Source organism: Lagenorhynchus albirostris, chromosome 13 (assembly GCF_949774975.1).
Source record: "Lagenorhynchus albirostris chromosome 13, mLagAlb1.1, whole genome shotgun sequence".
NCBI classification, from domain to species: domain Eukaryota; kingdom Metazoa; phylum Chordata; class Mammalia; order Artiodactyla; family Delphinidae; genus Lagenorhynchus; species Lagenorhynchus albirostris.
In genome coordinates, this window is record NC_083107.1 from 39,117,446 (window position 1) to 39,189,534 (window position 72,089).

Sequence of the window (72,089 nt, forward strand, 5' to 3'; positions counted from 1 at the left end):
GAGCGCTTCATCTTGGAGGGCGGGACCTGGCCACAGCAGAGTCTATTCCCTATCTAGTTAGTTAATGCTTCTGCTAAACTCCTCCTGAGTTCTAACCTGAATGTTTATAGGAATAGCACTGCATTATCAGTTATCTCAGTTAAGTCACTCCACCTCTATGTAAATTTCAAAGATCGAACTCATGACTAGATCACTCTATCTATGAATTTTGTGTACTGAGGATTTTCTTGCTGGAATGTTTCAAGCATCAGGGTTTAAAATAAAAATGCGACAGTTGATGTAGTTTCTCGTGTCTTTGGTGGACAAACCCACTGTGTTCCTTTTACATGCTTTTGTTTAAACCTCTCTTGGGTGACTGGGGTGAAAGGAGGTCACAGGCATCTTTGACAGTCTGAAATTTTCAGGAACTGTTCCAAAATTTAATTAAGTACTGATTGTCTTCTATGCACATGAGAGAGGAGAAAAAAATCTCCAGAAATAACAGAATTAAGCATGCTCTATTTTGTAGCCTTGTAATGACCTCCAGCAAATGCCTGACCTACTTCTGAAGGCCTTGAGTCCACTTGCATGAACACAATGTCTTAAAAAGCTGACTTGGAAATGAAAGTCAAAACCCAGCACCATCCATGGTAATGGAGCAGGGAGGGATGTCCTGTGCTATTGGTAGAAAAGACAACATTTAAAATAGAATGGAAATTGCCTCCAGCCACTTAATTTGGAGGCAGCACAGGAATTGTGCAGCACTTCAGTCTGATGGCACCTTGAATTAAAAGAACTAATCTGCAACGTATTTTCTCAATATACTGATGGTGTTAGGAACGGATATTTCCCCAGCTATATTAATGCCGAGAGGCAGTAACTCCTGCCTGCCCCCAAGAGGTTGACTAGTAAGCAGTGCTCTGTGAAGGCCCCCAAATGCCATGTGTCAGATTCTTCTCTCTCCTCCTGCAACTGAGGCTGTCATTGGTCAGCAGAAACAGTGCTTTTGCTGCTTTACATTAGAAGGCAAAATTCACATCAAGAGGCAAAGAAGGGATTATGTCAGAGAAGTCTTGGACTCAGAGCTGATCCAAGAGTTATTCCTTTGCACCATGGGAGTGGCCCAAGGAGAATGACTTTTCTACCTTGTCAGTCCTGGGGTAAGTCACTTATACGCACTAGCAACGTTTCCCATACTGTGGCTTATTTAACACTAGTCTTGTGACTGTCTTCAGTGAAAACCTTTCTTTCCATTAAATAAATTTGGGAAATATTATTTCCTACACCCCTTTCCTGCAGATTCACAGTGACTATCAGCATATTAAAAGACCATGTGCTTCTGCCTTAAAAGAAAAAATCTGGTGAATCCAGGTTCTTCCAGTCTTACTTGATTTGCAGCCCTCCTTCCCCTTCCCTCTTTTGGTCACACCTTCATAATTCCCACAAAATGTACTGCAGACCAGTCTGGGAAATGCTGTTTGAGCTGAACTGTCAGGCTGTCAGTCAAGGTCAAAGGCTCTTCAGTGTTCTTCTTACAAGTCTAACCCGTCTGCCTCCTCCAGGAATCCTCCCATCTCCCTGTGAAGGTGCACCTCAGGTTTAGTAACTCCTCATGATTAATAGTCAAACCTCCTCTTGCCTCTCCTCCCCTCCCTTTTCCTGCCTTCTCCCCTTTCCTCCCCTCTGTCTTTTTCCTTTAAGCATACTGGTACTTTCATAGCAGAGGATCACCCCAGCTTGGTTATAAGCTCTCAATATGTTGCAAACACCTTTAGGTCCCCACTCTGCTGTGCTCATAGTAAGCCCTCAATGAATATTGATGGATAATTGAAGAATGCAAAGCAATGGATTAGATGACTCTGAGAGACTCCATCCCTAAGAGCATGTGTGTTTAAGAACACAGTTAATTCAGAGGCAGGGGAATCCTGGGGATGGGCAGCGGCTCTGCAAAAGGTTGTCTCGTCTTCCTGGAGCTCAGTCCGGGAAGTGTGGGATTCAGAGCAGCGTGATTGGGATCCAGAATGACATCATCAGAGCTCAGTAAATATGTGTAGTTGATGATGTATTCCCCTGGAACAAATTACAGTCCATTTGACCACCTTTATTCTTTTAGTCAAAAAGTTACAAGAAAAATCTCATTCCTTTCATCCCAACTCTAGATTTTTATCCCCCAAGGAAGCTATTCAATTCTGAAAGCCCTTGAGAAGCTCCCCGAGGTACACTGTTTCTTCCTTTTACCACATCCCCACTTAGAACGTTTTTTTGTTTTGGTTCCTTGAAAAACGCTATAACAGCCTTTTACTGTAAATAGTGGCTACTACCCTCAAATTTACCTCTCCCAAAAGAAAGGCACAAAAGCAACTCCAGTGTGAAGTATAAGAAGGAGGTGGTGGCTATTACACCACTAGGATTCATATGGCATTATAAATTTCTATAAAAATGGGAATTACAGAGAATCTACTTTGCTTTCAGACAACCTGGTTACCTTATAGAACATTCCACTTCTGTTCACTGCAGAGCATAGGTGGGTAGTATTTTCAGCCATGAATCTACTAGACTTCTCTTTAGATAAATCAATAGAGATGTATGAGTTTTATATATTCTGGGATTATTACATCAACTTTTATGTTGTAAGTATAAATGATATTTCCTATATAATCTACATTTATTTTTTGGAAAAAAATATTTATCGAGCCTGTGAAAGCACCTACATATAGAGACATGAATGCGTAAACCATTCAGATTCGTACAATGTAGTGTAATATTTTTTTCACAAATATGGTTATGAGAAATTTTATTTTGTACTGTTCACTATAGATAGGAAATTTAACAGAGAAAATGCAACATCATGGAATTCAACTCTGGACTCTAAAGCCCCAGTATAGCCATCTAATTTATTTCATTCTTAGCATTTCAAACAACCAAATGACACATACTGCTTGCCATTTAATATAGTCTCTGTGCTCAAGGAGCACTTCCGACCTTCAGGTTTACTCGATGGTGAAGAGTGTGGATGGGTGTCATCAGGGAATGCTTCCTGGCGGAGGCAGCATTCGGGCCTTGAATGGTGGTTAACATTTGACAGGCATTCCCTAACTGGGAACAGTGTGGGGAGTGTTTTTAGGCTTTGGGAACACCATTATGAATGGTGCAGAAATGATGAGAGCACTACCTTTGCCAGGGCAGTGCTCCAACCGTGGACTGAAGTGCAGCCCCTAAGCAAAAAGTAATGGAAAATGATGCTGGGCATGTCCACTTTGGAAATTGCTGGGTGATGGTTTTGCTTTCCTCCTGTGGGCCAGCCACTTTTACTTTAGTATTGCAGCATGCTGACCTGTCATAATCCATTGTGAGGTGTATCAGTAATTTGATTCTAGGAAGACTATCTAGTAGAGATTTTCTTTGACCTACATTTGCTTTATGTAAATTAAAGTTGCTACTTTTATAATCACGTGTGGTAAGAATCTTAGCATACCATGAAGTCTTCTACTGTCCGTTGCTGGAATTTAGGTCTGACTGGGCCAGCTTGGCCAATTAGTGGGACAGAATGAGGAACATGCAGTACCATATCCATTACATCCATTGGGTGGGGTTGAAGGCCATCAATCTAAGGGTGAATAAATCCAGCATACAGCGAGTGAGACTGTGACAAAGGCTTCATCATCACACAGGAGCCTGTGTTCACATGGCGGCTGCTCCTGGAATCTGCTTCTGTTCTAGCCCCATGATGCGTATCTGGGCCCTGATATGACAGAGGCTATAAATACACATCCCGTATTGGGGCTCAAAGAACATTGCCTTTGGGGTCCTCTAATAGAATGCCACGCAGAATGCCACATACCTCCTCACCAGTAAAGGACAGCTGAAAGAGAATTACTGTCCTTAATAGAGTAGCTGGAAAGACTGAAGCACAAAGAACAGCTCAGATGCTGTGAGATACTCTGGAAGTTTCCAGAAGTAGTTGAGGCAGGGGCTTCAGCAGATGGAGAGTATGACTTCCTACCGAAGCAGGTAACTGATTACTTGGGAAAGCAGTGTCACTCACATTCTTTTGCATACCAGTGCAATCACTGAATGGTAAGAAAGAAGGTGGCTTTAGAGCTACAAGGCTTACTGTGTCAGCACAAGAAATCCAGTGCCATACGCATGAACATCACCCATCAGGCGTACAGAGGCGGGGGAAACACCTGAGAATCTCAGCTATAAGTAACTGGCCTTGGAGCCATTGAAATTTCAAATGGGTGATATCTAGAGGAAAGTGATTTTCTATGATGAACCTAGAAGCCAGGTGAAGCAAGGATTAATTAGAGCATATATTACAGGCCAGGAGGCCAACTTAGAAGGGTGGAGGTTTTTTTTTTTTTTTTTTTTTTTTTTTTTTTTGCGGTACGCGGGCCTCTCACTGTTGTGGCCTCTCCCGTTGCGGAGCACAGGCTCCGGACGCGCAGGCTCAGCGGCCATGGCTCACGGGCCCAGCTGCTCCGCGGCATGTGGGATCTTCCCGGACCGGGGCACGACCCCGTGTCCCCTGCATCGGCAGGCGGACTCTCAACCACTGCGCCACCAGGGAAGCCCAGAAGGGTGGAGTTTAATGCAGCCAGTGTTGCAATTGAAATCAGAAAGCATTATGTTCGCCCTCTGGCTCTCCCAGTTAGTTGCTGAGTGCCCACAGGTAAGTTTCTTTGCTTTCTGAGCCCACCCACTCACATACTAAGTGGTCCATGAGATAAGAATCTTGGTTTACCTCTCCTCCTTTTCTGCATGGACATTGCTAATTCTGCTCAGAATGTATTTCTTCCTTGTTCATGGCCTATGGGGTATTCTTACCTGGACGTGCTCTATCTCTAGCTATCCCTTTGAAAGTATGAAAATGTTGAAGAATATTCTAAGAGATTTTCAGCTATTACCACAGGGAGATACACAAGGAAGAAATTAACAAGTATGTGAAAGTTTAGAAAGCAAGAGGGGTAGTGAGTGCTCATGGGTCATTATGGCCCAGGAGGCCCAAGGAGGAAAAGCATGACCTCCACAGGGAGCTCCAGGTTAGGCAGCTGCCGAGTCATATCCTTCTTCGTGCAAGGAGCATGGGGTCCCATGCAGGACCATCATTACAGTGGTTGTATGGTAGTTTGAGAAGCAGAGCTGATCACCTCTCCATCCCATAGCCCTTGGAGTATTCTAAGCTGAAATCTACCTGATGTGTGCTAGGAAAAGGGACAAAGAGATAAAAAAGGAAACTGAATGTGCAATTGTGTCTATGTCTTTATGGGGTGTGATTACATATATATATATATATATATATATATATTTGATGGAAGTATTCAGAAAATGTGTATGGGGAGAGGGGAGAGAAATGGTTCTAAACCCATATTTCCACTCTTAGATAATGTAAGATAATCAGGCCTAGCACACAGTGGGGGGCTAAGGAATGTTGGTTCATTTCCTGGTGAAATTAACTATAAACGTGTGAACAGGTCGTCTATATTGGGATTCCTGTTACATATTGAAGTATATAACACAAATCCTAGGACAAAATATTGAAAAGTTATTTTCAGCTCAGGTTGTCAAGTTCTCTTTGTTTGTTTTTTTCCCCTCCCCCCTTTTTTGGGGACTAGGGCTGATGCTGTCCCCGCACATAGATCATATTCTCTCTTTTCCCTATACTTGATGGATTCCCATTTCTGTAAAGTGTGACCTGCTTCTGTATGTTACTTAAGTTGCTTAGAACTTCATGGCCATGTGGATTTTCAGCAGGAAGTTATTTTTCTCTCCTTGTTTGACATGGAGGCAGTGGGTGCTTGAGGAAGGAATGTGAGAGCTCATTAGAGGTTATTGTATGGTGCAGCAGGGGGAAGTAAAATTATTCAAGCCAGGGGGCGTGGGGGGAGAGGCAATTGCTAGACCAGGGCTGACACCAATAACTTTTTACAGGGTGAGTCAAAGCGTCAGGGAGGCTGGAACCAAGTTTCCGCCCTCTTGAACCTATTACTGTAGATCATGACGCGGAATGGAAGGAAGGCAAGCCTCTCACTCAGGCTGGGTGGAGAGAAAGACTAAAGTTATGGAGACAGATGTCAAGGCATTTGAACTCAACTAGTGGTTAGGGTGGGTGGGGCTATTAGGAGAAACCATTAGTGTAGCAAATACAGTGAGAGTTAATACCCAGTTGCCTAGAATAATGGGGGCAGGAAGCACATCCCTCCTGAATAAAATAGCTACAGTGGGTGATTTCCACAGACACTTGAGATTGTAACGTCTTCCCTCCATTTTCATCTCCTTGTGAGAACAAGGAAGTAGTGTAACGCTCAAGCTGCCAGAGAAATATGGTAAATCTTGGACACATACAGCTTGAAAACTAGCCCCCTTGATGGAGGCATTGTGATATCCCATCTTATCAACTCTTTGACCTTGAGAGTTGACAAGCAGAGTGGCCTGAACTGACCAAGTTGCGACCTACACTGTTGATGAGGCTGGTCCAAACTAACCACTCTGCCAATTCCCATGAGACTCATTTCTTCAGTCCTCGGAAAGGCCACAGTGAGGAAAAGCATGAGTGGGCCAAAACTTGGCTCTTCTCTATGCCGGTGGCACCTAGATCTTTGCATTTACCAGAGATATCATTGTCCTAGAACACTTCTAATCCATCAGATGTCCTCAGCTGTGTTAAGCACAATGGAGAACCATTTTCTTCAATCAAACAGGAATAGAACTAAATTAGTAAAAAACTTCTGATGAATGTCTTTACACTTCTTCCTTTCTGATGTCAGTACTCTACGCGTTTTTCTGTTTATTTATTTACTTCTTTCACTAATAAACATAGCTGCCTCTGGATATTACTAGCAGAAGATTCAAGACACTGTTAAGTGAAATCCCTTAACACATCTGCATTGCCCATTTTATAAAAAATCCCAGTAGCAGCAACAGCCAACTATAGAGAGTGTGTCTGTGCCACAGAAGGTATCAGATTGTTAGTACTTACCTGCCACTGCCAACTCTTCATGGCCTGTGAGAAAACGCTCCAGCTGTGGTCAGCTTCAGGTGGACACTGGCAGGGGGCAGAGTGTGAGAAGAGAAGGGCTCCCTCTGAAATTTCTTACAGCAGCATCCTGCCCTGTATCAAAAGAAAGCTGCATTGTGTGGGCGTACAAAGTGAGGTCACAGACACCCGTTGGGACTGGATGGCGGGCCTCTGCTTCCCACTCGGTCATTGTGCCTGCCCTGTGTGTGGTCACAGTGGCGGTGCTCCATTAGGATTCTTAGAGAGTGAGGACTTCTTGGATGGCATTCAATGGTCTTTTGTGCAGACCTAGAAACCAGCCTTGGTGAGGTTTTAATGCATGTGAAGAAGAGGCTGTGTGTAAAGGAAGCAGTGAAATGGAGCTGATTCCAAGGCCCTGGGGTCTAGACATTTTGCCTTTAGCTTACACTGACTTTGGCATTCGAGAGTCTCATCTGACAAGTCTCCTGGAGACAGAGGTGGATTGGTCCCCTCTGCTGACATCAGGAAATCCATTCACACCCCAGCAGTGTTACCTCCTGGGCTGAAGGCAGTGGGAACAGTGCACATATGCTTGACAGCATCTTCTCACTGAGCACCAGACCCTACTCTTCTCTCTCTGGGCTTGGGACCTTTGGTTTGGGCATACTCCAAGACGAAAGGTTTTCTCTGGTGGTTGTCATGGACAAAACCAGCAATGGGAGAGCACCCCTGAGAAACATTTGTCCTCAGGCTGCCGTCTCTTCTTCCTAGTTATTTTCCTGCAGAACAACACGCTGCAAGAGCTATCCTCCTTTTTCTAGGCTCCCTCTGACCTTTAGTTTAAGTATCTTGTGACATGTGTACATGTGTTTTTATTGCAGACTGCCTCAAATCCATTTGGATATGGATGCTATACAAATTATAAATAAATAAATACATGATAAAGAGAGGATCTCTTCCCTGCCAGCTCGTTGCTTAAAAAGCAGCAAGTTTGCACTTGCGTGACTCTGCTTTTGCTGGGCCCCATGCCGGCAGCCAACAGGAGTGAAAACAAAATCTGTCCCTTTCAGCACCACACATTCCTCTCCTGAGCCTAGGGGAAGAGGTGGCAAGTATCATTTGCCAATCATGAACCAGATAGCCTTTACTGAATCCCACATCTTTAATGAAATTCCACCCAGTTTTGGAGAGTCATGCTGGTAAATAAGATAGCCACGGCTTTTCCTAGCAGGTACAAAACATCTCTATCTCATTCCATCCCCACAATTCTACCCAGCGTCCTGGGTTCCTCTCCTGTTCTGCCCCTCTGCCTATCTCTTAGGAGCCTTGTTTTTCTCATAAGCAAATGCTACACCATCCTTCATTTATTCTACATGTGAATCTCTCAATGCCTGCTTTAATGAAATCTAGGCTTCCCTTGAACTTCCATTACTTCCAAGAGGGCATCTGCTTATTGTTTTAGTAGTTCCTTTATTCCTCTCTTGTTTCCTCCTTATCTTGCTGACTTTCTCTTTCAAATCACTTTTCTGCCTTTGAGCCCCAAAGCCACCTCTCCTCTCTTCAGTTTCATCGGAGAACATTGGGCCTGCTGAATTGAGGCTGTTGAAGTCACTCTGGTGATTCGTCTGTGTCGTCTTTTATTTAGGCTTTCATTTCTCCTGTCTCTGTTTTAGAAGTTGTTTTCCTCTTCCCAGGGCTAGGTTTTCAGCTTTGTCCTGGATTTCAGTCATTCTCTTCTACTCCATTTTCTTGCCCCCTTCAATTTAGCCCTTCTCTTCCCATGAATTGATTTACTTCTCTGTGAGTTTTACCTCCACCTTTATATTTAAAAATATTAATAAAATAGAAACCCTCCTTCTGTCTTGTTACCTCCACAGGCCATTTTCCTCTTGTTGTTTTTCTTTTCATTATTAGCCTTTGGGAAGGAATTGCCTGTATTTTAACACCCCTGCCTACTTCACCACCTTCATTCCATTGCTGTGTGACTCCCAGTTCCATAACCACAAAGAAATAACTTTCTTAAATATTATTCATAACCCCTTATCTCCCAAATCCAAGTCACTCCTCCCACCTTACATTCTATGGAATATTTTTTGCCCCTCACCCTGTGCTTGCTTTCCGTGCTATCCTTTAGGTCCTACTACCTCTAAAATTGGTCCTTTTCCATGTCATTTGCTGCTTCTTTGAGTCCTTTGCTCTGTCTTCTCTCCTGAGATTTTCAGTTTTTGAATCTCAGTGTTCTACTTAAACTCTTCCTATTTAAGGTTCTATCCCATTAGAACCTCAAACTCCCTTTTCCTCCATTCTGTTCTCATCCTGAAAACAACTGGTTTCTTTCACCTTCTCCCAGTCTCTGTGAGCTTTGAGTTTCCTTCTTCCATATTTCGGACTTCTAATCAGTTGATAGATATTATAGTTATCCCTCACCAGTGTCACTTACATTCTTTCTCTTTCTATTCCCGCCATCGACCCCTGTTTCAGATATCTCTGCCTCCCCCGAAAGCTGTCCACTGAATATCATGGCTGTTTGGAGCCTGACCAATGATATGCAGATGATTCTCTTCTCCACTCTCTTACCTCACTATGCATATGTAGACCATGAAAAAACTCAGTTGTGCATTCCTAATGAGGGTTTTGTTGTGTTGAATCATAAAACTTTATTTAGCTTATGTTAGGTTTTACAGAAAAATGATGCTTTTTAAAGTCAGGTTGTTCTGTGCTGACCTATTTACTCAGAAAGCACAAAGTTAATCAGGAGTAGCTTGGGGTAGGCAAAGATTGGAGTTCGAACTCATGGAGAAACCCAGAAGAAAAGGATGCCCTCAGAAGACAATAGAATGCAGGAGACATTTCAGCAGTGGTAGACTTCAAATAAGACAGGGAAGAGAATCTTAATGGAGTTCATTGAAACATTGCTTCTAAGCAACAAAATAGTGTTGATGTCATATTTAACATTTGAACACTATAGAAAAAAATAAACAAGAAGGAAAAAACCATGAAAAGATTAGATACAATATGTGTTGAAAAGCAGGAAAACACATGCAAAATTATAATAACAGAAGCTTTATTGCATCAAAAACATTGTATACCCTTTACCCTATGTGTTTATATGCAGTGTTTATATTTGTACATTAATTTTATTCATTTCTATGTTGCTTTATGGATAAATAATTATATTTCTGAATGCAAAAGAGTAGGCCATTATACACACACACACACACACACACACACACACATTCCACTTCTTCTTCCATAGATTTTCTTGTGCTAGCTTAAGGAGAACTTTGCTAGATTATTGGATATACTAAAGAGGCACCACTAACCCAGTGACTCAAAACAGAAATAAAGGTGAAGCACTAAGGAATATTGAACAGCCTCCTTAAATCTCACCCTATTAAATTTTTTTATTGTGGTAGAATGTATATTCCAAACTTTGCCATTTTAACCATTTTTGAAGTGTACAATATATTGACATTAATTACATTCACAATGTTGTGCAGTCATTTACTACTATTTCCAGTTTTTTTCCTCAATCCAAGCAGAACCTCTGTAACCATTAAGCAACCACTCAGCATTCTTCCCACCACCCAATCCCTGGTAACATCTAATCTATGTTCTATCTCTATGAATTTACCTATTTTAGATATTTAATACAACTGAAATCATACAGTATTTGTCTTTTTGTCTCCAGCTTATTTCACTTAGCATGTTTTCAAGGTTCATACATGTTACAGTATGTATTTGAACTTATTCTTTTTTATGATTAAATGTATTCCATTGTGAGTATACAGTTGTCAGTCCATATCTGTGGGTTCCATGTCCTCAGATTTAACCAACCACGGATCAAAAATACTAAAAAAAACAAATTCCAGAAAGTTCCAAAAAGCAAAAATTAAATTTGTTGCATGCCAGCAACTATTTACGTAACATTCACGTAATTAGGTATTATAAGTAATTATAAGTAATCTAGAGATGATTTAAGGAATACAGGAGGTCGTGCATAGGTTATGTGCAAATAGTACACCATTTTTAATAAGGGACTTGAGCATCAGTGGATTTTGGTATCCATAGAGGGTCCTGGAACCTATCCCCCCAAGGATACCGAGGGATGGCTATATCTTACATTTTATTAATCCATTAACCCATGGATGGATACTTTGGGTTATTATAAATAATGCCTCCATAAATACTGGCACATAAGTATTTGTCTCAGTCCCTGTTTTGAATTCTTTTGGGTATATACTTAGGAGTGGAATTGCCAGGTCATATGGTTATTTCATGTTGAGATTTTTGAGGAACCACCAAATTGTTTTTCACAAGCAGCTGCACCATTTTACGTTTCCATCAGCAATGTATGAAGGTTCCAATTTCTCTACATTTTTGTCAACACTTATGATTTTCTGTTTTTAAATTAGAGCCATTTTAGTAGGTGTGAAGCGGTATCTCACTGTGATTTACATTTGCATTTCCCTAGTGATTAATGATGCTGAGCATCTTTTCACGTGATTGGCCATTTGTATATCATCTTCAGAGAAGTGTCTATTCAAGTTCTTTGCCAATTTTTGAATTGGCTGTTTGTCTTTTTGTTGTTGAATTGTAGTGGGTATTTGTCTGTTTTAGATCTTATACCCTTATCAGATGTAAGATTTACAAATATTTTCTCCCATTCTGTAAGGTGACTTTTTACTTTCTTGATAATGTCCTTTGCTGCACAGTTTTTAATTTTGATGAAATCTGATTTATTTATTTTTCCTTTTGTTTCTCATACTTTTAGTGTGATTGTTAAGAATTCACTGCCAAATCAGAAGTCATGAAGATTTACCCCTATGTTTTCCACTATGACTTTTATGCTTTTAGCTCTAGTATTTAGATTACTGATCCATTTTGAGTTAATTTTTGTATATGATGTGAAATAGGGGCCCAATTTCATTCTTTTGAATGTGGAAATTCAGTTGTACCAACACTATTGTTGAAGACTGTTCTTTTCCCTTTTGAATAGATTTGGCATCCTTGTCAAAAGTTAAAGCAGCCTTAGATGTATGCATTTATTTCTGGACTTTCAGTTCTATTCCATTGGTGTTTATGTCTACCCCTAAGCCACTATCAAACTGCTTTGGTTACTGTAGCTTTATAGTAAGTTTTGAAATAAAAAACCTGAGTCCTCTGACTTTGTTCTTTTCAAGATTATTTTGGCTATTTGGAGCCCTTTGCACTTCCATATGAACTTGAAGGATCAGCTTTTCCATTTCTGCATAAAAGGCTGTTGTAATTTTGAGAGGGATGGCATTGAATCTGTAGTTTGCTTTGAGTAGAATTGCCATCTTAACGGTATTGCCTTTCTAACTCATGAACATAGGATGTCTTTCCTTTTCTTTCAGCAATGTTTAGTAGCTTTCAGTTTACAAGTCTTTCATCTCTTTGGTTAAATGTATTCCTAAATATTTTATTCTTCAGATGTTACTGTAAATGGGATTGCTTCTTACTTTCCTTTTGGAATTATTCATTGCAGGTGTACAGAAGCACAGCTAATTTTTGTGTGTTGATCTTGTACTCTGCAACTTAGCTAAATTCATTTATTAGATCTAGAAACTGTCTTGTATGTTCTTTGGAATTTTCTACATTTAGAATCATGCCATTTGTGAATAGAGGTGTTACTTCTTTCTTTCTAATTTGGATGACTTTTGTTTCTTTTTCTTGTCCAATTGCCCAGTACAGTGTTGAATAGCAATAGCGAAAGTGGGCATCCTTGTCTTCTTCCCGATCTTAGGCAGAAAACCTTCAGTCTTTCACCACTGAGTGTGATGTTAGCTGTGGGTATTCATGAATGCCCTTTATCATGATGAGGAAGTTTCCTTCTATTTCTAGTTTTCTGAGTGATTTATCATGAAAGAGTATTATATTTTGTCATATGCCTTTTTGGGTTGATTGAGATGATCATGTGTTTTTTCCCCCCCATTCGTCAATGTGGTGTATTACATTGATTGATTTTTCTCATGTTTACCACCCTGCATTTCTGAAATAAATCCCACTTGGTCATGATACATAGTTATTTTGATACGCTGTTGGATTTGTTTGATAATATCATTGAGGGTTTTCACATATATATTCATAAACAATATTGATTTGTAGTTTTCTTTGCTTTTGATGTCTTTTATCTGGCTTTAGTATTGAGGTTATGCTGGCCTTATAGAGTGAGTTAGGAAGTGTTCCATCCTTTTCTATTTTTTTCATGAGCTTGAGAAGAATTGTTGTTAATTCTTTAAATGTTTGGTAGAACTCAGCAGTGAAGCCAACTGGTCCTGAACTTTTCTTCATTGGGAGGTTTTTGTTTACTGTCTTGATCTCTTTACTTGTTATAGGTCTGTTGAGATTTTTTATTCCTGAGTTTAAATAATTTGTGTTTCTAGGAATTGGTCCATTTTATCTAAGCTATATAATTTTTTTTTTGCGGTACGCGGGCCTCTCACTGTTGTGGCCTCTCACGCTGCGGAGCACAGGCTCTGGACGTGCAGGCTCAGCGGCCATGGCTCACGGGCCCAGCCGCTCTGCAGCATGTGGGATCTTCCCGGACCGGGGCACGAACTTGTGTCCCCTGCATCGGCAGGCGGACTCTCAATCACTGCGCCACCAGAGAAGCCCCTAAGCTATATAATTTGTTGGAGTAAATTGTTCATAGTATTCTCTTACAATCCTCTATATTTCTGTAAAAATCATTTATAATATCCCCTTTCATTTCTGATTTTAGTTATTTGTGTTCTCTTTCTTTTTTTTATTGTTAGTCCAGCTAAAGATCTGTCAATTTTGTTAACCTTTTCAAAGAACCAACTTACAATTTCATTGATTCTATCTATTATTTTCCTATTCTGTTATTGATACCACTCTGATTTTTATTACTCCCTTACTTCTGCTAGCTTTGGTTTTACTTTGCTCTTATTTTTCTACTTTCTTAAGGTACAGAGTTAGTTTATTGATTTGAGATCTATTTTTTAAATGTAAATGTTTATAGTTATATATTTCTCTTTGAATACTGCCTTCACTGCATCCCATGAGTTTTGTTTGTTTTTGGTTTTGGTTTTTTACCACCAGCATCCCTTTTAACAAAACATGGAAGATTTTATGACAGGGAAAGTGGGAAGAGTAAAATGTGACCTTTTTAAAACCACAAAAAGCCTTCTGTACATGTCTAGCACCTGGCAGAGGGCAGGGCAGGCAGTGCAGTAGCAGGCCGGAGCCAACCTTTTTTATAGATGATATCATAGTGTCCAGGTCAGTAGAGAAGTTAGACCTTGGGTTCTGAGCCCTTGTGGAAGATGTGTGTGTGTCAGTAGTGCCATAATCACTGCAGGACATGTACTCCACCTGGATGAAGATGCTGAGGGCCTGAGTCAGTGTGATGATGTGGATGTGGTCATTCTCCTTGCACATGGCTTCCACTTCCTGATGGCAGAACTCCTTGACAGTTTTCCCACTTTCCATGAAGTGCTTGAAGAACTTGCTCTTAAGCTGCAGGTAGCTGAGGTGAGCAGCCCCAGACAGACCACCAGGTAATCAGAGTTACTCTGGTTTTTGAAGGAGGCCAACAGGTCTGCTACTGAGGTTCACTTCTCTACATGCTCAATCAAGTTCATGGATATGTTGTAGAAAGCCTCAACAGTGGACCTAGCCCTGGGACACCAGGTCCTCTTTGCTCTTAGCAGGCATATCCTTGAACCACTGCAATTCCTTCCTGTCATCCAGCAGTGCCTCCAAGTGGGAGAATCTGAAAGCTCAATAGATGCAGTTCCCATCAGGCCTGATCTTGCCAATATACGACTACTTTTCGTGGAGGTTCTTGATCTCATGCTGCTAGACACTGTCATCCTCAGCATACTCTTTGCACAGAACTGAGAGCTCCAGATGCTCAGAGACCAGAGAGTTCTGCACAGCATTCTCTTGCTGACCCATAATGGCTTCAGCACAGACAAGACAGTTAACACCTTTGGAGCTGCTGCCCAGATGTTTCTTCTTCTGCTCCATAAGTTTTTTTTTTTAATTAATTCATCTCTAATTATTTTCTAATTGCCTTTGTGATTTCTTATTTGACCCAGTGATTACTTAAGAGTGTGCTTTCCATATATTGGCGAATTTTCCAGTTTTCTTACAAAACTGTAACTTCATTGTGATCAGACAATATATTTTCTATGATTTAAATGTTTTAAAATTTATTGAGGATTGTGTTGTGGCCTAGTAATGTGTCTCAGTGTATGTCTCTTTGAGTTTATCCTACGTGGGATTTGTTGAGCTTCATGGCTTTATAGATTCATGTTTTTCATCAAATTTGGGAACTTTTCAGCCAGTATTTCTTCAAATATTTTTTTCTGCCCCTTTCTCTCTCTCATCTCCTGCAATCTGGAAATCAGATTCACCCCCTTTCCCTAGGGTTTGATGATTTTTTTGTTTGCTGAATGCTGTAGTTCATTTGTTTGATGACTTCCCCAAACTGTTTTTGCAAAGGCTTGTTGTGTATTCCTTGTTGTGTGTGGCCACTGTGGTCTTTATACCTTAGCTTATGTTCAGCTAGAAGTTTGACATGGATTTCTTTGAATGCCAGTGCTGAACAAACAACACCTCTCCAAGTATTTTCAGGTTGACTCTATGCCAGGGCACTCCTTCAGCACTCAGGCAGGCTTGCACTGACTGTAGGGATCCGTCTAAGGTAAAAGCATAGTGTATTCTCAAGTCTTCTCTGAGCATTCATCATACTCTGGACAAGCACATGATTTTCTGTATTTCCCTGCATATATGCCTGCTTTTACATGTTCTAATTTACTAAAGAAACTCTCCTCAGCTTTTGTTCTCAGGCCTTAGGTGGTCTTTTGTATGTTTTGACTATAATCCTTTGCCCCAGGCAACTGAGGTTTGTTAGTTTGGCTGGCTGTGTTTTTGAGCAATACCCACTGTTTTTATGGCTTGAGTTTCTAGTTAGATGAAACAGAGGTGAGCACCTTGTACTAGTCCTTCAGGTCACACTTGGTGGATAATTTCTACTCTGCTCCCTGCTGAACCAGGGACCAGGGTCCTATGGTGGGAATCTGAATTGCTGCTGCTTTGATGTCACCACCATTCTGGGGAGGGGATGGCGCGTGAATGAGTAAAAAATGCCATAAAGCTTTCCTACTGTCTCAAAGTTGCCTTTTTTTTTTTATTTGACATCCACTTAGTTGCTGTAAACCTTTGACTGTTTTCCAGAGCTCTGATAAAGTTGATTCTAACAATTTCTTCTTGTTTTTCAACGTTTTTTTTGTGTGTGGGGAAATGAGAGCTCTGCCATTTTGCCAATGTCACTCCCACTCTAAAATTAACCACTTCATTCTTTTGGAAAGGTTTAAGAGACTCCTACAATTTCAACTGGAAGAAGCTTTTGTGATCATGTAGTCTGGTAGTTTGTAACCCTTCTCCCCAGAGCACCAGGGGTTCCATGGCATTCCCTCAGGGACACTCAGAATGTTTGAGGCTCTTTACTGTCACTCTCCTCCATTTTCACCTGTCATTCAGAGTTTGTCACTATTATTATTATTTTTTAACGGTAAGTTTTCATTTGAATCAAGAATTTTTAGCTTAAAAAATTTTAGAAATCATTGATTTATATCAAGTGCTTAGTTCAGAGCTAGGCAAAGAAGGTTCAGGTTCCTTATTCAAAGTCATCAAGTTTCCAGGCTACTCAGCCAGGTAGCTGGACTAAGACATGTAGGCTTGCTTGGCAGGATAATAACTTGGTGGCTTTGTTCCACAGTTAACTAGGGTAAAAGCACTGTGCTATGTAGGGGAAGGCAGGAGAAGGAGATTATTGTGGCATTTCTCAATCCTTTTCTAACATCCTGAACAATCTAGTTTTTGCTCCAAATGTGCATCCTCTGTCAGCACAGGTAGGTCTACAGTTGACCAGATTTGAATCTTCTTGGAGGGTAGCTTGTCAACTATCTATTGTTACTGTAGAATGCCTGCCTCACTTCCTTCACTGTCATCCCAGGAGTTAGCAAAGTATTTTTTCTTCCCACATATATTTCTCTCCCCTAGAGGAGATATAGAAAATAAAATTTTCTCCATCTTGTTACATTTTCTGTTCCACTTATCTACGGCCGCTAGCTCTGAATACGTAAGAATATTACATGGTGGTAGTGAAACTCTTTTCTGTTTTTCACTGTTTTTGAGCAATAGAAGGGAGATTAAGTGATTACTGAACAAGACATTGGTACCCAGGAAGAACATGGGACACCACACATGATATCAAGGTAGACCTAAAGAGAGACTTTCTAAGGTTGGAGAATTTTCTGCTGAGAGAAAACAGCCGTCTTTGTTGGATGAATTTCACCTCAGTTCTTAGAAAGTGAGTTGATCTGCTTTACTTAACCTCTCACAGTCTCTCAGAGCCCTAAGATTCCATCTTTTGTAGTACAGGTAATTCAATAATTTCTGATTCTGCATATGTTCTGAATGATGAATTTTATTTTCTTTGGTACAATTATATATATTTATATATGTAAATATATAATATTTATGCATATATATACACACACATTTTTATTAGTTGATTGTATAAAAGTATGAAAACATGGTACTATCACTCAGAAGTTTGTAGGAGCAGCAGTTTTCAATCCATGTAATATTATATCTAAATAGAAACAATCGCCTTGGAGGTTTTCTTGCTGGCTGGTATATTGACATGATTGTGATACCTCCAGCTGGCTTTTTCACACTGACAATTACACGCATGCCCCATGATACTTGATGCTCACAGAGCATAAAGAGGAAGGAAAACAGTGATCTTAGGTCCATGAGGGAAGGCTATAACCACGGACAAAGTAAGCAAACGGAAACCCAGCTAATTGAAAGGGAGGGTAGTTAAAATTTAGCAGTGTTGAATTGGGAATAGCATCAGTGTCAAAGGGAACTTGAATTTAGCTGGGTGATTGAAAAATCACATGGCAAATTATTTCTTCCTCTGAACTTATGGTACCAAAGTAAGGCAAAGATTTTTCACCCTGTGTCTTAGAAGGGGGTGTTTGGAACAAGTGGATAAAAGCTGTTATTTTCTAACATCAGAAGTAGATTTAATCTTTTTGCATGTTTTAACTGTGACATTATAGGTGTGTAGCTTTATGGTAACATGGACATTGGTGGCTTCTGTTTGAAGGTTCTAAGTATTTGACCTCTTTTCCACCATGTAACTCCCTCCCCCACCCACAGTAATAATACTTCTGATTTTTAAGGTGAGGAATAATGGGCGTTTATTACATTAATAATAAAAAATGAACAGTGACATATTAAGGCAAAAAATACTAAAAATCCTCCTTTGCATGCTTCACAGAGATAACTTGGAGTATAGTGGAAAGACCTTGAACTGGGAATTCAGAAAACTTGGATTCAAGTGTGCACTCTGCCACTTACCATGTGATTTTGTCAGGTTAATTTTCTTCTCTTAGCCTTTTTTCTCCCAACCCTAACACCCCCAATTTGCACTACAGAGACAGGATCTACTCCCTGGTTTATTTTGAAATAATATGTAGGGACCATTTGGAAACAAATGATATGGATGGTGATGGTCTCAACTACAAATTAATGTTTTCAAAAATTATTATTCTGATATAGTATTTTATATTTTTTTGAAGGTGAAACAAGACCAATAACAAACCATGTTTTTACAAAAAAGCAAACATTTAATTACTGTTTTCACCTGAATTGGCAGTGAGGCATATTGGAAAAAGAGCTAAGTAGAAGCCAGAATCAACTAATTGCTGTCAACTAACAGAGCTTGTGTGTGTTGCTTCAGACCCCTGAGTCTTTACTTGTTTATCATTCAAATGCAAATGCTCTATTTCCTAAGTTCCTTTAAAATGTTGGGACTTCGTTTTATCCTCCTTTATTCTATTGCCATTACCCCCAACCCTCCTTCGCACACATACCTCTCTACCACTTCTTTCTCCTGGCTAACTTTAACAAGGTCTTCATAACTCAGCTCAGATGTTATCTCTTTCAAGAATTCTTTAATTTCTCTTGGCAACAAGAGGCTGGCTTAACTAATAAGTCTCCTCAGTGTTATCTTAACACCTACACCTACCTATATCATTGGACTCTACTATTTGGTTATAAGTGTTTATATATCTTTTACCCCAACTACAATCTAAGACTCTTGAAGGTAGGGTCATGTGTTGCTCATTTGGGGACTGGCATTTAGTAGATTTTTAATGAATGTTTCGTTTTTTTTTGAAGATGTTGAGGGTAGGAGTTTATTAATTAATTAATTTATTTTTGCTGTGTTGGGTCTTCGTTTCTGCGAGGGCTTTCTCTAGTTGTGGCAAGCGGGGGCCACTCTTCATCGTGGTGCACGGGCCTCTCTTGTTGCGGAGCACAGGCTCCAGACGCGCAGGATCAGTAGTTGTGGCTCACGGGCCTAGTTGCTCTGCGGCATGTGGGATCCTCCCAGACCAGGGCTCGAACCCCTGTCCCCGGCATTAGCAGGCAGATTCTCAACCACTGCGCCACCAGGGAAGCCCCATGAATGTTTCTTTAATGAGTGAATAAATTAATGAATGTATAATGTATGAGAAGCTCTTTGAAAAGAATAAAAGACAACGTGGAAATGGTATTTTTCAAATATAACTACAGAAGGAAGGAGCATTTGTCTAGTGAAACAGTACTGTATTTGGAAGTCAGTTATTGGGCCATCTCTACTAATTTGGTGAGTAACTCCAGGAAAATCACTTAAGCTCTCAGCATTCAACTTCCCATCCAAAATAGGGCAATCTGCATTTCCCGTTGCCTGACATTAGGAATGTCACAGAGGCCAAAATTAGAGCAATTACGTGATATCTGCTGATTTTTTTTAAAAAGAAAGTATGCTGTGTGTTCTTGGGGGGATACATTAACACCTGTTCATAATCAAATTGCTTTATACTCAAGATATTCCTGAAGTTTTCTCTAAATGATTTAAAATTAAATAACATTTTAAATGGACTGAAGGAGATTTGTATTTAAAGCATCGTTTTGGTCTATACCAGTTTTATAGAGTACAAAATCCTCTTGAAGGGGAACAATTATTTTTAATTTAGATTTGTAATTTGTATTTGTTTTGTAATTTAGAATTTTCTTGTGATACCAACCTCTTAAAGCAGCACCCTCCTATATTTCTCTGACTGTGTCTCATCTTCTGTTTAATGAGCCATAATTGACTGGCAGTGGAGAAGAAATATCCACCACTGAACTGCCTTTATTGTCTTTGGGAAGCTGAACTTATGTTCACGAACACAGCCTCTGTCCTGCAAACAATAATTTTCAGAATTGTGAACAGATATTTGTGTCTTTGAGAAATATGTAAAGAAGCATTAAGGTGATGGTTCCAGTAACTTTGGGAAATCTTAAACTAAGACAAGAGGTACATCGCTCAATAATTCCCCAGAGAATTGGAGACTTTCTTTCTTTCTTTCTTTCTTTTTCTTTTTAACTGACCCCAGATGAGTAATTAATCCAGAGTTAGTTTCTCATGTAATTATGATGTTACTTACCCCTACTTTATCAGGACACTTCTTGTCCTCACCTGGGCAAGAATGTAATTTAGGCCTTGCTTACTCTCCGATTAAGAATACAAACTAAATAGTGTTTAGATTTTCCTTGTTATGAAATTAATGTGGAGCTGGGTTCCTTCTTAGGTGTCCCACTATGCTTCTGTATGAAATTCTGTCTCAGGGGAGTGTGACACCTATGTCTTAATTGCTTCTTTTTTTGTTGAGTCAACTGGATTGAAGTATACTGTATGTACAGTAAACTGTACCCATGTAATATCCTTGTAGTCACCACCATAATCAAGGTGCAGGGCATTTCGACCACCTCCAGAAGATCCCTCCTGCGTCTCTGCAGTCATTTCCCACTCCATTCCAGCCCTAGGCAACCGTGGATCCGCTTTCCATCACCGTAGATTAGTTTGCATGACTTTCTTCTTGAGCCCACCTTTTTGAGGTTGAGTTCTTTCATGAAGAGATAAACTATATGGTTGGGAGGACGGAAAAGGCAGAGCTGAGGCATCTATTCCAGTAAATCACTTCAGATCTGATAAGCACTAAATTTTGTGGAAGCAAGGTTTATCTGAAGTCATAGGCTGGTAGTTACCTTTAGAACATGGTTAGCCAAGAACATCAAAATTGGAATGGAATTTACATTTGGGCCATTTAATGCAGAAGCATCTAGGAGGAAGTTCAACGTTTCCAGCCACTTTGATGAAGTAAGTTTTCCATTCCTCATATGAACTCGGTCCCATGCTTTTAGCCATCACTAAGCTAAATGGGCTATAATATTTATTTTTTACATGTTCACCATTCAGAAATAAGGTGGTGGTTGTCCTTGGACTGTGTAAACTTACAGGATATAAACACTTATTTTTAGGGGTGCAGAACTTTGTTGTATTTAAATTTTGAAGGTGGTCAAGGTACAGGACCAAGATTTCTCATCTCCATTTGACCTTTTCATGATAGCTCTAACCACTGGACATTTAACTTTTTATGGCCGAGAGTCAAGTGCTGTTGGTGAAATGTTTGCAAAAGGGTTGGCATGAAACTGCCTCACTGGTATTTTATGCTTGTGCTACAGTCCAGAAATAAACATTACATTTCTTTCTCTAAATATATTTGTGTCCTGGATAGCCTACTGACAACTATTGTCTTTATTTTTTTTCCCCCAGTTAAATAGCAATTGTTCTGGATGAAGGAATGGCACTGTTTAAAACACTTTCACGCTAAGAGTCTCCTGGTAGGAAGGAAAATAGATTTCCAGTCTTAAGAATCAAATGGCCCTATTCAATGTCAGTCTTATGACTCTCCTCCCCCCATATTAAAATTTCGTTAAATTGGGCTCTAATCTGTTTCAAAGCAAAGTTGAGAAGCTCCTATGTCAGGACTGTCCTAGATACAGGTATCTTTCCAGCTTATAGAAGTACCTTTTTCTTGCTAATATTTAGTGGAAGAAGTGATATTTAACCTTTGGATGCCAGGGTTTCCTTTATTCTTTTCAAGGAGGTTTAATTAACCCATCTCTTTTTCATTTACCCTATTGTTTGGAAATTTCTGGGAACATAATTTACTTAAAGCAGTAAGTCATATTTTTGTCCTCTCTCCTCTTTTTTGTTCTTCCATAGGCGAGAACTGTAGTATATGCAGATTACTGAGAGAGGAAGAATAATATCTGAAAAGGTGGCTTTCTTAAAAGACACCAGTAGCATTAGTGTCACGTCTGAAGCACCCATTTGTGTCAACTGTAGAGACCTTTCAATGGAAAATTGTGCAGTGCTACCTTTTAAAGTATGAAATGCTAATTTGGGATTTACAGTTTTTGAACTGGAGGGCTGCATTTTGCATGGGATTTTGTTTAATTTCCCAGTGAAAAAAGGCATTTGAAACACAACTGCCTACAGCCAACTGTCAACAAAAATCAACTGTAATAGCACAGAGCCTGTCACTGATGTATGTGGTGATGTGGTAATCTTCTCAATTTAGCTGGATATTTCTCCTTCGTACAAAATAGCTGAAAGTCTTGCTAGGCATTTATGAATATCGGGAGGTATTATTAGGTTGATAATGGGGCCAGATTAAGGAAGTGTACACTGGTTCAAAGTGTCCGTTAAAGAGACACAAAATGGGGTGGTGCTTGGCCCTCAGTGTAAGGGAATCTTCGCATTTCAGGTTTGCTTAAGATTTGGGCGATAGCAAGCTGAGTTCCATCTGCTGTGAAAGTGGCTTTCTGGGGAAAAAAATAAAGTTGTTATGCTATTTTTCCCCCAGAAATCTGTTATTGTTTATCAAGAGGGTGAAATTAAAAATCTCTAAAAATGGAAGTGAGGAGGGCAAACTAGGGAAATCTCCTGGGGTGAGACTGGTCAGTGTTCTTCTCCCTTAGACATTGAGAGCCAGTGGTTGAGGGCTGGCATCTTTTCCCTCTCAATCATGACTCTCTTAGAGCTGGGAGAAGAGAATTCTTTTGGAGTGTCTGTATTTTAGTAGTGGGACCCCCTTGGGTTCTAAATAACTGGCAAATGCAAGGCAAAAAATAAAGCTGCGTATAACCTATTCTTTTTTTTTTTTTTTTTTTTTTGCGGTATGCGGGCCTCTCACTGTTGTGGCCTCTCCCGTTGCGGAGCACTGGCTCTGGACGCGCAGGCTCAGCGGCCATGGCTCACGGGCCCAGCCACTCCGTGGCACGTGGGATCTTCCCGGACCGGGGCACAAACCCGCGTCCCCCGCATCGGCAGGAGGACTCTCAACCACTGCGCCACCAGGGAAGCCCTAACCTATTCTTTGGCAAGGCACAAAGTTGGCACTTATTAATAGCTGTCATCAACACATGGCATTAAGTGAAGCTTCTTATATCAAAGGGGAATTTAGAATCAAATAGCACTTTATGTTATCAGTTACTATTTTTTTAATTTAGTATTTAAAATGAGCCATATTCAGGTCTGGCCACACCATTTACTAGCTCCATGGTAGCCCATCTCTCTGTGATTAAGTTTCTTCATCTCAAAATTGGATTAATAATCATGCCTACCTTATGGGGATTTTGTGAGAGTTAAGTTACCTTGTAGATATAAGGAGCTTATAAAACTGTTTGACATATAATAAGCATCATATGATTAGTTATTACCATCATCATCAAGACAAGCAACATATTCACTATTATCAAGGACTCATGCTAGAAGGGTGAAAAGTAGAATCTACTAGCCCATATACTACATAACCTATTGTGAAACGTATATTCATTTTTCTTAATCATTGTGTTTTTATATATTGGTGGAAGACAGGAGTGAACCACATTATCTGAGCTACGTGTAATATGTTCTAAGATACTTGTAAATAGCACCATGGCTAATAGGAGCTTGACAGTGCCATGACCTGTTTTGTGCACTGCCTTCCCATGCCCCTTTCTCTGAAGCTCTGCCCTTCTGCAGCTCCTGCTTCCCATATGATCCTGATCTATTCTCTTCCCTGCTTGTCTTGGCCTCTGATGGAGGGTGTGGCTCCAGAGAGGCATGGCAGTAACATGGTACACCTCCAAAACCAGCGAGATTGAGCCAATCCAGTTCCTTCCTCTGCAGTTCTGTGACTGTGCACCGAGGTACCATTGCTGATTATCAGCAGGTGCCGAAATTCAAAAACTATGAGATGGAAGGGAGAGTAGGGTGAGATGTGGCCTTGGCCGTTATGTACAGATTAAAGCTATGATAAGACAGTGGAGCAAAGAGAAAAGCAACCACACCGTGAGAGACACACCATGAGAGAGAATCTCTGAGGCTGCATGTTTTTCTCTGTTTCCTGAGCTCTCACAACTGGCTCTGCAGTTTTTCCAGATCCCATGAGACCTCTTTATTTCCCTACAACAAAATTCCCTTCCTCTCAACTTCCCACTAGTGTGAGAGTATTTCTGTTCATTGCAGCCAATTAGGGCACAGAGGGTCTAAGGTTTCTTGTGTGAGTAGGAAGTAAAGTGTTCTGCTAACAAGTAAAAAAACACTGCATGTAGTAGAATTAAAATAAAACTGAAAGTGGTCAGTGAGGGAAATTTTTATTTTCCATATTCGAAGTCTTAGGGATGAAGGGGTGCTAGAAATAAGGGGATGGACAATTATCTCTAGGTTCTAATGGACTGACAAGATCTCTGCACACACGGTGATGATTACTTTTTAACGGAGTAGACATAATCAACAAGAAAATATAAATTAAGGTGGTAACATGGTAATCATAGACTGAGAGGAGTTTTATGAAGGAAATAAAGAGTAAAATTAGGAGATCCATTGGAGGCTTAGTGAAGTGTATTCCTTAGCATTAAATTATTTTGTTGGGTAACTGCCAGTGATCTCTGAGTAAAAAATTCCCATATGACCTTGATTCATTCTCTTCCTCTGCTTTGGCCAGTGATGAAGGACCAGGGATGGGTCTCTGATGGAAAAGTGTGGCCCAAGACAGGCATAGGTATAGATACAGATATATACTGGATCAACATATACTCCACTCCTAACAAGACATAAAGCTTTTCTTTTATATCAAAGATGATACCAAAACCCATCAATGTACTACTGAGTTTTTCTTCTCTATTTGGAACGGATTTGGATGGTGGATAATGGAACAACCATTTAATGAGCCTACCTTCTACTAGGCAATATCTTTTTCACAACTTTCTGGTTTAACGGACAAAGCCAGCTGCTCTCACCTTGGAATCATTGACATTCACGTGCAGTGACTACCTGGGATTCAGGCTTCTGTCTGGATCTGTTCTGGACCAAAGGTGCTTTAATATGCTGCTTGTTTCTTCTAGCCTCAAGTTCTGGCCTGAATACAGAATTTAATGAGCAACTCATATATAAATAGTATAAAAGAAGAATTAACTATCATTACTCAGTTGCTTTTTTTCTCTTTAGAAATGAGTTGCTTTTCAGTTTTAAGTTTTCCAACTATTTGTTACTATTTTATTTATTTATTTTTGGCTGCGTTGGGTCTTTGTTGCCGAGCATGGGCTTTCTCTAGTTGCAGTGAGTGGGGGCTACTCTTCGTTGTGGTGCACGGGCTTCTCATTGCGGTGGCTTCTCTTGTTGTGGAGCACGGGCTCTAGGCGTGTGGGCTCAGTAGTTTTGGCTCGCTGGCTCTAGAGCACAGGCTCAGTAGTTGGCGGCGCATGGACTTAGCTGCTCTGCAGCATGTGGGATCTTCCTGGACCAGGGCTTGAACCCGTGTCCTCTGCATTGGCAGGCAGATTCTTAGCCACTGTGCCACCAAGGAAGCCCTCCAAGTATTTGGATGGAGATTCAGGTTGGAGAGAAGAAGTGTTTCTTTGTTTTCATTATCACTTCCTGCTAAAAGTTATGTAGTTAATTTCCAGAGTTAGACATCCCCTTGAGTACTCATGATATGAAGTAGAGAGATTGCTGCTCTGTGGCTTTAAGATCATTGAATACCCAGAATAAACCACCTACAGGGTACCAGACCCATAGTTGTAAAAGCAAAGAGGGATCTAGAGCATTGGAAAGGGAATACACCAAGCACAAGGTTGCAGTTACAAAGCAACAGAATTTACTGAGCATGGAAAATTCTCTCACTAAATAGATGAACAGTCCTCTGAGTTCTTCCCAGGATGCCAGACAAGTGGTCTCAGCAAGAACTTTCTCTTCTTCAGGATTTTTATTTTTAAAAAAGGACGGTTAGACAGATACAAGCACACTGACAAGTAAGCCTTTGGATGGAGAAGTGAGGCCAGGAGCACCGTGCGCTGCTTCTCCAGAGGATGAGTATTGACTGCTTACAGTGTTTCTCCAGGGTGCTGACCTTGACATCCAGATGGGTCTTTTGGTTATGATATTCTTAGTGCTTCTTTACTGTGCACTTTTTATTCAAAGGTACTTAGGTATGATGATAAGAAAATGCAATCACCACCTCCCCCGTTGTCCATCAGAAATGACATGTCGTGAATAATTATTTCAGGCAAAGTGGTGATACTTCTTCCTTGCAGTCTCATTTTATCCCCGTGAGAAGACTTGTGTCTACTTCTCTCCGTAGACTTAGACTTGGGCAAAGTATGATACCAGTACACATTTCTCTTCTCATGAGGTCAGTATTCTCTGATGTTTGTCATACATTTATTCAACAAACACTGATCCAGAGCCTACTTTGTGCCAGAAACCACTGGAGATGCAGCAGTAAACAAGACAGGAAAGGTCTTTGCTCACATGAGATTCTAGTGAGGAAGACAGATCATCAAGTAACTATAAACAAACAATGTAATTATAGATTGTGACGATTTCCAGGAAAGAAAGAAAGAATAGAACTAGGGTTTCTTAAAAGTTTATCCAGTTGGTGCTAAGGCCCATCCTCTCCTCATACCAAACCTCTAACATGCTTTCTTAATCTTTGAAGTACGCACAACTAACATTTATTTTTCAGTTTTACACACACAGCTTGAAGTAATTGAAAATTCAAGCTCTTCTGTCCTTTCCAAACAAATTTTAATCCCTAAGTCTCTCACATATAGACATTTTAGGACTGCCAATAAGCCCAGTATTAAGCAATTTCCTTGGGGGAAAAGACACAAGACACAAATTCTACATTATCCAAGTTTGGAACCCAGAGGGATGAGTAACTGAGTGGCAGTTATTTGCATACATATCTGTCTTCCCTATTATACCTCCTTGGAGGTAGACACTAATCTGTTTTTTTTTTGTCACCTGTGATACTTAGCATCATGATATGCACATAGTAGGAACTCAGTATATTGTTCATTGAATTCAACTGAATTAGCAAAAACACAGGCACTTGCCAAAGGTATTAGTGAATACATGTTTGAAGAAAATTAACTAACAAGTTAAAAAATCAGTATTCACATGGATTTTGGCTAAGCAGATACATTTCCTTACTGGTGAACATAAGGATTTTCAGACCAATGAATCTGGTATCCTAAAGTCCCTTACCAACAAGGCATGGCAGGGATGGAGGAAAAGGAATGTGGGCTGAATGCAGACTTTGGCAAATGGTTGGCACTTGAACCTCTCCTGCCATAGTCATAAGCTCTTGGTCTGCCTGGCAGGAGCTATGAGAGATAAACTGAGAGGTCCTAGGATGAGAGCGCCCTATGAAGGTGCTGAGGCTAGTTTCATCTTGGCCTGAAGTTTGTGAGAAGGCCCTGCCCCTACCAAGTGATTTCAGGGTGCTTCTCCTCTGAGCCCTCCCTTCAGGGACCTGGTTCAGATGATCCCTTTGTTGAGACCTCAGATGTGCAAGTCCTCTTCATAGAGCTGGGGATACAAAGATGGAAAATCAAGATCCTTGCTCTTAGGTAACCACTATTCCAAATAATTGGAGAGGAAGGACTTAACATTTAACCAGTAAAGGAGCACCAGCAGTGATATTCTTCCTGCCTTGAGAGTTCACCTTTGTACACACACACGCGTGCGCGCGCGCACACACACACACACACACACACGTTAGTATTTTCCCACATGGAATATATCAGTGCAATTGCTTCAGACCACACCTTTCGGTAGTGGAACTTGGGGATGATTCCAGGCTATGGCAGGGAGCAGGTTACAGGGCTAGGACCAGAAGAGACAACTGATATGGAAGAGGGATGTGGCTTTACTAGCTGGCCTGAGTTTTACGGAACTAAATCCTTCTATGATACAAATTCCTATGAAATGAACAGTGGGAATACACAATTCATTCAATCATTCATTTGTTATTCATTCAAGAAATGATTGTTGAGTATCTACTATGTGCTAGGGAATAGGGATGCCACAGATGGAGAAAAAAGAAAGATGTAATCTACAGGGGAAATAGACGTTAATCAAATAGTTTGACAAATGTAAAATTGCAACTGTGACAAGGGCTAAGCTACTTAGTGCTGTGAGAGATTATAATAGGGGCATTTAATCTGTCAGGGAAGGCTGTCTTTAATTTACCTGATTTTGCTCATATGCTTTTTGGAGTGGGGGAGTGGGCTTGCCTTCCCCTTTGTGTTTCCCAAGGTCAGTCTTCGCATCAGTCTGTGAATGCACGCACATGATTTAAATAAACTGGGTCTACCTTTTCATCTCTTTACTTTCATTTTGTTTATTTATTTATTCATACATAGGTACATACACACACCCTTAGAACTATTTTTAATGTAACCATGTTTACTCATTATCTTTGGGAGACTGTGGGAATTGTGTTGAAAATGCAGTTTCTTCAATCACTCACCAGACATGGGAGGATGTTTCCAATGAACTGGAAAACAGAGCTGAGTGATGTATCACAAAACTTAGCTTTTATGTTGAATGGTCCTCTTCTGAATTGGGGTATATTAAAATGGAATGCACTGGAGGCAGCATGGTATGTGGAAAGAGTAAGAATTTGGAGTCAAGAGGCTCCACCACTCGTCCATAGGGAGCCCTGGGTAATTTATGCATCTTCCCTGAGTCTCAGTGACTCCATCTGCAAGATGGGCATTATAATAACCACCTCAGTTTTTTGGTGAGAATTAAGACAGAATATCTGAAGGCTCTAGGATAGTACCTTGCACTGATATGGGCTCAAAAAATAGTTTCCTTCCCTACATTCATATTCTTGGGCCCCATTATCATAGGTCTACTTGGAGACAGCCTGCTGATTTCAAGGAGGGTTTCCTCTACCATGGAAAGGGGGATAGAGGAGAAAATTCAAGAGCGATTCCCATCTTGACCTAGGGAAGATGAGACGCCCATACTCCAGTTTATAACAAGATTCCATAGAAGAGGGGATAGAAGATGAATGTACATTAAAGTGATTTAAAACATGAGCACACTCTGTGTTACACACAGATGAGTTAATTGTTTTGCCTTAAATATATTTCCTGAAGAACAGAAGCCTGATCACAGCACACATCGTTATGTATTTCAGACAAACAGCACTTTGAATCAAATTATAGTACGTACATAAAATATTAAAACAAGACATTTATAACAAATGTTTCTAACTTAGTGCTCAGCTCTAAAATAGATTTATATATGGATAAGCAATAGGTGCGATAAATGTGGTACAGATACCACAATTTAAATTGCAAATCAATGGGGCATCATGGGAAAAAGGAATGCAGACTTTAAGTACTAAGGGAAAAGATCCAGCTATGCAAGAGTTTTAGGCCTTCTGCCTGATTTCCTTTTGCAATGTCTGTATCTGGACTCCACATCCCAATATCTGCTCCCTAATACAGTTTTTTTTACACTCCCAGGTTAAATGATCTAATTAAAGCTTTCATTTATTGTTCTTTTTGTTGATTGTTGAACTGTTGCCAATATACAGTTCCCCAGAGTCTTCAGGTTATTTTAGTTAGTTGGGAGATTTTGGAAGACTGTTATTGTTTCTCAGTTAACAAAATAGGCAAATGAGATGGGGAACAATATCCTTGCACGTGCTGGAGTGCTGCCTACTTCTCCAGATCACCTTGCACTCTTTTCCTCCCCTATGGTTTGTTGGACAGTGTGTGGTGAATGTGTCGACAACTCGTCTACAAGAATGATCCCTGCCCGAGAATATTAAACTTGTTTCATTTATTTTAAAGAACTTTGGGGCTATCAAGTTGGCTGACTACAGAGCTGAATGTTTGTAGGCTAGCCGGCCTGCTAGAATTCGAAAGATTCCCCCATATCAGAGGCCTTTGGAAGAGCCCTAAGGGTTGAAGCTGTACTTTGAGACTGTCATGGTATCCAATTCATTTTGGGGAAGTAGACCTTTGCTCCCAGTGTCATGTCACTAGATATAGATGAACAGCCATGACTTATCCAACAACTAACTATTTTCAAGGCTGGAGGCCTGTGAATGGAGGAGAGGAGGGCCAATCACAAAGGGTTAGTGACAGATTTCTGAGTACTGATAATTAAAGAGATCTCTCTTAGTCAAAATTGTACATGCAGCTACAGAATTGAAATATCTCTCCTCCACAAGGGGTAAAGTTGTTTTACTTGGAAACCATTCTTCTTTGCCTGATCTATATGCTGAAAACTTCTCTTCCCATTGAATATCTGCAATATTAGTTTTCCTTTACAGAGAAAGTTTGGCCATATTTCATTTTCTTGTAATGTATTGTATTCAGTTTTTAATGCTTGGGTTCTTGGTGTAGTTAACTCACCTACCTCCTTCCCACTCTGCTTACCATGATTGTTTCCAATACTTTTTTGGAAGTTGTTACATTAAAAATAATAAAGGATATGGTATTTGTTTTTCTCTTTCTGACTTACTTCACTCCGTATACTACCAAATGTAAAATAGATAGCTAGTGGGAAGCAGCCGCATAGCACAGGGAGATCAGCTCGGTGCTTTGTGACCACCTAGAGGGGTGGGATAGGGAGGGTGGGAGGGAGACGCAAGAGGGAGAAGATATGGGGACATATACATATCCATATATGTATAGCTGATTCACTTTGTTATACAGCAGAAACTAACACACCATTGTAAAGCAATCATACTCCAATAAGGATGTTAAAAAATATAACAAAGGAGGAAATAAATGCCTTCATATTCAAGATTTCAGGTGGTAAGATTCAACTGTACTTTATGTCAGCCAACCATGCCAGAAGAGAAAGGTATGGCTATATTCCTGCCAGAAAGTTGTATCCGTAAGAATATATCTGTCAGTGCTTACCTCCATGTAGGTCAGTATAATTAGGATAGCTCTTAGAGAGGAAGATATTAAATATAGGTAGACAACAGATTGTTTCTGGAATTAAGGTGCTAGTATGGGTTCTCAATAGTCTGTTCCAGTAAAAGCCAAGTGTAACCTTAAAATAGAGATATAAAGAGTTAGATCTGTGCCATCCATTACAATAGCCACTGGCTGAATGGGGCTATTGAGCAACTGAAATGTAGCTAATCTTAGCTGAGAAGAACTGTAAGTTTAAAATATATACCAGATGTTGAAGGTAATACAAAAAAGTAAAAGTAAAAAAAAATCTCAATAATTTTATATTGATTATCAAAATAATATTTTGGACATATTGTATTAAATATAATATTAAAATCAATTTCACATATTTCATTTTCTTTCAAATGTGGCTATTATAAAATTTTAAATTATATATGTGGCTAATATTTTATTTCTATTGGACAGTGCTGAGCAAGGTTGATGTAAGGTAATATTGTAACTGATTGGCTTAAAAGACTTTGGTATTAGGCAACTCACTTTGTTCTTTATAGCATGCCTGAAATTCATTGTAAATGGGGGCCTATTTTAAGTGTGCCTAGAGATCTTGCTGGTTAAAGTAACCCCATGGTGAGAACTGCCTTCCTGTGAGTAATTACTCCTTAATATACCTGATTAATAGGTTTAGATTTGTTTGTTTGTTTGTTTTGTTTTTGCGGTACGCAGGCCTCTCACTGTTGTGGCCTCTCCCGTTGCGGAGCACAGGCTCCGGACGTGCAGGCTCAGCGGCCATGGTTCACGGGCCCAGCCGCTCCGCGGCATGTGGGATCTTCCCGGACCGGGGCACGAACCCGTGTCCCCTGCATCGGCAGGTGGACTCTCAACCACTGCGTCACCAGGGAAGCCCAGGTTTAGATTTTAATAGGGTTTTCCTAAAGCAAAGTCCACCAATTTTATCATATGCTTTCCAATATAACCATTATTTATCTTTGTGTGAAGAGTCTCTAGCCTTTTATAATATACCTCTTCTTGTTTATTCATCTTTCACAGTCACCAATTCTTGGAAGGGAAGTGCTATTTAGCTGAACATGCTTGGACTCTGAAGGTAGACTGCCTGGGCTCAGCACCAACACTCACTAGTGACCCTTGGCACATTCACCTCTCTTAGCTGAACTTTCCTCATCTGTGAAATGGAACAGTAACTCACAGGGGAGTAATGAGCACACTGTGAGATGGTTGCTGTACTGGGCATATGGACTTAATGAAGTGAGTCCCCATTCACTTCCTCTTGTTTTATGAGTGCCTGGGGGCCTAAGTTTCTAGGACTCTGAGTCTGTATTGCTTATCACTGATTTTTTTTTTCCCAAGAGAAGGCCATTATTATGAGCACTGTGTACCTGTATGAAGCACAGATATGCTCATGGCAGTTAAAAAGGGAATCACAAGTTCTTGGCCTCTGTGTCTTTGTGTTCGTGATTCTCCCTGTCCAAACGACCCTCCTTTCCCCATCATTTCCTTTTCTCCTTGTCTTGTCCATCTTTCAGTGTCCAGATGAAGTGCCACCTCTTTCATCAAGCCTTTGACTACTCTGGACAGCACTAATTATCAACTTTATACATCTTATTGCCAGTACAGCCCAGTTTAAATCAAGTACCAAATATGTATCTGGTGTTTCAAATTCCAGTGCTTACTGTCAAGGGATTTCAAGCCTATTCATTTGATTTCATCTGCTGAACTGTAGGTGTTTTGGAGTCAGTGGCCATGCTTCATATCCCTTTCACAACTTCTATATCTTGTTCAAAAAATACTTGCTGATTGATCAATTGATTGATTGAGTAGGGCTTGACTAATAGAAAATACATTAATGTGAGAGTCATTATTCATGATAGGAAGTGACCCAGCAAGGAAAAAACCCGTATGCCATCTTTATAGATATCTATGTTAAATAATTTGTACACGTCAAAATTTAAGATTATCATGTAAAGCATCTTATTTAACTGCTGAGTTCTAGGAGATACCTGAGTTAGAAAAAGATGACTTAAATAAGTTTCTGATTCTAAATTCTTTAAATAAGTGTCTAATTCTAGAATCTTTTTATTACAATTGCCCTGGGCGTATATTTTACACTCCTCCAAGCCTCAGAGTACCGTGAAACATCATTTACAATCGCAGACAGGGTATACGGATCAACTTTCTTTATAGCCAGAGGATTCTATATGTAGAATACATATCTCTATGTATTCTAGACCTTTTGAGATACACACACACACACACAAATGTATGTAAATGTATATGTGTAAGTAGAGGTGTTAAGATCTCTAAGGTGCCCAGTTTCTATTTGTGGTCTTTCTCAATAAGGCAGTGAAACACTGGTGCTTTCAAGTGAACTTAGAGTTGTTGAATATGACATTCATGTCATTAAAAATAGTTAGCTGTTCTTGGCTACATTCACAAAGAAGTCCCTTAATGCTTCTTTTAATTGGCAGGATCCACACTTGGTGTCTCTTTTGCAAATGTACCCTGCACTGAGCAGTTAGAGCTGTGTATGTGTCCGTGTATGTTCTCTGTAGGTGACACTACACCCTAATCAGACAACTGGGTCATTGTACTAGGACATACTGTATGCAGACAATGCCTTGCCTACCACTCCCCCGCCTTTTCTTAAACCCTGAAATATGGTTGATATGGTCCATTGCAAAATGAACCTATATTGGAAATGGCAAAATTGTAATGTACAATATACCGGGGTCAGTGGGGTGTGCTGTTTTTTGCATATATTTTTTCTCCCCTGACCCATGCCATTCCCCTGCATACGGGGAAAAAAGCTTCATCTCGCACAGAAATGTGATGTCCTTTACTGCCAGAGGATGTTGCTGTTTTAAATGAGGAAAAAGCACAATGCATGAAGAAGGAAAATTAAAGCATATTCATTTTGGAAATTAGATATGGTGTCAGGAGACTCGCAGAAAATAGCCCCGTTTGAATGGAACCTCACACTACAAGACAGTTCACTGAACTTTTGACCACTGTTTATACTATGGAAGCTTTCGAAATAGGGAAGAGAGCAAAACATTTTATAGCTGCTTAATAGCTGAGTTCATATTTCTTTCTTTCTTTTTTTTCCCACCAGGCATTTGTCTCTCCCTTCATTGTGTATAAGATATGCAAGCATATCTCATATGTTATATGTTAGCTTATCGGCAGGCCTTTGTGTTAATGTCTCCAGGTTGGTTCCAGAGCACACAGCTACTGGATGAGAGTAGCTCCTGGCCAACCCGGCAACCTTCCTTACGCTCCGCGAAGCAGTCTGCTGTCTGCCTGCGGCTGGTCTGGAGTGGCCAGTCCTGCCAGGGCACACAGGCCTTGGGAGTGACAGTGACCTCTTTAGAGGTCATTCTGAAAATGCAGAGAGAATATACCTTTCACAAGTCCCAGGGATTCCTTATGCAAAATTGGACAGGAATGGGGGAGATGATGGAAAAGGCACTTTGTCTAATTTCCCCCTTCCCATTATTTGGAAGAACAGTTCTCAATTTGTGATCATCCCTGTTCTGCTTCATTGCTTCCCTCCTGCAGAGCACATCACACCAGCCAGGTTAAGTGGGATTCAAGGGCCCTCCAGGAAGGACAGCCTAGATTTTTGACTCAACACTGAATAAGGAAGTATCTGCAAAAATGAGGGAGAGGAAGAGTTAATCAGGAGTGGAGGGCAGGATCAATTAGAGGCAGAAAAACAAATCCAATTTGTATTGGTATTAATGAAAAACATGCTTTAACGTTTATACAGATATGAAGCGTGGAGCTAAATATTACAAATTACAGGTTATGAGTCTATGTCAGCTTTATTATTGTTATTACTATTAACGCGATGATATCAAACCTAAGGGGTCACTGTGTTTGTTTAATTTATTTTCTGGGAAAGCGTAGCATTTCATTTCCAAGTGAGGACCTTTTGTTTGGCCTCTTGGTGACTTGACCACACTGGCAAAAATTGGACCCCGCCTCTCTCAGGATCTGTGAGCTCCTTAGCGTTCTCTCCTTTTCATCATTACCAGGTGTATTCTCATATCTTTACCCTCACTCCACTCCCCAGTCAACTGTGGGTCTCACTTCCATTAGGAGGTGATACAATGCTGAGGTTTTAATGGTGGCTTGAGGGGGTATGAGGACAGGGGATGCTGAAAAAAGGCTTAATCATAATGGAATCACCCTGTGCCGCAAAATCCTGTAATGTGTCTCAATACTGACCTTCTGTGTGTGTCCTTGGTTTGGGAAATAGGGACGATCTGTCCCCATACATGACTGTGAGCTCTTTACAGATTCGCATTAGGACAAACTTCAACATGGGAACACATTGCTATTTTCTTCTGCCTTTTGCTCTGTGATTTTAACTTGAGAGAGCAAAAGAGTGAGCGAGCGAGCGAGAGACAGAGACAGAGAGACAGAGAGAGAGAGAGAGAGAGAGAGCGCATCACTCCCTCTTCCTCAATCCCAGCATTATTCATTAGGAGAGGATTGTTTTTCTCCTTTGGATGGGAAACGTCTCTCCTCTCACTAGCCAGTAACAACCCTTCTGTTCATCCTTATGCGAAACCTTCACAACTGCACTAATATGATCTCTGACAATTGGAAAGGAGCTAGGAAAATAAGGACCACTGTGAAGTCAGGAGTTAGCCCAGGGTCTTCTCAGGGCAAGAACTCTTCCTGACCACCTGCTTTTTGCCAGGACTAAGAGACTAAGATCTGTTTGCTGACCTCAGGCCACAGGCTGAGAGAAACCTGAGAAGTGCTTTAATCAAAATCTTCTTGGCCTCAAAAACGACCCTCTTTGTTTCCTGTTCTGCCTGAGGCTTCTTGGCACTGCCCGTAGCCATGTTGCTTTTGCTCTGGTTTTGTGAGAGGAAAGTCCCAGGGAGCCCTGGGGGACTGCTCTGTGCTCCTGCCCAAGCTACCCACCCACTTCCAGTCTATAGCCCAATGAAGGGAGCTGAGATAGGATGCAGGGGATGCAACAAGGGTGAGGTCATGCAGGCCACCACTTTAGCCGCTGGCAAAAACCAGGCCTCAGAAACAGTGACATCAGGGAAGTACTTCACAGTTTAGAGCTGGAGGTGGGGGAAATAAGGGATCAGGTTTGGAAAACTCTCAAGCCCTCTCAGTCTGCTTCACCCTCCTCTCCCTACCTCTGAGGACTTTGCTGACGTGGACCCGTGGACGCAAATGCCCTGCATTTTTCTGTCACCACTGCCTTGGCATTTGTGGTGGCCTGTAGTTCCCCTGCCACTGTGGTGTCTGACAGGGACTGGGCATTCACGTGGTGATCAGATCCAGCAATATTAGTCATAATGATTTTTTCCTCTCTCTTTTTAAGCCTGTGGAAGAGAATGAGGAGACAGGCCTGGGCAGGATTTCTGCTTTGTTTAATTACAAATGGACATATTATAGCAAATATTAATGATTTCATTAGTTTAGGAATTTCAAGTCTGACTCAAGTCTGAATATCATGTTATGATGACCAAGCTTTGAATAAAAATCCACCTCAAAAGAAAAAATTCCATCAGGTGCCATGTTGGTAAGATTACCTCATTGCATATTGGGCATGTGATGGTGAGGTGTTTTCTGGGTCACAAGGGGTTTTGCTGGTAGTTCCAGAGTGTTTCTTTCATACTTATGGTAGTCTATGAAATACGAAAAATTTTTAAATAGTTTAGCCATTCCTTTCTTTATAAAATTGGGTTTCAGATAAAGGTTTCATGACACAGTAGACTAGTGAGGCAACTTGATGGAATCAAGAGAGGGCAAACTTGGGTTCAAATTCCACCTCTGCCACTTAGCTGACTTCAAGGCCTTGGGCAGGTCACTCTTTCCTGACTCTCCTGGTCTCAGTGATCTCATAAATAAAATGGGATAATCTCAGTGATAATGATTATTATCATTACAGTAAGAGATCTTAGAGCTGGAAGATGTCTTTAATATCTGTACGTTCGTTCATCCCTCCCCATGTCACAGAAAAAGAAACTAAGTTTTTGAGACTCTAAGAACTTATTAGACAACATGCAAAATGGTCTCAGAGCTTGGTGTGGTCCGCATTCTCTTGATGCCCAGACAAGTGGACTGTTTGTGTCCATTCGGGCTGCTATACAAAAATTAAACAGCAAACATTTATTTCTCACAGTTCTGGAGACTAGAAGTTCAAGATTAAGTTGCTGGCAGATTTGGTGTCTTTGATAGCCCTCTCCTGGTTCATAAACAGCTGACTTCTTGTTGTGTTCTCACATAGCAGAAGAAGTGAGGGAGCTCTCTGGGGTCTCTTTTATAAGGGCACTAATCCCACCCTGAGGGTTTCTCCCCCATGACCTCATCATCTCCCAAAGTTCCCACTTACAAATACCATCACGTTGGGGATTAGGTTTCAACATAGGAATTTTGGGGATACATAACATCTAGTCCATAGCGAGGACTTATTTATTCCTTATCATCTCTCAGGTCAAGCCTTTCATGTTGTTGATGATGAGTGCTATATAAGAGTTTTTCTGAAGTGTTTTAATTTTTTTCCCCCATTGGGTTTTTATAATATATTCTTTCAGGTCTAGAACCTTGCATATCACTTGTTTCTCTGATGTCACAGTCTTTATTGGTCTACCCCTGTGATTCCCTTCAGCTGGAATACTTTATTACTTTCTTTGTCCAATGATTCTTTGATTGTTTTCTGTCTTGGCCTTATTTTCCCCAAAGAAAATAGAATACCTAAGCAAAAGGACCATATAACACATTTTACCTAACCTTGTGGTTCCCAGATTTTTGCTTTCACTGATTAGTAAAAACATTTCTCTCTTCCTTTCTCCCTTTCCTCCCTCCCTCCCTCGCTTCCTTCCTTCCATTTTCTTCTTTTTAATAAGGGATACAAGTTTGTCAACATTTTCATTTTCCAAGAGCTTTAAAAAGGTTCCTTTTATCTATTGACATCACTTCATGACTATAAAAGACTTTCAAAGATGATTAAGACATAGAAATAACGTAATATTAGACTTAAGGAGAGTTTTTCTCAAGAAAAAAATATCAGCAGAAAAGCACGGGCCTTGTCTTTGGATCACTTAAAATTTTGTCACAGACCAACAGAGGCCCATAAATGAGTAAATGGGAGCTGTTAGTCTAAGGGGCAGGAGTTGGGTTGCGATGCAAACTGAACAACCTTAACCCATCAGAAGCCTGGAATGGGGACAATTTGAACTCACTTCACAGGGCTGCCATGAGGATCAAAAAAAGCGGCATGGAAAATGCTGTATGTATGTTTTACATATATGAATTTATTTTCTTCCCCTCTCTCCCTCTCCCTCTCCCTCCCCCTCCCTCCCACCCTCCCTCCCTGCCTCCCTCCCTCCCTGCCTGCCTCCCTCCCTCCCTCTCTCTCTCTCTCTCTCTCTCTCTCTCTCTCTCTCTCTCTCTCTCTCTCTCTCTCTCATCTAATTATATATACCAGTATATGAGAGCTCTGAAGGACAGTCATACATCAGCACTGGGATAGACAACAGAAGTGACAATAATCCTGGCTTCCAGTCATAGTGTAGTGAACACAAAAGACTTTGGGAGTACAGACGAAGAAATTATTGTGGCCCCTTCCTGATAGAATTTACATGAATACTGCCACCATCCCACCATCTGCACTGACTCCACACTGGAGGAACTTAGTCCAAATACTAGACATAGCCTCACAAAGAACTTTTGACTGACTGTCTAAAATATGTAGGCTAGCTTCCTGGAGTGGGGTCTTGCCGGCAAGGCAGTAATGCTAGAAACTAAGTAATATGGAGCTGTGCAGAACCTTTAAAAAGAAAAAAAAAAAAGACTACCTTTCTCTCATTGTTACCATATACCTGATTCCTAAACAAACTTTGAGCCATGTTCTTCCCAAGCTCATAGATGACTGAGTGTACGATGATCTTGGGAGCACTACATATTTCAGGCCACTGCAGCTGGGCAAACGTCATGATGAGCCATTACTGCAGATGAGAAAACTAAGGTTCACAGAAACTTGCCAGTACCACATGACAAATAACTGGTAGGGCCGCAGTTTAGAACAAATCTGTCTGACCCAACCAAACTCATGGTCTTTCCAACAAACATACAATCATATATGTATGACAGTTATATATCTTAATGAGTACAATGAGTGAAGTTAATATAGAAGTAATGGACTTCTGTTTCTCCTCTCTTCCCCCAAATGACTTGCCTTTCACCTTTCCCGTGACTAGTTCTCTAACTGTAGTCACAGTTGAATTGCTTTTTCCAAGGTCCAGAGACAGATACTAATTTGGGGGGCAATGAGTTCAGGTGTTATGCGGGGCCCAGCTAACCTATGCTTTCTCAGATATCAAACAAGTCAGGTTACCCAATTATTTCTGAGAGTAATTACTGTGTTTTCACTTTAGCCCATTTCTACTCTTTGGCCCATTGTTTACCTCAGAGAGGAGCAAAGAATGAATTCAAATTAAGTCTGAAATTACAATGAGATTGCCAATAGAAATCAATGACTTGTCCCATGACAAGCTAGGGTTTATGAGGCAGCCTAACAGTGGCCTTATATCTTTGCCTACCTCATTGTACTGCCATTCAAGCGGATTATACAATTTTCCTGTTATTAAGGGGGTGTAGTCAGGGCAAAAGAAAGTCTAATTGAGTTTAATAAGGCTGGAAGTGGTGGTACAGAAGGCTTATAGAGAAAAGAATATTACAAATAGGATATTCCAATAAGAGTAGTCCGGGCTGTCTGTTAAGGTTGATATTTATGTCCACATTTATTGACCTTAGAAAGGAAATATAGACAAAGCAGATAGAGGTTAAAGAACTCACCTTTTCAGCAGCAGGAGCCTAGATCTCAGTGGAATTGAAAAGAGTTATACTCAGTGTGGTGAAATACCATTCCATCCATTTTGTACTTACGGGAACTTCTGCTTATTTGGGTAAAGTGGCTGAAAAATACACCCTTCTCCAAACAAAGCAGAAAAGCCATAATGGAGACCGTGGAGTCACAGAAGATATACACGGTTCTAATGCTGTGCTATCTGATATGGTAGCCACAAGCCACATGTGCCTACTGATCTCTCGAAATGCGGAGTTTGAAATGAGATGTGCTTTAGTTGTAAAATACATAGCGACTTTCAAGGACGTAGCATAAAGAAAATCATGCAGAATAGCCCACTGATAGTTTGTATTTTGCTTACGTTAAAATGATAGTATTTTGTATGTATCTGGTTAAATAAAATATTAAATTAATTTCACCTGTTTATACTTTAAAAGTGTAGTTACTGTGTACAATTACATAGGTGGCTTGCATTATATTTTTAGTGGATAGCAGCGGTCTAATGCAATGCCTAAATGATATCATCTGAGCATCAAATTTCTATAATTTGTCTCTGTTTAAGTTAGAGTGTCAGTATTCACTCTGCTCGTGTGGGATAGGGATTTGCACCCACGAGGATGATGTGCATCTACACACACACCCATATTCACGCAAGTGTGAAGAATCCCGTCACCTTTGGAATGAGAGAAATCATCCCAATAAATCCCAAGTTGTTGTTTGCGCACATAGAAATGATGTTTTTTCTCCTGCATCTCTTTGTTTTAATAAAACCCACAGCCCCAAAGAGCACCATTTGGAATAAGCTACTGGAACAATTTATTATTTCCTCTCCATGGATTGGAGAGGTGGTACTTGGAGCAGCTTGTTAAAGAGGAGAGCTTGGCCCTTGCCCTTGCTCTGTGTTTAATGATCCTCTCTTCACGTGCCACCTCTCTAATGTGCAGAGAGATAGGTACAAATTGTATCTATAATGTTATATTACTTAACAGTATAATGTATGATAAATCATAGAATTGCATCCCTACCTTGTAATTGGTGAGATGTGTTGCATGAGAGATCCCCTAATTCAATAGAGAGTGGTTGCTCTTATATATAACTGCCTCTCTGAATCAAACCAGTTCAGCCCACAAGTGATGAGGGGAGAGTTTAAGCCTTTTTAATTAAAAAAAAAAAAGCAAAAATATGACTTAAAATGACTTTATAGGCCCCTGGATTCAAACAACTGCTAACCAATCCTCTATTTGAATGGGCCACTTCTTTCTTCATTCTGTAGGCAGCAGGGATGGAACCATCTGTAGGAAATGGGTACCTGAGAGGACAGACATTTGATGACTACATGTTATCATATATGGTAATCATCACTTTTAATTTGTTCCCCTTAGCCAGGTGTTACTATTTTTGAAAATTACTGTCTTCCAACTGTTAGCCACACACATATGTTTCATTAGCAACACTTTTTGTTTTAAATCCATTCCTTTTATCTATATAGACTACTCCCTAGTTCTTCAGAGTTCTTGTGTCATATTTTGTTTTCTCCTCTTATTTCCTTAAGCTTCTGGGCTTATTTTATTTTTTAGCACTGCCTGTTTTTGTGGCCTCTTTCCCTAACTGCTAACCTTCTTAACTTCCCAAGTGTTAATGGCAAAGCAACCAGCATCAGGGTTATTGCTGCAGAAAGATGGAGTACAGGTGATTGTACCTCCACTCCTAAGAATGCACAGAGGTTCTGATAGCAATATACATCTATACAGAAATAAGGGACAATGACATCTAGATCAAGATTGTCAGTAGTCACAGCTGTGTTCTCGGCCACTGAAAATCTCTGACCAACACTGAATATAATTTGATCACTGACTGTTCAGAAATTAGTTATGAAGACAACTGAAATAAAATTTGACAGGCAAGTTTAATTAAGTCTGTTACAATTGCTATGACTTGTACAAATTAAACTGTTCCAGCTGGATGAGGCCATAGACATGGCTAATCTTTCAGTAAGAACTGAGGAAACTTGGCTGCGATAAGTAGTACCAGGCTTACTAGTGCCTTGAAGGAGATCTGGTTCTAGAATGAGTTTTCCTGCCCTCAGTCATCCTTCTTTCCATTCCTTCAGAGTCTATCTCAGAAAGCTTCTCTTTAGGAGCTGAATTCTAGGACTCATTGTTTGGGGCTGAAAAATATCCAATAAAAGTTGTCACATACTTGCTGCTTATATTTCCTATTTATCATTAAGCAAATGAGTGAGATTCTGTGACCTGATTTTGCACTTAAATTTTTTTCATATGTATTTTCTTAAGAAATATAAAATAGATTGTGTGGTCTTATCTTAATTTGATCACTTTCCAAGTCTGACTTTCTGAAAAGAGTAGAAAGGCAGCTTTTTGACATGAGTCATTGATTCTGTCCAAACAGACATAGGAAAATTGCAGCTTAGCACAGCCTACTTGAAAAAGTGGTGGGATGGAGGTGGGGTTGCCTTATGGTTTTCGGTTACATCTGCATTGCTTTTCCTGAGGTCTACAGTTTTACATCTTAGTAAAGAGAAACAATTCATTTGGTGAATAATCTATAATACAATTTCCAGAAGTCACCCTGCCATTTCTCAACTGCCAGATATGTTTTATTTTTACTCTGCATGTTACCAAGGAAAACAAGGTTGCAAAATGATGCCAGCTTATGCTTTTCAGCTATGAGATGTCAATAGCCCTTGATTTTGTTGTTGTTGTCACTAATTTCTGCAAGTTCACAAAAAAGTGTCATAAAAACAAATTGCTTTTAAACGTCCTATCGTTATTCATCCAGTATTCTTATGAGAGATAAGAATATATTTGCCATAGTTTTTGAAATCACTTTTAATCACCAATATTCATGCCTGTAGAAAAGGCTACTTAGACTCTATTTTTTATTTTCCTCTCAGTTTTTTTTCCTTCCTTGTGTTTTCACGCTGACATTTTTACCATAGAGTCGCATTTTCATCTAGGACAATGGCATCTTGTTTTTAAAGCAAACAAACACGAGACTATTTGTTTTGAAAATATGTGGGTTGATGACAAAGTCGTAAGAATTTCAGAGAAATGTCAGCGCGCGTGTCAGGAGAGCCAGTTCTCATGTGTTTCTTATATGAAAATGGAATTTGGTGCCTTATGTACTGACAGCCTCCACACGGCGCGGAAGTTTCTTTGTTTTTGCTGGGCATTGCTTTCCTCTTTCGCTGTAAGCCCACTGGATGATTTTGAAAGATCAATCCCACTTTGCACTGAATGTACCTCTTAACCTTTTTCCTAGAAACTGAAACAGCGTATAAGGGAGTCCCACAAAAGGGGGAACTCTAAGATGAAGGGCAAGGAAGCAAAGGGTTATATTTACAATTCACCTAAGAAAGAGCATTTTCACTAATCAGTACCCATATCATACATTTGTAAAAATGACTGCCTGACAGGTGAAAAATCTATTTTTTTTTGACAGCGTGCATTTAATCTTAATCCAACACAACAGTTCCTTTTTTTGCTTTACACAAACTCTCGTTCACCTTTTGATAAACTTTACCCCTGTGAACCAGAGAATGTATCAGACTCCTACTCTTTTCTGTGTTGCAGCAGTATTGTGAGGGCAATGTGAAGCAGATTCATCTGGCAGAATGTTTTTATATGCATATCAATGCAAAGGTAGGCTGTAATGATTTTGAGGATTAAAGGCTCTGTCCGCAACTTTGTGATATGCTGTGAAATACTTGCAGTGCGAATTAGACTCCTGACCTGCTGAGGCCTCTCTGAGGTGTTCTATTTTAACCTGATGCATGGAGCACAATAGCGATAAATCTTGAAGCAGATTAAGTAATTTCCCCATAGTGGTGTGTCTGTTGGAGTTTCAAATAACCCAGCATGGGGATTCAATTCTTGATACATTTGGATATTCCAGACTGTATCCCCTCTGTGTAAAAAAAGTTTCTGGCAGGGCAGCATCCTGCACTTTGACCCCCTTGTAAGAGTATAAATTGATGCCCTACTGAGTTCAGTGAATGCTAATTATTTTGCCGCTCCTGAATCCTTAAAAATAAAATAAAAGGAAGACCAAGAAGAAAAGATGGCCCGTTTGCATGCTTAAAATATGCCGAAGATTGTATGAAGCACGGAAGCTTGGGACATTATGACACTCTCAGGTCTCAGGATGCCACTGGGGATTTGATTTACTTTTCTGTTTTGCTTGGAGATATTCTGGTTTGGCCTAGGCGGTTTTGGCTAGAAAAATCTCTGAGGCTCACCAGAGAAGGCGTTCATGAGCATCAGTACCCCAGGGCAGCCAGAAAAGTATGTGCAAGGCTCAGAGGAGCCTTGCGATAGCAGTGGCTCTCCATGGGAGCCATCTTGAATTCAGCAGTTCAGTAGGGGAGTAAGTTCTCATTGTGTCTTCTCAGTGCCAGCACCTCTGTGAGGTAAAGGTCAGATCTACATAATGAAACAAAAGCAGAGCCTGGTTGGGGAGAAGGGGACTTGTTTAATCCAGGAGACCAACAAACTTTGGAGATTTGATTGAAAACCCAAATGCTTCCCTGGGAATAAGCATCTAATTAGTATGGAAAATCTAAATGTGCCCTTGACTTTTTTGTTCCTTTCTACAAATGACAAGTCCTCTCATTAAACACATTTTAAAAAGCAGAAACTATGGGCTTGAGCAGAACGCTGTATGGCCCACGCATTTCTCTACTCCTTTGAAGAAGAGAACTGTGGGCAATATTGTCATTAGAGGGAAAGAGCACTTGGCAATATCATGCTGATAGCGCATTAAGAAAAATCAACAAGAGAAGTATAGCTTGGGAGACCACACCTCTAGAAGCTCCAACTGCTGTTTCCCAGATCAAACCACAGTGTCTTTCTAGTGACCAGTCCATTGAAAGGAAGCATGAGTGGCAGGGTGGCTGTGCAGCCCAAGCAAAGAAGAAATGTGCTGCCAGTATGTGTATGGCCACTTGTATGCACATGTGTCATTGTGGGCATGTGCATGTGTGTGAGGGGTGTATGCACACGCATTTGCACGGGGAGCATGTGCACATATAGATACATATGTATGTGTGACGGGTGTGCAGGTTGTGTGTGGGTATGTCTGTTTAAAAAAATTATATACATGACCCATGATTTGATAAAATAACGAACACCTTTTCCTCCCTCTGCCTCTCCTACAGTCTTTGACTCCTTGCTCTTAGTTACTGCAGTTTGTCACCAAGAAAAAGAAGAGCTTACCGCTTCTTAATGGTGATAAGATGAAAATACAATTATTCCCTTTGTGATTTTTGATTCGGTCTAGGAATCTACTCCTGCACATTAAGCTGGGGAAACAGGAGTGTTTGTTGCATGGATCTGAGTCAACACGATGCTTAAATAACGTGCCCAACTCCCCTTATTTCCCATGACTTTCTTACTCTTTTGCCAGCTAAGAGGTCTCACCATCTCAGTGATTCTCCACTGAAGCTCTTTCCTCCTGCTAATAACACTTCCCTCTTGGAGTTTTCTAACATGGTCTGCATTTCTTTTTCTTCCTTATGTGTGTCTCTAATTTACAAATAATGTAGTAAAAATTCAATATCCTAGAACCCTAGACCTCAGGCTTGGAATCATAGAAACTTAAAGCTGAAAGGGACCTTGAGGATATTCTAATTCAGTTCCCTTATTAACAGATGAGCGTGTGTAGAGCAGATTCCAGAGGGCAGCTGGCTCTGGATCTGAGTATTCAAGCAATGTAATAGGGTTGACATGGACATTTCACTAGAAGTTGTGACAATCTGTGTCATGGCAATGACTGGAAACAATGCAAAGGACATTTCCTTTGGGAGATGAAATGTGGTAACTCACATTTGTGAAAGTTCTTTGTGAGCTATAATGTGGTAAATGCATGAAATGTAGGATGATTATCTCTGTGTTTTCTTTTATAACTAATAATGTACTAGGTGAAAATTATACCATAACTTTTGAGACTATAAAACCTAGTGAGAACTGAAAAGTCTAAGTGCATATTCCAAGGAAGCTCTCTACTGTGTCTCAAAATTGTTTAATATTTACTTTGTAGAAAGTTGCTGTGACCACTCAGCTTTTTAGACAAGAAGGAATCATTCGTACGGTTACAGAGAAGCAGCACTGGATGGGGGATCTGCAGGCCCACATTCCATTCTTGCTTTAGATTTTTGCCATATTTATTCGTATTTAACCTAAGTAGAACTCATCATTTTCTTTTATGGAAAAGTGATCTCCACCTGTTGCTATGACAGCAAATGAAACTATCAAGTGTTCATTTGCCCCAGCCAGAAATGTGGAAAGCATGCTTCCCTCCTCTTTCTTCCTTACCTCCTCCCACTGCGTCACCAGGGTCTGTCAGATTTACTGCTGTATATCTCTTCAATATCCCCACTGCTATTGTCCACATCTTCATCTCTCATCTCGTTTTAGTTTTAAGTGGTCTCCCTTTCTCCAGCCTTGTACTTTTCTCCTTCAAGTGCTAGCCAGATTGATCTTATAAATTTTAAATTTGATTTGCTCACTCCCCTGTTTAATACTGTAAATGACTTCAGAATGCCCTAAGGAAGAAGTTCAGAGTTGTTACCTCCATCCACAGGCCTTTCATGACATGGCCTCCTCCAGCTCTCCAGTCTCCTCTCACTTCATAGCCCACCCTCCAGTCTGCATGATCCTGTTTTGTTTCTTTGGTGCACCATCTTACCTCTCACCTGCGAGTTCTCACACATGTCACGTCCTTGGCCTTATACCTAAGAGTAAGCTCTTCTTTCCATCTCTGTTATCTTCTTATGCTTAAATCCATTTTATCTTTCAAGCCTCAGCTTAAATATTCCTTTGTCTGGCAGCCTCCTGTGATTGTTCCCCTCTCAGGTTGCTAATATCTCTCTACTTCTATTAGAGCACTTATCACAAATCATTAAACAGTCTGTGGTTCCCCACAATTCCATAAGCTCCCTGAGATTAGGGACCAAGTATGTATAATTTTTATGTCTCCAGGTTTTACTCCAGTGCCTCATATGTAGGATGTGCTCAAATAAATGTATGTTGAATAAATGAATGCATAAATGTCAGTGACTTATTATGTGACCGTGAACAAGTCACTTATTTGGGACACTATTTTCTTCATGAGTAGCGTGAGAACACTGAATTAAAATGACATGAAGGTGGCTCCCGGTTTTAAAGTTATAAGAGTTTATTTTTATATGTGTGTTAACATGCAAGAAATGTAATAGAAATTTGAAAGTAGCTATGAGTGAGTGATACGTTTCTATTTTTGATTTGAGCTTATACCTTTAAAAGGTTTGTAATCTTTGTTTACATCTGGATCAGTACTCTCTACCTCATGATAAATATCTTTCTAATGCAGTCAATGAATGGTCACCATTAATGCCCGAGATCAAGAGTAGTTTGCACCCTGACAATGTGGGGATTTGTTGGCTCTGTGGACATATGAAAGAAACTGCAAGAAATATGTTTTTCTTGAATAATTTGGGTCTAATCTAAAAGAGAACAAATGGCTCAGAAGGAAATGCATTTTCATTCTTTATCCAGGTTAATGAAATAGTTGCTTGAATGTAATGGACTAAAGATGGGAGCCAGTCAATATTTCTCAACTACTTTGAACCTTTGGAAGTTGAACCATCAATATTTATATGGTGGCTAAGTCTTAAATTTTGCTTCTAACTGAGAAAATGTAGTGTATTTCGGTGAGTCTATGGATTATCCATGTGAGGAAGCAGTCGAGCTGAGGTAGTGCTGATGGCAAAGAGAAGCAGCAAGGTATTTGAGTGTAAAGTAGGCAGAGAAGAAATTTTTGAGCTTCTTGTTCTTAGTTTTTGGATGATCCCAAAGGTAAGAAATGCACATAATCTACCGTCAGAGAGAGCCAGTTTGGGGGAACCATAATGCTATAGACATAGACACCACATTTCCTCCCCAGAGAAGCTGAGAAAAGGTCAAAGCACTATACTGGGAGAATGATCCAATTACATACCAATATGAAGCCAGCATGCTATGTGCCCAAAAAACAAAGCTAGCTATGCATTCTTATCAGTGTCTCTCTGAAGACACCTTCAAGCTTGACCCTGTAGTCATTGTCTTTGCTCCTCCTGATTCAGAAATATAACCAACTTTCCAAGTTTTTTGTCCTTGACTTTTTATTTTATTTTTTACCATTTTCTGTCTTACTGTGCTTATGTTTTAACATATCTCCTCTGTGGTATTGTGGTACTGGAATTAAACACTCTACATCTAGGATTATTTTTCCAATTTACTGCCTTCTGGGACAAGAATTTATTCCTTAGACTTCCTGCCAGTCTGCAGTTGCTAGTAAATGATATACTGGTTTAAAGATTTGGATACTTTAGATGGGGAAAGAAAATCACAAAAGAAAAATGATTTTGATCTGAGACTGAAATTCAGACAAAAGACTGATGGTGGTGTTTGAGTAGACAGTGGATCAGCATGTCTCTATGTGCGGTAGAAGTACCAGCTTACAGCAAGCAGGAGAGAACTCAAGAACAAAATAAACTAGGCCTACCTCTGCTTATTCAAATACCACCCACAACTTTCTGGGAGAAGAACATATGCAGAGCATATTTGAAAACATTATAAGGTGTGCATAAAGTACAATATTAGTCAGTTTTATATGCTCAGTCGCATGAAATCTGTGTGTTTAAAAAATATAATAATTTGCATTTCATGGCTTTTGATAACCTCAGGAGTGCACTTGAAATTCAGCACATGCCCACAGCACCTCCCAGCTCACCCCATTTTTAACTGAAGACCAATGGTTTCTATTAAGGGATCAGGCAGGGCCTCTGACAAGCCAGTCAATAACTATGTGAGGTTACTTCATTAATGCTATAATGGTTGATAGAGTGAGAGGCAAAAAACAGGTTCCTGACAGCAGCAAATGAAAATGATAGAGATTCCTGAAGCAATGCGCCTTTCCTTTGTCATTGTCTTTTGCTTCGCTTATTCAAAATGTGGCATTTATGTATTCAGTCTTGATGAATGTTGCAGGCTTTAAGTACTTTTTCCATCTCTAATGCAGTGCCGATTGCACATTGTTCTCTCTCTCTCTCTCTCTCTCTCTCTCTCTCTCTCTCTCTCCCCCCTCCCTCCCTCCCTCCCTCCCTCTCTCCCTCTCCCTCTCCCTCTCTCTTCATCTCCCTCTCTCTCTCTTTTTTTTTTTTTTCCTATAACCTCTGCTGTCAAGGCACTGCAGGCTGAAGGGTTGCAGGCACTGGCTAAATAGCTTTTGTGCTATAAATGGTGAAGGTGATGGGACAATGCATCATAAGCGCTGGCTGGGTCATAGAGCAGAGAGGGTGGTGGGAGCCAGTGCAGCTAAAATGGTGCAAGTCCCCCTGGCCCTGCCATTCTCTTTCCTTTATTTGGAAATCAAGTGGAAATCCCCAAGGAAAGTAAAGACATCACTGTGGAGTTCAGACAGGGATGCAACTAGGAGAAGAAAGCTCCCTGCAGGTGAATCAAGAAGACAAGTCACGTGACCATGTTCAGGACCGTGCATAGATCTGGGGAGAGTATACTGACATGAATGTCTAGCTTCTCAAGGCTGGGGTTTTTTTTCCAGTTTCTAAGTGCCCTGATGGGCTGCATTCTGATCCTTGAGGGGACCATGTACTCTGTTTGGATGAGAAGAAATACAAGGCGACAGGTCTCTGGCATCAAGGAGACGGAGCTTTAGTGAGCCAGAATGGGAGGTTCAGGCATTTCCCTGATGCTGCTGGGTGCCTCCTTTGAGGAGGGTCATAGTCAGGCTAAGAATAGACACACAGGGAAGCCAGAGTTGAGAGCTTCTTGGTGCCCATTCTGATGTGGTTTCTTAACACAAACAGGCGAGATTTACAATAGCCCGTTGCACCTTTGGGGGCTTGGGAACTGTGAGCCATTTTGGAGGGAGAAGTGTAAAAATCAACTGATAAATACGTATATTTGAATTTCAGCAGCCTTCACCAGGGAATTAATCTGCTTTGTGGGGTGCTTGGCTGTAGCTGGCAGAACATCAGAACAACATCAACCTGGTCAGGGACAAGGAAGGCAGGAATGAAAAGTGTGATGGCCTCATACAACTTGGGGGGCAGGACATAGCTTCAAATTGCCACCATGTGTTTTCAGAACTGACTCAAATTCATTGTGAGGGAGACTGTACCCAAATATAAACCAACCAACCAACCCACAATTAGATGCATAATTGTAATCTGGATGTACAGGTGACTACTTGGCCAGAAGCACCTCAGCAGAAAGGACTGACCATTAGTTTTCTGTGGTTGCATCACGGCATGTGGTGGTACTCTTCTATCTTTGTTTCCTACAGAGGGTCAGAGCAGTAGTTCCTGCCTAATGGAATGTTGAGCTGTCCTGAACTACATAGTATTTTGTTCTGAGTAGCCTCTGTTACTTTGGTAATTACAAAATTCTGTATTCATTGTACCTTTTTCCCCCATTGGTCTTTACCAACTACTTACATGGCACATTTTATTCTCTCCTTTTGGTAAATGCTATGGGCTGAGTTGTGCTGTCACGCATATTCATATATTGAAGTTCTAACCCCTAGTACCTCAGAATATGACTGTATTTAAAGACAGGGTCTTTAAAGAGGTAATTAAGATAAATTAAAGTAATACAGGAAGAGAAAATTAAGACATAGACAGGTATAGACTGAAGACCATGGGGAGACATAGGGAGAAGATGGCCATCTACAAGTCAAGGAGAAAGGCCTCAGAAGAAACAAACCCTGCTAACAACTTGACCTCAGACTCCTAGCCTCCAGAATTGTGAGAAAATAAATTTCTGTTGTTTAAGCCACCAATCCCCTATCATCTGTCCCCAGTGATCAGCATTTTAGTGAAATAAGTGCATTCTCTCAACCTGTGTTTTTGATTTTTACTTATAAGTTAGGGATCTATAAATAATATGTACAATTAAATTGTGTAGTTTGAAAAGTTCACATACATAAAACACTTCATATTGTTGTGATGTTCCATAACCTGCTTTATTTCACTCTGCATTATAGTGTTAACATGTTTTGATAAATATAGAAGTAATCTGTTCATTTTATCTGCTGCATAGTACTCCATTGTATAATTATGCCACCATTCATTTATCCTTTCCCCTACTGAAAGAATTTGGATTATTTCTACTTTTTTTTAGAGTAATGAACAGTACTGCCATGAATATTCTTACAGGTGTTTTCTGGAGCACAGTATGAGAAATCTCTAAGCCATATTCTCAGAATAGGAATTAACTGGGTCATAGCATATTTTCAACCTAACTATGTATTTTCAAATTGCTCGTCCAAATAATTATAACAGCTTCTCCTCCCAGCAACAGAGTATGAACATTCCCATTTTCCCATAACCTTACCAACACTTAGTATTCCCCGGATTTGTAATTTTCTTCTAGTCTGACAGGAGTGAATGGTGTCTTATGGTTGTTTGGAGTGCCTTCCTAACAGGCTGTTATTTATAGAGCCCTTATCAAATACCAGGTTCTGTACTATTTGTTTTAGATCTTATTTAATCTTTATAACCCTTGTATGAAGTTGGCGTGGTTACTATCACCTGTATTTTTTGCAGAGAAGGAAGCTGAAGCTTAGCATGATTAAGTAACTTGCTTAAGGCCAGACGACTACCGAGTGATTAAATAAGGATTAGAATTTATCTGATTCCAAAGCCCGTTGCATTAGTTTGGATTTCCTCAAAAGCAAGCCCTGAGACAAAGGACTTGCGTGCAGGTAGTTTATTTGGGAGCTGATTCCAGGAAGCACACATGAGATTTTAGGGCGAGTCAGAAGAGGTTAGGGGAGTCAGTACAGGGTATAGTAATAAGCAGATTGCCACTGTGGGGAATTGGGGCTCCATCTTTCTGGGCCTTTGAGGGTTGGTGCGCCTTAGAATTATCTCATCTAGTTATGAAGAACCTAAGGGTATTCCTTCTCTAATTCCCATTTCTCATTGATTGGGTTTGGTGCTGCTCTGCCTAAGGTCTGACCAAGTTCCCCCAGACCAGAGAGAGCCCTCAATCAGAGAAGCAGTGACATGTAGGTCCTTGAGAATATCCACCACGGCTGCAGGGGAACACAGTGGTGGGCCACATGTATGGGGAGTGGCATCAGTGCCCACCCTGTCTCCAGCTACACTGCCACCTGCTAAAGCAGGAGAAATCTCCACACCAGCTTCTCCCTCTCATGACCTAAGGAGAAGCAACCACATTTTAATCTCTGCAATGTGGGGTTGATTCATAATTGATGAGACTTTTCCTACAGAAGTGGATGTACAGTTTTACACTTCACCAAAATCATCTAACTTGCTGTGTGATGGATTTTTGGGGGGTCACATTTATTCTTTCTTGGTTTTAATTACTTTGTATGTGATAACAAAGCTCATCACGTACTTTTGATAAAGTGGGCGAAATGTCAATTTCCTCACTTATTTCTTGTGAAATATATAAAATAAAACTCATCTCTAACTCTGGAGTGGTTCCTATAATTATCAGGATGCATTTTTCACTCTACAAAAGCTTCAGTAAGGTCATGGATATAAAACTGGCCCATAAATACAAATTTCACCAGAAATCAGACTGGAAACAATGAAAACAAGGCAATGTGTTTAAAAGAAATAATAATAGTCGCTTAGATTTGTATAGTTCTTTGGGGTTTCAAAGCATTTTCATGTTATTTCACCAGAACTGCCTAACAAGAAAGTAATGTGTGCTGAGATCTCATTATTCCTTCTTACAGATATAAAAACAAATGCTCAGAATGGTAAGAAAGGCTTTGCCAGGGTGACTTAGTGAATTGGTGACCGTGGTTGAACTTGAGCTCTGGACTGCTAAAACCCAATCCTTTGCTGTTCACCCACATCAGTTTTTCAATATGCAGTTTATAGACAACCTGCACCAAAATTGCCAGGTTTATTTTTTAAATGGCCAAGTCCTAAGCCTTACCTCAGAGGACAGGTGTCTGTTCCAATTGCCTGGATACCCATTTGCAAAGGTGAAAGACATTTTGCTGAACACGTGTGTTGACCCTTGGATGTCATGATGATCATGATATCCTCACCACCCCTAGAGATGGTCTGGGGAGCATACAAGCCACCCACGATCTACTCCTCAGGCTCAGGCAGTGTCTTCACACAACCAGACAACCCTGATTTTCACAGCAAAATGTTTTTATGCCCACCCATAGTGGTGGTCATCGTGTCGATGTGAAGAAGCCAGAATTGCCCCAGGAGAAAGAATATATTTGTGGTCATCCTTTCCTTGCCAATAATATTTTTAAACAAAACAGATTTACCCCCAGACATACAGACAGGCTGATTCATGCAATCTGGATAACCTTTTTTCTTCTCTCTCTCTCTTAAAAAATTAACAAATGAGCCCCAAAAGCATGTCAAAGAATGACTTGTTGTGGCATTGACGAAGTGTCACTTAAGCGAGTTTTAAATACTTCCTGTAAATCTTCTAGTGTTTTAAGAGGCCAAACTGTTCAGTTTTATTTTCTCTGCCTATCAGAACTCCACTGCGGTCAACATGTTCTTTAAAACCTTTGAGGGTAGCCTGAACTGAGTTCTGCACCATCAAAATGAACCAGAGATGAGATACTCATTATACTCCCTTGATTTCCAGGATTATTGCCAGAGGCTGTGGCAGCTGTCCAGTTGAGAGGTGATTGGGGTTTAGACACTGAGGAGGCAGTGGGGGTGGCCAGAAGGAATTTGATCCATATACATTTTGGAAGTAGAGCCAACAGGATTTCCTGATGGATTGAGTGTGAGGCAGAAGAGAAAAGGAAGGTCAAGGATGACTCCCAAGTTTTCTCCCTGAGCCACTGAAATGATGAAACTGCAGTGAACTGAGATGGAAGAGGCCATGGGTGATGCAAGTTTTGTGAGTAAGATCAGTTTGAGACGTTTTAGGTTTGAGACAGCTCTTTGACATCCACATGGAGATGTCAGTCAACTCTTGGATATATGTATCTGGACTTTGGGAGACAAGTCAGGACTGAAGATATAAATTGGGGAATCATCAACATAGAATTCAAATTGAAAGCCGTAGGACTAGAACTCACTGAGAGGGTGAGTTATAGAATGAGAAGAGGAACCAGGACTAAGCCCTGGGGTACTTAGCAGAGGTCAGGAAGACCAGCCAGCCACATTGACTTGGAAGAAACAAACAGCGAGATGTGTGGTATTTTGAATGTCAAGGAATAATGAATATTGAGGCAGAACAAATGACTTCCTGTCAAATTCTGCCGATAATTGGCCACTGGATTTAGTAACACGGAAGTCATAGGTGACCTTTCAAGAGTAGTCTCTATGGATGAGAGAGGGAAAAGCCAGCTTGGAATGTGCTGAAGAGATGAGAGAGGAGAGGAACTGGTGCCTGCATTAACTTGCCTTCTATTTAACATCTCACTCGCACCATTAACTCCAGAGGGTTGCCCCTCTGTCATGCTAGTCCAGCATCTTGGGCACATGGTCCTAAGACCACGAATTTAACCAGTTGGATAGAATGCCAACAACCTGCAAAGGACTCAGAATGACCAGTTTTTACCAGCCTGACAACTTGTAGCCAGCATCTAGAAGTGCTTCCCTCTGTTGTGGGGAAGATGATTATAATTGGTCCCAAAATAGCCTATTCGGCACCCAGCACAGTGCCTCATACATAGTAAGTATTTAATAGCTTTTTTGTGGTCTGAATGGATTTGTAAGAGAATGAATGTGCTTGGGTATATTTGGAGCAAATTATCTATGTTTGGTCAATTTTCTTTTTCAAATAAAAGATCTACAAATGATTGCTAGCAAAAATAAATAAATAAAGCCAGGGTGGGGAAAAAAAAAAAAAACCTGTTAGAGACAAACACATTGTGTCCTGAAAGATCTATTCTGTCCTGCCAGCAGTCTCATTGGCTGTGATTTGTATATTAAGAAGATTTTAATTGCTCAGGTAAGTGCCTGCACCTGCTAAGACATTGTGTATTAGAGCACTTTATTCTAATCTTTTACAATACAGGGCACACTTCACCCATAAAATTATTCTCTGCACAATTATCACTCCGTTTTGCTGAGGTAGAAAGTGCAACTTAACACTTTGGGTTTCACGCATTATTATTAAAATCATGGAAATTAGGATCATTGGGTAAAGCTTGTGCAGTTAACTGCTGAATTGCCCCCGTCCTTTCTGCTCCTCCTTTGCTTGCACCAATGAGCAGGATTTGAGTGAGTTTGTAGTTATCTGCAAGCACTGGGGGCTGGATTGTTTTCAACCCAAAAGGTGTTATAAACTCCCGGCAGAGCTTTTCTGCTGGGGCTCAGGGAACATGTGAGCTAGCTGGTTTTCTCCTTTATTTTTTTTTTTAATATATATATATATTTCTGATTAGAAAAGAAAAATTAAAAATACCTACATGTAGAAAGTATTGGAAAGTTTAGAAAATACAGGGAAAAACACACAAAAATTCATAATCAGTCATTGACGTGATTTTGATATGCTTTCTTCCCGTTTATATATAAATATAGAGAATACCTAAAGCACAAACACACACTCTCACACATCCACAGAAGCGCACAATTTCAGGTTGGAATAGAAGCAAAAGAGTGGTTACATTTTTCTTTTCCTAAGATAAACTACAGCAGAGGTTGGCAAACTACAGCCTGCAGGCCATCCTGCCTGTTATCATAAATAAAGTTTTATTGAACACAGGCATGCCCCTTTGTTTATGTACCATCTATGGCTGCTTTCATGCTACAACAGTAGGTGGAGGTGAGCAGTTGCAAAAGAGACTGTGTGGCCCACAAAGCCTAAAATGTGTACTATTGGCCCTTAATGGAAAAAGGTCTGTTGACCCTGAATTACTACGGCAATATTTTGCCACATACCTTGCCCTGACAACCAGGTGCCTTGTTGCTGATGTTGCTACAATGTCACTTCAATGATTGCATTATCAGTTTCTTTGGTGGCAGCACTTAGATACTGTGTCTTAGTTGTGGTGTGGTTTGACCCAGCTCATCTATATTACATACCCACCTTAGGGTGATGTCTCATTTCTTCACCCGTTTTTTTACCCCAGTTTCCTGGGGTTTGTTAGTGCCCTGACTGCTGTGCTCCCAATAGTGTTCATCTGGGGATGATGCCAGACCCTGCCTTCTCCTTTCCCTAGAACTTCAATTATCAAACTTCAGTGTACCTTAATATGCACCCCTAAAGATCCTGAGTCAGTGGGTCCAGGATGGAGTGTGGGAATCTGTATTTCACACAAACATCCCTTGGCAATTCTGATGTAGGTGGTTTATGCAACCTCATCTGGAAAATATTGCCTGAGGCTATTTCTCTTCTCTCCACCTGCCCTACCAAAGTTATCTGCACTCCCTTCCAACCATGTAGGGTTTTGATCTTGGTTAGGAATTGAAAAATCCATTAGGAGTTAGAAGGTTAACATGTAGCAGTTTCCAGGCAGTATGCTCTCATTGCATTATGACTTCCGGGAGGCAAAGCCTTAACTGAGAGAAGTAGTTTTTCTGAAAATTTCAAATCAGTGGTATGTCAACATAGGAGAAGTCTAGACAAGTGGGTCTTTAGATGTCCCTAAAGCATGATCATGAAATTTGTACTTGGGCCAACCCCGTTGAACACTGACTGTTTAATAAGCGCTATATAAATTTGTGAGCTGTTCTAGATACTAAGCAAACAAAACAAAGCAGCGAGTTGACACATAAGGCAAATCTTCATTGGTCAGAAGTAGTTAATGTTCCTCTTACTTTCTGTGGTTCATATTTTCTTTCATTTCATCCATTAGCTTCTATTTTTCAACAATGACACCCTCAAAACCTCTTTGGACACAATACAGACTCTGTGTGAACACTGATTTGTAGTTATAACAGTGTTATTTGGATTACTAAGGGAATAACTTTTTCTTTATCAAAAGCCTAAATAAGTTTCCTGTTTGAAAGTTTCATTTCTGTGCATTGACCACAAGTATTAAATGAAATAGTTTCTTTTCTTCTCTAACTCATGAGCATGTCTTTAATATCTATTATAGATTTGTAAGGACTATAAGTCCTCAGGTTAATATGTCATTTTCACCATTCCCCTTTCCTTAGGCAGCATAGCCCTGTAAAGCAGTCATTTGAACAATTACTATTTTTTGAGAACCTGATTATACCCAGTACTGGTTTAGGCATAATGGGGGAATACAGATGTGCCACAAAGCATAGTTTCAGTTCTAGAATTGCTTATAATATGATTAGTAAGAAAGATAATTAGGTAACTTACAATTGGGGCACAATTCAGGGCATAGAATTAGACCCTTGGTGTTCAATGTTTTAACATTAATCATTCAAACAATAAATATTTATTGAACACTTACTATGCGTAGGTACTATACTAGTAGTGAACAAGAGAGGCAAAATATAAGTTCCCTTGCTCTTAGGGAGCTTATATTCTAGTGGAGATGACAGAAAATAAACCATAGTATGGGAGTCATAAATGCTCAGGAGCACAAGAATAAAGCAGAAAAGGGGGTCAGAGAATGTGTCTTCAGGGGTTAGAGGAAGGGATGGCGGTCAATCTATTTGTAAGCTACTCTAAAGGCTCAAAAATTGAATCTCATGAACTTTGAGATCAATGCTTAGATCCTAGCCTTTAATGCTCCTAACTCAGCATCTCAAGGCTGCTGTGTTCTGGAATCCTCTTCAAGCAGGCAGAAATTCTAATCAAGATAAAAATCCTTATTTCTTTACAAAACATAGTCTTAAAAGAGAAGGTATAATTCAATGACATAAAGACATATGGGAATTTATGAATATAAGTACATATCTCAGTTCTGGGAGAAAGGTCTGGCGGCTTTTCTGGCCAGATTTTTGCATGTTTTGCTCCTTATCGTCTGATCTCAGCTCCTGGGGGAGGTCTCTCCTGACCACCCACCTAAATCATTCCCATCACCACATACCTGATGCCACTTAGTTTTTTTTCACAGCACTTATAACTAATTGAGATATATATATATATATATATATATATATATATATATATGTACGCACACCTGATAATTGATATCTTTCTTACTAGGAAGTCCCCAAGAAACTAAGGAATTTCTTTGTTTTGGCCCTGGCATAAAGTAAGTTCTCAAAACACATTTGTTGAATGAAAGAAGACTGCCAAGAGTTAGCTATATCCAACCACAGGCAAGAGAGAGAAATATCTTCCCAACCATTTTACCCTTAAAAAATTATCTCAACCTAATTTAAGATTCTAGTTCACTTTTTAAAAAAAAATAAGTAACTTACTTTAGTTGCAGTAATTCACTAATTTGGAATAATCCCAAATAAGACACTTCTTATTAGTGACATTTTAAAATTATCTAGTTTCCAGACAGATAAATATACTTTCATTTTATGAGCCCATTGTAGAAAAAGCTGTACTTAGGCGAAATTCCCCATTTTCCTAAAAACTAAGTTGCTTGCATCTTTTTTCCACTTAAATGTACCTTGCAAATGATTGTTTCCCTTTAAGTAGCCCAATTTTATGTATATCATTTGAAACAATTGTTTTTCTATACTATGAAACAATTGAAGCAAATGGAGAAGTATACAGAATAATATAATATGCATCTGTGTGCTCACCAACCAGCTTTGTCAACTCTTAACATTTTTCCATATTTGTTTCATATCTATATTTTAGATAAATAAGCATTTCAAATACAGTTGAAACCCCTTGAGTAATTCTTTTTTCTCATTCCATTCTCCCCTTTCCAGAGGTCATAATGATCTCGATTTGGTATTTAATCTCTCCATGCTTGTTTTTTTTTGTTGTTCTGTTTTGTTTTTATAAGTTTATACATATATGTGATTTCATAAGCATGATATAGTTGTATATATTACTATATAAATATTATACTACCTGTATTACTCGGCAACTTGTGATTTTTACTCAGCGTGGTAATTTGATATTTTTCCATTTTGATGCATTCTGATAAGCTAGAGCTTATAAGCTACTCTGTGCAGTGCCCCATTTACCGTACGATGCCATACTGGGTACGCGTGCCAGTTTATACTCCCACTGTAGTAAATACTCGAAAGCTGTCAGTTCACATTCTCACCAATACTTAGTATTACTGGATTTTCTTTTCATCTTTGCCCTTCTCATGGGTAAAAATTGTTCCATTGTTGTTTTGCCATGCATGTTTCTAATCGATAGTACAGTAGAACATCATTTTTTAGTTTTACTGGACTTTTAGATTTGCCTTCTGTCATTGCCTGTTCATATCCTTTGCCCATTTTTCTTTAGGTGATTTATCTTTGTTTTTTAAAAAGTTGATTCATAAAGGTTCTTTGCATTCTATCTACCAAAACTTTTTGGTTACTTGATACAGGTGCCACTATCCAGTCTGTGGTTTATCTTTTTACTTTTTTTTTCTGGCTGCGCCGTGTAGCATGCAGGATCTTAGTTCCCAAAACCTGTGTCCCTTGCAATGGAAGCTTGGAGTCTTAACCACTGGACTGCCAGGGAAGTCCCTCTTTTTTACTTGTTTATGTCATATTGTGCTATACAGAGATATTTAATTTTAATTAAGTATTCAAATGTATCAGTTATTTTATAATTTATGTTTATTATGTCTTGTTTACGAAATTCTTCCTTACCCTGAGGCCATAAAATTTTATCTTACATGCTCTTCTGAAAGGTTTAATATTTTATTTTATACATTAAAACTTTTCATATACATGGCTATATATTCATGTATGATATTAAGCTGGGATCCAACTTTGTTTCCATACAGATACATAGTTTTTCCCTACCATCTACTGAATAACACATTCTCTCCCCACTGACTGTAATGACACCTCTGTTATATACTGATTTTTCATAATAGTTTTGTTCCATTTCTGATGTCTCTATTTGGTTCTCCTTGTGTTTTTGTTTATCTGTGCTCCAAAACATGCTGTCAGTTATCATACTGAGGATAGCATGGTATGTTCAAAGGTTAACTACCTGTGTTTGAATCTCATCTCTACCATATCCTAGTGTATGACCTTGTGCACACTATTTAGTCTCTCTGTGCTTCGGTTTCCTATCTGTAAAATGAAATTAATAATGGTAATTAACAAATGGTTGTTCTGGCAATTAAGTTATCAAATTATTATAAAACCCTCGGGACATTATATGACACAGAAAAGCAGTTAAAACTGTGCAGTCGTGTTACTACTACTACTATACATGAAAATAAGTCTTGATATTTTGATACTTGATCTTTTTTCTCAAAAGTTGTCAAAGTTACTGTCTTTTGCTCTTGCATATAAATTTTAGGATCGACTTGCCATGTTTCAAAAAATAACCTAGTAGGATTGGAATTGGAATTGTTTTACTTTTTGGATTAACTTGTGAAGAATTGGCATTTTATGTTACTGAGTCTACCCATCCCTGAACATAGTATATATTTTCATTTAATTAAGTCCTTTATGATTTTCAGTACATTTAGGTAATTAATATTCTTTATGAGAGTCTTACATAACTTTTGTTAGGTTTAGTAGCATCTTTGAAATTTGTATTTCCCAGTTATTTCAGGTATATCAGAACTGTATTTCTGGTATATAGATTTTCTGATGTTAACCATCCTTGCTTATCCAAAGTTTACAGTGATGTATTTTTTTTAATTTTTACTTTCATGCCTTCAGTTTGCTAGTATTTTATTTATAGTGTTCACATCAATTTATAGATTTTTATTTTCATATTTGACATTGTCCTCTGTTTTCTTTACTCATATCGCCTTAGGGTTTTTTTTTTTTAAGGTTACCAAGTGAGTTGCAGAGCAGGGGGTCTTTATCTGTTTTCTGGAAGAACATGTGTACATTTGGCAGTATCTATTTTCGAAGAATAGACATAGTAGATCTATAAGATATCTAGGTCTAGTGTTTTTGGTGTTTTTTTTTTTTGTAGATAGACGTTTTGTATTACTTATTCAATTTAAAAAAAATTATGAGTCTATTAAGGTTTTAATCTCCTGAGCCAGTTTATTATACTTAAAAATATTCATTTTGTCTAATTTTTCAAATATATTGACAGTCTCAATGTTTATATTTTCTATGATTATGATTAAGAACATAATCTATAATGTGAACATAATCTGACTATGCTCACCTTTTAATTTCTGTTTAATTTTGTTGATCTCTATAGTTTCTTTGTCTTTTGTTACTCTGTTTTCATTATTATTTTATTCCTTCTTTCTTTGGTATTGTTCTGTTCTTTCTCTTTCTTAAGTCGAAATCTTGGTTTCTTCTTTCCTATTATAGACACGTAATGCTATAAATTTTCATTTAGTCCAGTTTTTGCTGTATCCCACCACTTTTATTATGCAAAATTTCAGTTTTCATTATTTCAAGTATTTTTTAACTTCAAGCATGATTTCCTCCTTGAACCATGAATTAGCTCCATATGTTTATGTTATTTAAAATATTTTAAAGTACTTTGATATTGATATCTTGCTTAATTAAATATAGCTTTAAATATGGCTATACACCATTCTTTTGTAGTGATTAGATTCTTTAGTATTTATTGAGTTTTGCTTTGTGCTTTTATACATGGTAAATTTTGGCAAATTTATAGCTGTTGGACACAGCGTTCTATTAATGTTCATCAATTCAAATTTACTGTTTGCTCAAATCTTATGTCAGTTATGTATATCAAATCTTATGTATAATTAATTCATGTGGCAAGTAGAATCTTAGGATGGCCCAAAGACTCCAAGCCTCTATTTTATACAACTTCCTTTTGAGTGTGAGTAGAACTTGTGATAAGATTTCACTCTCTTGATTAGGTTACTAACGAGTTGATTCATTAATCAAAAGGGAAGTGGCTAGTACTTGAACTTGATCTCTAGGAGCTGAGAGCAATCCCTTCCTAATAAACTACAAGAAAACAGGGACCTCAGTCCTCTAGCCATAAGGGACTAGATTCTGCCAACTAACTGAGTGAGCTTGGAATAGGTCCCTAGGCTCCAGATGAGAATGCAGCCCAGCTGACACCTTGATTTCAGTCTTGTGAGACCCTGAGCAGAGAATACAGAATTCTCACCTACAGAAATGGTGAGATAATAAATGGCTGTTATTTTAAGTGCCAAAATTTATGACAGTCTATTACAAAGCAAGAAAACAATGATGCTATATTTTTATATTTGATTTAGCAATTATTAAGGAAGATGTATCAAGACATTATATTATGATTATGCTTGTTAATTTATAGTAATTCTGCCCATTTTCACTTTTTCTAATTTAAGTCCATAATACTTGGTCTATATAAGTTCAAAATGCCTGCTTTTGGAAATTAATATGTAATGAGTCTCCTTTATTACTAATTATGTTTCTTACAAAACTTATTTTGTCTGATATTAAAATACTTATACCATATAACATTTGCATAATATTTTCCTGGTATCGTTTTTAATCCCCTTATTTTCAATCTTTCATTTATGTTTTTAGAAATGTCTTTAGTGAACAGCATATAGCTGGAGTTTAAATTTTTAGTTTAAGACTTTATATTTAAATAGTGAGTTTTATCTGTACATTTACTGTGGTGACTAATTTATTTTGATTTCTTTCTGTCATCTTATTTATCATGTCTTTTTATTTTTTAAAAAGCTGTTCTGTCTTATATTACTTGATCAAGTTGCCGCCTCTCCCCCATTATATTAGTTTAAGAGTTATGCATTATATTTTCATTCTTCTGGTGGTTACTTTTTAAATTTAACAGGCATCTTTTACTTAGCAAACTTTAAAATGAATCAGTGTTTTTACACTTCAAAAAAGTATCTTAGCCTTCTAAAGATCTTTCTGTTTCCATTTATCTTGTATATTATGTCATATTTTAGTTCTGCCTTATTTTTATAGCATTCCAATTAATCATTTTTATAAATATTGACCAATGCAGCCAATGCTTATTTATTACTCATATTTTCTTTCTCTTAATTGTTTTTCATCTTAAACCTTAATTCTGTGTTCAATTCCTTCTTCCTGATGAATATTCTTTAGTAGTTCTATCAGTATGCTCTTAGTATTTGCCTGAAATATGATAGTTTAATTGGGTATAGAATTATAATTTGACAACTTTTTCCTCTCAGCACTTAGTAACCGCTATTCTATTATTTCCAGTTTGTTTGATCTGGAGAAACCTTTGACACTCTACCTAATGATAGGTAGGGTCTATGACTCTTCGCCTTGAATCTTAATGGTCACTGTGACTGTTTGATTAATGGAATATGGTGAAAGTGACACCTTGCCAATATGTGGGCCTAGGCCTTGAAAGGTTGGCAGTTTCCATTTCTTTCCTCAGAGAATTCTCACTCTTGGGGAAGCAAACTTCCATCTAAGAAATTTGATACTGTATGCTGTGAGGAAGCCCATGTGAGTCACATGAAAAATTGCATAGACCCAGTCATCTCAGGCCAGGTGACAACCAGGGGTAAAAAAGCCATCTTGAACATTTAATCCCCTGCTGATGTGATGTAGAGAAGATCTAAGGCCACAAGCATAAGGCCCCAATCTCATTGGCCCAATCTTTTCCAGCTGTTCAAGATACCCTAGCTGAGGCCTGAACCATTGTGGGGCAGGGAATAGCTGTCCATAATGTGCTCTGCTCAAATCCTGATCCATAAAACCATGAGCATAACAGAGTGGTGGTTGTTTTACATGATTTGAGGTGATTTGTTACAAATTAATAGGTATCTGGAATATCTGAAATTAGCATTTTCTCTTTACAATATTTAGATCATATTGGGAAATTATACATTAATTAGTATGAAGTATTGTTTAATGTTTATCTTCCCCCAAAGAGTAGATTCTATGAAAGTAAAAAATACTTTGTTTTATACTTTATTCTCAGGGTATAGCCTATATAGGTGCTCAATAAATATTTGGTGAATGAATAAATATTTTGAAAATTTTATAATTCTTAATTTTTGTACTAATTATTCTTTATTATGAAGTCTTTTCAAAAATTATTTTTACAGTGTTATCTGGGCTTCTATAATCCACTAAGAAAAATCAATTAAAATAATAGATGGAAAAAGCTCCAAAAATTCAATTTAATATGCAGGTGCAAAATCAATTTCTTCTTATGTTTATAAGGCTTAGTTGCACCTTCCATACTGATGATTTTACTGGCCATAGAGGCCGGAAATAGTCAATGAACAAAATAAGCTAGATTGAGCAGATGAGTACACATTGAAAAGTTTAGACTTTAAATTTAAAGATTACTTAATCACTTTTATTTTAAAATCTGGGAAACATCAGAATGCTTCCCTGAAATGGGCCCTGGCTCCTCTATGTAGGATGTGACAATGTGGCTACTTCACGGTTTCCTGACATCTGTTGCTTCATGGACAGCTGTTGGAAGTATGATCTGTATAGTCTCCTTGTCACTTGGTTATTTCTGCTTTCACCCTCCAAAGATAAATAATTCCTTTGTAATGAGAGCCTCTTGAAATAGAGTTTGGGGAAAGAACTGTTTGATTATTTTTTCAGACCCCACTATGTCCTAGAAATTAAAGTCAGCTTATATAGACACATAAAATAAAATAACAAGATACATTTAAAAGATAGAGAAAGGAGAAAAGGAAGAAAGTAGAAGAGGAAAATAAAGGGCAATAAAATGGTCCTGATGTAAGATTCAGAAAACTCAAACCATAATGACTTTTCTTCTGGTGTTTGGCGGGCCAACATTTGTCCCTAAGCATCACAAGAAAGGGGAAGCTGGTCAGTTATGTGGTTCAAAGTGTCCACAATATGAATGTAAACCAATTTTTCAGAAGTACAGTTTCCAATAGTTTTTCTTGGTTCCCATACCATACAGTAATTTTCCTCAGGTTTTTCATAAAGAGGACCCAAAAGGAGGAACAGAATAGTTTCCACTGAACTGTACTTTAGACAGCATGTAGGAGAGGCTATAAGCAATTGAAGAATTCAGAAGAGAATAGATTGCTTTCATATTTGTATTCCTACTAACAGTGGCAGGCAAATAGTAGAAGCTTATAAATATTCCTTACTTGTATGCAAAAAAGAAGAGAAAGAATTTGTGATATATTGATCATCTTTAACAGAAAGTTCTCTGAAAGAGAAACTTTCTTCCAAGGACCTGATGTGACATCTGGCACCACTTCCATCACCATTCATACCAGGGTTGCTATGGAAAGAGCATCCTGTCTTGAGGACAGTGATGGGCACCACTGAGAGTTAAGTAAATATTAATTGCGTAGAATTGAGAATGCTATTGTGGGTTTAGATGTCTTGGAGGAAATGTCTGTGTAGCTTCTGTAATGGTCATTGAGGTCCTGAGAACTTGGGAGGCAAACAGTAATAGCTGGTACTGTGAACTTATATCACCTCCCTACTACACAGGGCAACTGGCCATTCTTCTTACTTTATGCCTTTGGTCTTCTAATTCCCTCACTTTGAGCTCTGTTTAATAGTATAAAATTTCAGGACTGACCTTTTTTTCCTACTTCTTCATTTTCTGGATTAAATCATAAAATATATATCTATATTCAGTCAATATTAAAGCTTACTTTTGCCGTAGTTTTCTTCTCTTTACCAACCTTTATGTACACCAAACAATAATTATACTGTGGCCTGAAAGACCACAGTATCACTGTATGGGTTAAAGTCAGAGTAGAAAAAGGGGGGTGCATAACAATGAGGCTATAGTATTCTTTCCTGTGTTGCAACTGTCCACCTAGGTTATGTGAGAAGGCCCAAAGGTGAAGCCAAGTCACAAAAATAGGTTGCTTTATTACACACTGCTCCACCCTCGGAAGCATATTGCTTCAATTAGAACAATGCTACACAATTTGTGTTGGTAAAGAATGATACAGTCTATCCCTCTATTTTCTTTGGTTAGCATTTTCTTTACTTGGAAAAGTAGTCCCTATGTGAAAAAGCAGGAAACAAAGCACCCTCATTTGGACTTTACTTTTAACCCTGCCAGTGAAACACCAAAATATTGCAGTGGGCAAGTCTCCCATGATGGCCTTTCCACCTCCACTACTCCAGCCATTTGGCCATTGAAGTGGAGACTCCTGTTGATTTTCTTCCTGCTTTTTATTAAACCTCAGAATATGCTTTTTAAAGAGCTGGTTAACATTTCTGTGCCAAAACAGAACACCTGTACAGTAAAAGAGAGAGAAAGAGAAGTAGGGAATGCAGACCTTTGCTGCTGCTCCACCGACTGTGTAGCAGATATTGAGAAAGTCCAACAAGCTCACTTTGGGTTGTCAGAAGGGAAACCATGCATGGTAATCCTCCAGTGAGCAGAGTGTTAAGGAGGTCACCAGACCAACCCATGTTTGAGAAAACTCACAATCTCCCAGGCATCATGATGACAGACCCACAACACATGTGCAGCCCTTGCCCAGTGGAAATCTGTTGCCATTGAAACACTTATATTTGGCAAGCCCTGAAAGTGGAGTTTTATGTCCTTTCACATATATGTAGCTACCAAACTATAGGGGAGGAAATAGCTTGGAGGAGGCCAGAAGTGATCTTCATTCTATTTTGCTTTTTTGAGCAGTTGCCTCCACCTTGGCTGTCCTTGTGCACACAGAGGGAGGTCAAGGAGCTAGGGCAGCTGGCGTTTCTGTAGACCAACAGCACAGCTCTGGCCAGATGACTCAGCAAACCTTTCTGCAGTGAATTGATGATCAATAAGTTATACTTGCTTGTGAAACTACAGAATCTGAAGAGAATGAGAAAATTGAGAGAAAGACGTAGCAGCTGAGCTCATATTCTTGCTTGGCCTACAGTTAATGGGAAAAAGTACCTACAGGAGGAATGGCTAAGAAAAGGTGGGCTTCAGGTAATCAGGGCTGTTTGGGTGTTCCACAAGCCATATATAAAAGTATAAAAGAAATGGAGGGCTTCCCTGGTGGCGCAGTGGTTAAGAGTCTGCCTGCCGATGCAGGGAACACGGGTTTGTGCCCCAGTCCGGGAAGATCCCACATGCCGTGGAGCGGCTGGGCCCGTGAGCCATGGCCACTGAGCCTGCGCGTCCGGAGCCTGTGCTCCGCAACCGGAGAGGCCACAACAGTGAGAGGCCCGCGTACCGCAGGAAAAAAAAAAAAAAAAGAAATAGACCTACATACATATGGACACCTAGTTTTTGACAAAGGTACACAGGGAATTCGGTAGAAAAGGATAGTCAAATGGTGATGTAATATTCATATGCAGAAAAAAAGAACTTTGATCCATACCCTACAACATATGCAAATATTAACTCCAAATAGATGATGTAAAACATAAAGCTATAAAAGTTCTAGAAGAAAATCTTTGTGATCTTGGTTTAGAACAGAATTTCTTAGAATACCAAAAGCATGATTCAGAAAAGGACAAATTGATAAATTGGACTCTATCAAAACAACAAGAACAAGGAAAAAGAATCCTGCTCTTTGGAGGACACTATTATTAACATTGAATATCCATCAGTAGGTGAGTGGATAAACAATTGTGGTATATCCATACAGTGGATCAGTAAAAAGGAATGAACTATTGATGCATGGTGCAACATAGATGAATCTCAAAATAATTATGCTAAGTTTAAAAAGCCAGACAAAAAGAGTATATACTAAATGATTCTTAAAAATGCAAACTAATCTCTAGTGACAGAAATCAGATGAATGGTTTCTGGAGATTGGGGTGGGTATGGATGAGGTAGAAGGGAAGGATTATAAAAGGGCCTGAGGAAACTTGGGAGTGATGGATACATTCATTAACTTGGTCATAGCAATGGTTTTTCAGGAGTATATAGATGTCAAAGCTTATCAAATAGTACATTTTAAAGATATGTACTTTTTATATGTCAACTATATCTTAATAAAAAGATTGTAAATATAGATGCATACCTAGAGGTAGTCTAATTGTAATTACTGTAATTAGACAAAGACATTTTTAAAATCTATGATTAATATATTCAAGAAAATAGATGACATAATGGAGATTTTCACTGAAATGGAATATAAAAGAAAGTACCAAGTAGAAATCTAAAAACTGATAAATGTATTTTCTAAAATTAAAAACTCAAGAGTTAGGTTTAACAGATGACTAGACAAATCAGAGGAGAGGATTAATCAATGGGAACATAAGTTATGCATTGGTTATTTATTTCATAATAAACAACCAAAAAGCATATTAAACATTTCGTTTTGTTCATTGGTCTGAAGCTCATATAAGGCAACTCTGTTTTAAATTACAGTTTCTGGGGTGCTCTGCTTCAGGCTGCAGGTTTGTGATTGGCTAGATTCCCTGAACTCCATGTGCCCATGTGGAGGGGAAAGCAGCTTTAGGCAAAGGAATTTTAAAATTTAGATAAAATGGACAGTTTCCTAGAACAACACAGTTATCAAGTTACCAAAACTGACAAAAGAAGAAATTTTAAAGTCTGAATAATACTAGATCTATTATAGAACTTGAATATATAGTTGAAAACAGTCTCAGACAAAGATCTAGGTTCAAATGGCTTTTGGGTGAAGTCTATCAATTGTTTAAAGAAGAAATAAAATCAATCTTACATCAATTCTTTAGAACAATAGGAAAAAATGGGATATTTCCCAACCCATTGTGAGCTCAACATAAACTTGGTAAGAACATTATAGACCAGTTTATCTCTTGGACAATGATGCAGAACTTCTAAAAAGTGTTAGCAAGTTGAATAATATATAAAAAGGAAAATGCATCACAGCTAACTTGGGTTTATCTTAAGAAAATAATGTTGGTTTATCAATTGAAAAATCAATGTTAAGTCACTGCATTAAGAGAACAAATGAGAAAAATCATATGCTCACTTTAATAGATGCAGACATAGCATTAGAAAAAAATCTAGTTAACCATTCATGATAATAAAAGAACTTTTCCTTAATCTAGTAAAGAGTATCTACAAAACATCTACACTCTTCATACTTAATGGTGAAATATTACAAGATTTCCCCTGAGATTGGGAATGAGACAAGGAGGTCTGTTCTGACCAATTTGATTCAACGTTGTACTGGAAAACCTAGCCAGCACAACAGGGCAAGAAATAAAAGGCATAATAGTTTGGAAATAAAAAATAAAACTGTCATTATTCACAGGTTACATGATCTTGCATGTAGAAAATCTAAAAGAACGGAAGATAACTTACTAATTCTAATAAGTGAACATAGCAGAAATCAATTGAGTTTTACATGCAATGTAATAAACCTTCACAGTTCATAAAGTTTAGAATGATAAATGTATGTATGGTTACTGTACAAAAATGTTGGAATCAGATGCCAGTGATCTCTGAGGTTAAGGTTTTCTCGCATGGATTTTTGAAAGACTCTTAATTGTCAAATCCCAAGCAAATGGTAACAAACTATTAGAAAGTAAAATTTAAAGAATGATGCCACTTAAGATAGCATCAAAAGATCAATTGTTTAGCAATAAGTCTGCCAAGAATTTGCAATGCTCCTATGAAGAACACTCTAAAATATTACTGAGAAATTAAATAAAACCTATCATATTCTTGGATTAGCAGACTCAACATTATAAAGATGTCAGTTCTTCCCATGGATTAACCTATGGATTCAGTGCCATGCCAATAAAAATCCCAACAGATTTGTTAATGGAAATTGATAAGCTGATTGTAAAATTTCTATGGTAATGCACGTGGAAAGAATAGCCAAGAAAATAATGAAGAAGTTGGAGGATTTATACTATCAGATATTAAAAGTTATTATTCTTACTATAAAACGCAGGTGCTACTGCAATGCAATGGGGAAAATAATTGTCATTTCAATAATTGGTAGTGGGTCATTTGGATATCCATAAGGGAAAAAAAATGAATCTTGACTCCTACATCACACTATACACACAAATCAATTCCAGGTGCGTTGCAGATTTAAATGTGAAATGTAAAATTTTTCAAAGATAACATAGGAGAATTTCTTCATGAACTTGTAGTGGATAGGCAAAAATTAATTGAGAATTTTGTACTCAGCTCCACTGAGCAAGAAACAAGCTCAAAAGGGTGAAACAAGCTATAAACTAGGCTATTCAACTGACCATCTCACTTCAAGCCCTGCATCTTGATTTTCAATGGAGTCCACTTTTACAGACGTCTTTCTATAACAGTATCTAAGATGTTTCGGGGACTTTATAAAGACAATAAAAGGAAAAATTGGGAATGCATGTGGAAACCCTGAACTTTATTTTGTTTACTATGTAGTAAATGTAAGAATGAATCCATACATCAAACTACAAACAATATTCAGGGCTATGAAATTTATTTCCAAATCTATCTCCAAGGGTTTAATGAAAACTCTGGCCAGCTGAAGCTAAAGGCTTTTCTGTCTTTTCCACTGTGATTTAGATTTCTCCTCTTTTATCACTCAGGTCCTGCTAATGTTTTGTATTCCATGCCACGCTGGAGGGATTGGTTATGGTGATAGCTGCCAATACAACCACTCTGCCAAAGCAATAGAAAGTATGATAGGAGCATGGGCTTTGGAGTCAGACTAATTTCTCTGGAATCCCACCATAGATGCTTGCTGTCTAAACTTGGGCAATCTAGTACATCTCTCTGAGGCTGTTTCTCCAGCTGAGGAATCAGATGAGATATTCATAAGGCTATTGTGAGGAATAAATGAAGATGGAATGTCCAGTTCATAATAGTTGCTCAAAAATGGAAGCTGATTTTCCACTTCTTCTTGGTAAGAGTCATTGCTAACTGCAAGGAATACTTCATCTCTGAAACAGTAGTGGCTCAAATTTAGATTTCAAATAGAAGTTTGTATCCACAGATTTCTAAAGAAGCCTTTGCTTTTATTAAACTTGTTCCACAAATTGTGTATGGTCAGTTACTTTGGAGGTACTTTCTTTACATTTCCCCTTGTATCTACAGCTTGTGTTTTCTCTCACCCCTTCTCCTGTGCCCAGCCCCCATGGTACAAAGTAGAGGGTTTATCTGATCCAAGGTTTCTGTTGTTGTTGTTTGTTTTGTTTTTTTTTACTGAGAAGGACAAGTCCTAGGTTGGATCAGAAGTGAAAATGGGTTTTCCATTGTGCAGAAGTGATGAGTCCCATGGTATTTTCACACAACTCCCTCGCTGCAGCAGGAGTCAGAGTTCTACTGTTTGGAAACATATGGCACAAATTATGCCATAGGCCAATTATATGCAGAATTGTGCCTTTCCTTATAGGTCTTCGTCACAGGTCCTTCTTGTTTTACTTGCAGACACTGGCATGTATTACAGGGGTTGAAATCCTTCCTTCTTAGCTATTCCGTGGATACCAACTCATGCCTCTCCCTTGGATGTCCTACTATTGAGGAATAGGGGATTTTAAAAAAATTTACAAATGTGAAAACCTGCAGCCCGGCATATGTCTTTTACAATGCAGTGAACCTTCCAAACCCTTCTCTTAGTCTCTTGGAACCAAACAAATTACATGCCACAGTGCGCTGCATATCACAGCTAGAAAGTTTGTAACGTCTGGCTGAGTGGACTTTGGGAATGGGCTTCTCTGGTGAGCTGGAGCAGATTGTGTCTTTGACTGACAAGCTGCCATTTTCTTGAGATTTGATGATTTGGGCTCCTTCACCTATCCATGCAAAAATCTTAACCTCAGAGGTCTTTGGCATTTGACCCCAATATTTTTATACAGTCACCATACATACATTCATCACTTGGAGCTTTATGAACAGTGAAGGTTTATTACACTGTACTCAAACTTCATTTAACCTTTTCTCTTGAAGCAATACTTTAAAACACAGTTGAGAGAGTTTGTACAACTAAGGCTTGTTGGTTGACCCTTTTTTGTGCTTCCACTCCTGAGAAGTCTTTGGCATGGATGTTTGTGGTCAGTAGATGTTTTCTGTAACCTTGGAGAAATGTACCCTCCTGTTTGAATGTGTTCTCTTGGGACCTCTAAGTCCCTGGAAGCTTTTGGGTTGGCAGAAATTTTGTAATAGGCAGACCTCAGAATTGCTTGTTCTTTGGTAGAAGTGATCAGATCTGTCCCTCCGGAATACCATTAGCACTTCCATCTTTGAGCATTTCCCTTTTTCTTTTCCCCTTTTCCAATCCACACAGCAGCCA

General features: G+C 39.2%; 1 pseudogene; it reads right to left on the bottom strand.

Moving 5' to 3' along the window:
• Positions 1 to 14,141: 14,141 nt before the first annotated feature.
• LOC132531265 (ubiquitin thioesterase OTUB1-like) lies at positions 14,142 to 14,974 on the bottom strand (annotated as a pseudogene).
• Positions 14,975 to 72,089: the final 57,115 nt, after the last annotated feature.